The sequence below is a fragment of the Haemaphysalis longicornis genome, unplaced genomic scaffold (genome assembly GCF_048455015.1).
Source record: "Haemaphysalis longicornis isolate Haplotype H1 unplaced genomic scaffold, Haemaphysalis longicornis Haplotype H1 scaffold_5, whole genome shotgun sequence".
Taxonomy (NCBI): domain Eukaryota; kingdom Metazoa; phylum Arthropoda; class Arachnida; order Ixodida; family Ixodidae; genus Haemaphysalis; species Haemaphysalis longicornis.
In genome coordinates, this window is record NW_027526385.1 from 110,032,103 (window position 1) to 110,104,191 (window position 72,089).

General features: G+C 46.0%; 1 protein-coding gene across 1 annotated transcript; it reads right to left on the minus strand.

The window, feature by feature from the left end:
• Positions 1–7,930: 7,930 nt before the first annotated feature.
• On the minus strand, positions 7,931–44,869 carry LOC144138683 (protein 5NUC-like). Its single transcript, XM_077671084.1, has 9 exons — positions 44,600–44,869; positions 42,458–42,595; positions 37,225–37,450; positions 32,016–32,201; positions 27,926–28,132; positions 23,774–24,034; positions 16,123–16,281; positions 12,417–12,614; positions 7,931–10,979 (listed from the first exon to the last, which is right to left on the minus strand). Exons 1-9 carry the CDS (start codon positions 44,825–44,827, stop codon positions 9,895–9,897), a joined length of 2,688 nt encoding a protein of 895 aa, XP_077527210.1. The 5' UTR covers positions 44,828–44,869; the 3' UTR covers positions 7,931–9,894.
• Positions 44,870–72,089: the final 27,220 nt, after the last annotated feature.

Sequence of the window (72,089 nt, forward strand, 5' to 3'; positions counted from 1 at the left end):
ATCGAGGAGGGAAATCACGTGGGACAAACAAAAAAGTGCCTCGTTGGTTGCTGAGGCACTTGTATTAGTTTTTATTAGCATTTGCTAGGTGGGATGACCACTCGCAGCTCGGAAAAGCACTACGCTACCATTCTAAGCAATTACCGCCACCGTACCCAGCTGTTGACTTCCAGCACTAACGCGAGCGCGCGTGCACGTGTGTGTGTGTGTGTGTGTGTGTGTGTGTGTGTGTGTGTGTGTGTGTGTGTGTGTGTGTGTGTGTGTGTGTGTGTGTGTGTGCATCAGTCATCTGTTCTGTCATTGTGTTTCGCTTGTAGTCGTTGGAGAACGGCAGAGCCCGAGTTAATTCTTTTCCTTTACATTATTATTATGTGCTCGTTTTTATATCTTGCGCTGATTTCTTATTGTAAAAATTCCCCGCATTTCCCCGAGGGGAAGAATGTGAAAGTGCGAATGCACGAGTTGAATTTGCGCGGTTCGGTAATGTTCGCGAAAGAGAGATCACACACACACACACACACACACACACACACACACACACACACACACACACACACACACACACACACACACACACAACTACAAAGAAAGAAAGATGCATTTATTCACAGACACCTATTTCTGTTGTCGTTGTACTTGATTGCTAGAGCGGATCTCAGCTTTGAAATTTCGTGTCAGTACTCCTTTAAGCAGGTGCATTAGCCCTTCTCACGCCCGATTCTTGGCCAATCCCCCACGTGGGTATGTGCCATGTCAGCGGCCAGGCAGCGCGCGCGCATCTCCCCCCGTTGCCAAGGGAGACGAGGAGATTCCTGACCAATCCCCCACGTGGGTATGTGCCATGTCAGCGGCCAGGCTGCGCGCGCCCATCTCCACGTGCGCGGACATCGCCGGTGGACGCAGGTTCAGGGTCGCTTAAGAAGTGCATTGCACTTAAAAAATCAGTTCGAGCGCACACACAAACTGCGCTTGCTTATTTTTGTGAAGTGTTTTCCTTCTGTCGCAAGGTCTGTTTATTTCTTGGTGGCTCTGTTGCCTCTCTATCTTCTACACTCTAGCAAGGAGTTAATGTCTCAGATGTAATTGGCCAATTCTGGATTCGAGTGCACGTTGGTACACTGTGGGAAGGAAAAAATTACGCCCACCTCCCATCGCGGAAACCCTGGTGTGATGCGACGCTGAGGGGGGTTCAAGCGCAAGCGGAGAGCAACCGTCGACCGAAAGGCCGCAGGAGAGCGGCACACCGGTTATATGCGCAGCGCGACCGAAGGAGTGGAGACCGCGGAGAGAGAGAGTACTGGACATGCGCAGCATCGCGCGCAGCGCCGCCTATTGGCGGAGTGAGAGCGCGCTGGGCCCCACACCCGCAGATGTTGAGAGAGATTGTTCGCTCTCACCTGGGCACGCGCCGGCGCCAGTGCGTCTGCCGCGGCTGTGACGCAGCACAATCGAACACAATCCACTTTAATCCAATCCAATCCAAATTCAATCCAATCCAATCCAAGCCAAGCCAAGCCAATCCAATCGAATCCAATCCAATGCCCCTCGCGAGAGAGTGTTCGCTATCGGAGAGGAGATAGGGTGAGCAGAGGAGAGTGCGGACGCCGACGACGACGGACACACGCAGGCAGGACAGGCCCGCCGACAAGAGGTGCTCTCAGCGTCGCATCTAATTACGGACACGAAACGCGGCCGCCAGGCTTATTCATAAACAGATGTGAAATTCGCCTTTCTGATAAGCTCTGGTGCTGCCTGTTACCTATCGTCGTCCACAATTTACACGACACCATATGTGTCGAAGGATTTGCTTGTTTGTTGGGACACGGGGAAAAGAAGGAAGTAACGTTTGAATGGCAGTTATTAGCAGAGAGTTTTTGAGTCTGGTGATTTAGGTTTGAGAGCTTGGCATGGCTTTTGTTTTTACCCCATGCCATCCTGCCTCGATGATTCAACAATTAGACGCAAGTATTTTTATTACAAGGTTTTTTTATTACTAGAAAGCAATGGACATCTCTGGACAAACCTTCGCATGTGCATAGCAAAACTGCCTTACGGTTTGGCATGGAATTTTGGTTAAACCCGACACAGCACTTAAAGAAAGATACCTTTTGCTATATCGTCATAACTATAACCAGAAAGCATTTTTATATTTATCCCACGTGATCCCCCTCGATGAGACCTTTAATTTGATACCCCACACGCCCTAGCAGGATCAAATGGAATTCATACCAGTAAAACCATTCATGACTCTCATGACGGTAACCAGAACGCATTATTTAAATGTCCGACATGATTCCCCTAACTGAAACCTTCAATGTGACACCCCACATGCTTTAGCGGCCTCACCTTGTATTTAACCCAATCTATGACTCATAATGACTGTCTCATGATTAGAACCATGAAGCCTTTTTTTTGTAACACGTGCTTCCCCTCGTCAAGAGCGTAAATTTGATACCCTACACGCCCTAGCGGGGTCACTTCGAGTTTTAACCCAATATAAGTCTCGGCATGACTATCTCATGGTTATAACCAGGAAGTATTTTTGTATTTCTTCTACGTGATTCCGCTCATCAAGACCATTAATTTGATACCCATCACATCCAAGCGGAATCAATTTGAATGCAAAATCAATCAATGACTAACCATGACTATCTCATAATATAGCCATACTGCAATTTTGTCCCACGTGATTTCCCTCATCAGAACCTTCAATTTAATTCCCCCCCCACTCAGTTGCGTCATTGTGAATTTTAACCAAATTTATGACCCACCTTGACTATGTCATGATAATAATCAGGAAGCACGTGATTACCCTCATTGAGACCTTTAATTTGATACGCCACACGCCCTTGTGTCATGAACTTGAATTTTAACTGAATCTATGACTAACCATGACTATCTCATGATATAACCATAACGCATTTTTGTTCCGAATGATTCCCCACATCGAGACCTTGAATTTGAGTTCCCACATGCCCTTGCAGCGTCATTTTGAATTTTAACCCAATGTATGACTCATTATGACTGCCTGGTGACTACAATCAGGAAGCATTTTTTTGTTTACCCCACGTGATTCCGTAAATCGGGACCTTTCATTTGATACCTTACATGCGTTAGCGTCATCAGTTTGACTTTTCACCCAATCTAATGCGGTTATTATTCTCCCTAAAGGGGCGTTGCCAAGTAAATATAGCTAATTCATTTGAAACAGCAGAAGGGACAGCCCCGCCCCCTTTTCACCCCGGCTCTCACCTCTTCCTTTGTGACCCCTAGTATGTCAAGCCGTTAACCGTAGCAGGCGAACAACCAGCAAGCAAGCGCCGCCGTGTGCTTTCCCACCACCTTTCCCCACCCTCTTAGTGGATCCATCAGGAGGAAAAGTTAAGAAAACCCTTTTTTATGACCTCACCGGTCAATTATCACTCACGCACAAAGCCGCGAAAACTTGGTATACAGCAAGTGCTTAGGGACATGAAAATTCAACAAGAAACTACAAAAAATCAGACACCCCCCTCCCAACCGATCATGCAGATCGCGATTGGTGCCGTACTCGCAGGTAACCTGAATTCCGAACCCACAGCGACGCATCAAGCTTAACAGCAAACCATAGCTGCCTGCTAGGCTACTCATATGTACTGAAACTCAAAATGGACTCAAAACTCATTACTCAGAACTCAAAATGTACTCGAAACTCAATATGAACTCAAACTCAAAATGTAGTAAAATTCAAAATGTACTCAAAATCCAAATGTACTCAGAACTCATAATTGACTCAAACTCAAAATGAACTCAGAACTCAAAATGGACTCGAACTCAAAATGTACTCAAAACTCAAAATGAAATCAAAACTCAAAATGAACTCAAACTCAAAATGGACTGAAAACTCAAAATGTACTCAAACTCAAAATGTACTCAGAACTCAAAATGGACTCCTAATTCACTGGGTCTCAGGCGTACTCAAACTCAGATGGCTCACTCGGCTCAAACTCACTCAAACTCTAACTCATCATGCCACACTAGCCTCACGCTAACTCGAACTCAAACTCACGCGTGAGTTTCAGTCCAAATGAGTCTGAGTGAGTGGGCTCATGAGTGAGTTCGCCAACCTCTCCACTGGGCACCCTTGCCGAACAAAATTTTATTATAGACAGGGCCAGAAAGCTGTCTCTTCATGAATAGCCATCGTGTACATTTGTTATACCAGAACTTAATTATCTCGAGTAAAATTTCTTCAATGCCAGTGGGTTGATGTACAATGTTTTTTTTTCGAACTCTATCGAACTCTATCAAACTCTATCAAAAAAAGGGACAGTTACCCTGTAACCGCTGCGCTGTGAAAAATTCAATAGTATTTTTATTTCAGTAGCAAGCACTAGTAAAAATTGTGTTCTGTGAATATACGCAGTGTGTAATTGGGCGCATTTATACTCCTACCTCAGAGCTTGAAATATCAACCATTATTATCTTTATGAAAACAGCAACTGTTCTGAAATTGACGGCCTACAAATGTAACCACTTAAATTTGCCGTAGCTTTAATATTTCCGTTGTACATCAAGTGAAACAGACTTTTAAGGAAGTTATCCTTCCAAGGACAATACATGTAGCGATATCTAGGTACCATTTATAGGTGGCGGCATTACGAGTTTCACAAACTACCAACATATACTTTTTGAATTATTCCTTAATGCGTAGAAAAATTTATACTTGACCAGTCCGCTCTTCTAAAACGATACCAACTCGCTATTTAAAAAAAGTGACGGGATCATACTACAACTATCCGGGTTAAAGGCATCGGAACAATTCCGGGGGTACAGTGTTGACGAGCATTGGACAATTTTATGACTTAAAACTAATTCCTGAATATTTACATTTATTTACAAATTAATCATTCAATATCAATTGCCTGTTCTGTTAAACACAATTGAGTTGTCCACCATTATATAAGCTCTTATGTGCTTTGACCAGAAGGGTATTTTTGTTGTTTTCCTGCGTATTTCGATTGTGTGCATTTAGGTTGTTTTCTATTTTATTTGTATATTATTTGTTTGCTTTTGGGTGTAGAGCTCATCGTGATGAAATAACCGTAGCAAAATGTTTGAAGAGATGCCGCTAAGATGTTTCTTGCCGTGTTCTTTATAGTCTCATTGTGCAGCTTAAAGACCTTCTCATAAAAATTTACCCTTTTTATTTTATTGTTTTTGTAGGAAGTACTGTAATGATGCTCTAATTATTGCACAGTATAGAATTCGATGTGGAGTGGACCTGCTTCAAGAAGAAAAGAGCTTTCTTCTACAATCAGCCAACTCTCTCTGTGGTACCAAAAATGTTATTTTATATCTTTGGAAGACGGCAACGTCTTCACCGAAACCCGAAAAGATGCTCCAACACCTACCGGCTTGACCATTCTGCACATATCATTTACCCTCTCCTTTTTTTCTACATGTTTACTCTCCCTCCGTTTCCCCTATCAAGCTCCTGCCACTTCGAGTTTAGTGGATCTATCCCACCATCACCACCCACGGGGAGTCACGGAACCCCAAGTGACCGATAGGCGGGTCACTTTGGTTAGCGGGAGCCAGGAGTAATCCGTTGGTGAGTGGTTCAGCTATCCCCCCTTGCGGCACTTGATAAACCGGCAAACCACTAATTACCCACAGGTGGGCGGCTGATTAGTCACCACTAGCAAGTCTCCGGTAGCCGACTGATTTCTAATTAGGCCAAGACCTACTAGAGCAGACCAATTGCTAACATTTCTGGCTGGCTTGACTGACTAGCAGAGAGGGAAGCAGGGAGACAAATCAGAGTTTTCGCTTTCAAGTATTCCGAAGGATTGTTTTGTAAACGACGCGTTGTGTACAAAACGATTAAACATTCTTTGCGGGCTTGTTTTTGAACTAGGAGCTTCAGCCGCCAGCAGCATAATTACGTGGCTATAAAGTGATGAATGTTCACGATGCGAGATCGCGTTCTTTTGTGGGTGCAAGCCATGAATTTGCTGTGTGCATCCAGCGCCATATTTAGCACCCACCGCCATCGTTAGCACCCACTGTGTGCACCCAGCGCTTCACTTTGGCCACTTCTATTCTTTTATATTTTTTCGAAAGTTTTCCAAGTGGCATATTATTAGATGGATGCATTTACAGAAACACGAACAAGTTAGTTTCGTATATCAAGTTGAGGAGTTGTCGGTGAAACGGTCCATGCACCCAGCGTTGTAGGTCACGAGGGCGGCCAGGGTGCAGACCTGTTGCACGAAGGGGCCGCAGGCGAACTTGATGCAATCCCGGGTAGGTCCACAGCAGGTGCTGCGCATTCCCGTCTGGAATGCCAGTGGCGCAGAATGGGCAGGTGGATCTGTATAGACCATGGTATTGTGATGGCCAGGCGGCAGTCATGGACGGCGTAAGGGCCACTCCGCGTAGTCTCCGCAGTGCAATCTCCTTTCGGCGGATTAAGTCACCAGGGAGGTTTGAACCACACGGGGTATGAGTGCTCGTGTGGTGAGCCGGAGACTTTCCTCTTGTCGTTCCAGTACCCCCATGCGTCTTAGGGCAAAGGTGGTAGTGGTCGCATGACGGTACTCGGGCGGCTAACTGAGTCTGCCTCCGTATTGCCGAGCACAGATTAACGGGGCACCAATTCGATGCGTTTCTGCAGTATCGTTCTTTTTGCCAAGCGATGAATGGGATCTGAGGAGGATGCCCATTGTGCCACGCGACGAAAGTCATGTATTGCTTGCGTTGAGTCAGTCCAGATGAATACGACGCGTTCGCTGCGATAGGACGTGTTTTGCATCGCTCTGTTTTTCACGTCCAGTGCGTTTACCGCTGGCAGTCTGCCTGCTATGAACTGTTACAATCAGTTACCAACCGCCCCTGGCGCCGACTCAAGGTTCGCCGTCCCCTACGTCCTCCTGCCTCTTCTTCCGGCCGCTCGCCTTCCTATGCAACTGTTAAAAGGACTACCCTGTTCGGCCCTAGTAGTTTAGAAGTACAATCGTGAGTTTCGAACGAGCACCCAGGGTTAGACCCCCAGAGATACAAAGCTTTTTTCCTAAGACCCGTCATTCTTTTTACTACAAAGTGTTTTCTCTCTTCAGTTTTCCGCATTGTTTTCATATAAGAGTGATTTGCTGTATTTACGTCGGTTTAGAGGTGAGGCATGAAATGTAAACCTATTTCAGTGACATTTTGCATCACACCGGAGTGGTACGGAATATCGCATCCAGAAATATAAAGACCAGACTGCATAATACCACAAAAAAACTTTACTAAAACTTCTGGCCAAAGCTTTTAAGAAAAATTCCCCGGCTCTCAGCTCCAGGCCACAGTGATCGCTCTGCTGAACTGTAGTACCGGCCATACAACTATTCCAATGGTATTTTTCGCTGTAAATGATGCTGTTTGTTCGCCAGACACGCCCAACGGGAAAAAAGAAGGTAAGTCGTTGGAGGGGTGATACACTTCTACTCCAGTGGCCTGGTCAAGTACACAATGCCATCTACTCCCTCTAAGAGTACCGAGCAGCCATCGCCTTTATCTCCGGCCAGACGAATGAAGTTGCAGCAGAGGAGTGCAATTTTCAGGTTTTTACGAGCTGAAGAAATATTTTACAATGACAGGCGTGCTAAGAAAAAGCTAGGGCAACGGTAAATAAAGAAATAACTGTCCCGTTTTCAAAACCCGCAGGTATTCGCTATGAAATTCTGCGTATACAAAAATGAATACTGTGAGATCCTGTGACAACGCTCCTAGTACTTTGGGTTATGTTACCGGCGCTTCGCCATAATCACCCGCTATCATCAGTGCTAGCCCCGATGGGCTGGGTATCATCACCTGTAAATAACCATCACCACCTCTTGGGTGCTTCCTTGGCCTGAGTGCTGAAATAAACGGGCACGCCAACCGTCTTCTCTCAATAAATGCTATTGCCTGTATTAAGCCCCAAAAACAAATAGGAGGTAAGCACAAAAGCCATAGGTATTTTATTTATTAGGCAGTTTCAATCATTTCATTTCTTTCACGGATATATCAAAATTGCGAGCCGTGTTTTTACGCTATCAAGAAGAACATGAATATTTTAAAGCAGCGTAAATGGATTGTCCTTAAACAGGTACCAAAGGATGTCCTGGGGCTGTGTTTCATGTTTTGTTGCACCTTCTTGACAATGTTCAAAAAACCACAATTGTGTCTCTTCAGCTTTTCAACGGCATCTTGGAAGCGCTTATTCTCCCTGACTGTAATAAGGGCAAGCTCATGTACTGGATCAAGTTTTTGCAGACAAAGCTCTGTACTTCTGAGGGAAAACTTGAATTTAGTGCTTGACCTGGGGCAGGCCCTGTATTAGTAAATTAGTGTGCACACTACATCGTTGTTTAATTCATTTTATATTCTTGTGGGCATGAACTATTTGCGGTATTTCGAGCTGTAGTTAAGAAGGTAGTAGTAACACATTTTAAGTAGTGATAGCTATTATTCTCTGAAATTTCTGTACAAGTAGTCAATCTCAGAAAACAATTAGGCATTTGTAAAAATAGGTCTCCTGCAACGCTGAACAGACAGTGACGCAATTCAGAGAAGCTGCAAAGTTGAGGGGAAAACGAGCATTATTTTTGAAGACAGCTCACGTTCCCTGCACAGGACCTGTGTGATGAGAAACATGGCTGCGGAAACAATGTGAATTGTTTTTTCGAAAACAGCTGTTTGGAGCCTACATGTACAAGAATTGCTGATTGCGGGATCAGTGCTGTTCCATTTATTTCAGTTTTTCTCAGCTCCATTACTGCAACTGTAACAGTTCAACGACACCATCCTTAGCTGAATAGCTTAAGCTAGATGTGGTGTTACTACAATTATCTGAAAATACCCTTTCTCTCCATGAAGATCAGCAACAAAATGTTATTAGCCGATGGTAGTGTGTACAGAATATTGCGGTGTCACTTGTGCATGTTCTAGGTGTGTGAAGGTTATGTCCTTTTTAGCACTCATCGCGTCGTCTTGTTGTGTGTAGCACTGGATATGTTGGCATCTATACGAAAGGTGACCGACGTGCGTCCTCTCTCCGCGCGGTTATTTATTCTTCATACAAAGTTTGTGCAAGCTGGGGCGCCTTTCAGTTCGCATGCATTTACTTTTATTACACAATCAAGATCTTTCAAAGAGCTTGACCTGGCGAAAATGGCAGATGCCTGCTGTTCTCCCTATATCCCTGAGTAACGCCTCAAAAGCCACATATCTGCAATAGCTTAACTGTGGTTTTGACAACTATCACCACATACAGAAAAAGAGCTAAACGGGAGAAAATGGCAAGTGGTTCTCTACATAACAATGCTCTCAAATTTCAAACATATGTGCACAGCGACTGTGTCTACTTTTCTTTTTGTGACAATTTAAAATTCAGTCCCGACAGTTCAATTATTGGAAACGCTTATGCAATATCTGGATCACGAACACACAGTATTATTTTCTGGCACGTTTTGCTGTTATTGGTATGGTTCATACACGTAAACATTGTTCAACGCAGCAGAAGGTTTGCCGCATTTGAAACGAAATAATACTAGGTAGCTGATGGCAGCATATTTTGTAATAAAATTAACATTAAATCGGTTTTTAACAGCAGGTGCACAAGTACAATACCTACAGCAAAAACAACGAGGAAATTCGGGAACTTATTTCCTCAAAAACTGTCTGTCAGGCCCAGCCAGCGGAACTGGTTCCAAAAACTGCAGAAGTGTCTTTTCTCTCGCCTAGACACGATCGGTTTACATTTAGGGGTGAAAATGAAATTCTCTGATCGCTTAAGTTTTACGTGCGATGATTGCAAAAGCCGGGAAGCGATATAAATTGGGTTATTATCTTGAGCGAGTGGCGCTGATTCTACTCTATAACGTGTCTCTATGCGGACGTCCAGCCTGCTGGTCCGGTGGTATCGATGGGAAACGATGGGGTTTGTGTCGGGGCTTGGCCATACCCTGTATTTTGTGTTTGACCTGGAAGAAATGGTGGAATTTGTGCTTTAGCTGAGGGAAAACCTGGGTTTAGTGCTTTACCTGGGGCAGGCCCTGGAACTGATGTTTGACCTAGGCCTAACTGACCTGTGCCAAGCCCTGTATTTGGTGTTTGAACAGCGCCAAACTGTCTTGAGGCAGGCGCGGTAATTGGTTCTCTAAGTGGTCCAAGCTGGCTCTGGGGAAGTCCTGTACCTTGTGCAGGAACTGGGCCAAGTTCCCCTGGGGAAAACCCTGTACCAGGTGATGGACTTTGGCCAATCCCTGGGCTCAGTGGTTGACTTGCTCGATACCCTGCAGTTGGTGATTGACCTGATCCAAGTCCTGTACTTTGTGCGGGACTTGGGCCAAACCCTGGACTTGGTGCTTGACTTGGGACAAACGTTGCACTTGGTGGCAGACCTGAGCCAAGCCCGGCACTTTGAGATGGACCCGTGTTAAACCCTAGATTTGGTGTTTGAGTTGGGAGAAACGCTGCACTTGGTGATGGAACTTGGCCCATCCCTGCACTTTGTGCTGGTCCTGTGCCAAACCCTGGACTTGTTGTTTGACTTGGGGGAAACGCTGCACTTGGTGATGGACCTGGGACAGGCCCCGGAGTTTGTGGCTGACGTGAGACAGGCCCTGGAAATTGTGATTGACCTGGGGCAAACGGTGAAGCTGGTGGTTGACCTGGTGCATTCCCCTGAATTTGTGGTTGACGTCGGGCTAGAGGTGGAGCGCCTGGTTGACCTGGGACAGGCCCTTGAATTTGTGTTGGACGTTGGGCAAACGGTGGACCTTGTGGTTGAATTGGGACAGGCCGTTGAATATGTGGTGGACGCGGGGAAAATGGTGGAGTTGGTGATGGACGTGTAGGGGTGGGTTTTCTTCTCGGAGGAAGATTTTTCACCACGATACGCCCTTCTTCCGCTGTCTTGATGGGAGATAACTTGGTGAAGTACTTCGTGAAAACGTCAAATGCGCTTACACCTGCAATGTAAAAAGTGCACACATTAAACTTGCTACGTAAACTAAATATTGTAAATTATGCGGACACTGCGCGTCAGAAAAATGGAATTACAATTTTCAGCTTATATAGGCAAAGGCACAAGGAACGTGGTGCCAGCGACTATCCACAAATTGAGCTAGCTCTTTAGGTGTGATTGTGTGGCGCACAACGGGGCTTTCATGATCAGTTAAATCAATGTTATCTCTAGTGGAGGTCGCGAAACCATTGACCGTTCAGCAGAAAACATAAAAACGCCATACAGTAACGCTTGCAACTTTCCTACTCATACCTGAAAAATCAAAAGTATTCTCCCCAAAACAAACTGAGCACAATTGATAGAATACAAAATTAGCTAAGAGAAGATTATATATATATATTTGATTCGGCCACTTAGTAGACACACTTAGTGCAAATAAAACTCTCGGATGACCTAGCTCCAATGTTGTTAGTGGTGGTTCCGAACCCAGCAATTATTACTGAAGAAAATTGCGCACATACCAGCGACTCGCCGTATTATGTAACGTCGTGCTAGAATTCCACTCACTTTCCAAAAAAATAGAACGCGCAGTCATACGTTCAATATATTCTATACCACCAGGGTGGCAGCGTATGCGATGCCGACACAACGGGGGCTCCCGCTGTCGGCTTCCCACCTCGTGTGTGAATGCTTGGACGCGAGCGCTGCACGTAAGCATTTCAAATGTGACTGGTAAAATTTCTCCTGATTATAAGGGAAAGCTATGGATATGGACATTCCTTCTTCAGTGTCCAAGTGCGAAGCTCTCGGGAATGAACAGCGACCTTCCACTTGCCACCTCTGGTACTTTCATACTTTGTTGCGTATGGTTTTGTTTGTTTTATTGCTTTTTTTGTCCACTACGCAGAGCGCCGTGGAATGTCATTTTTCTCTTTCTTTTTCTCTGTTTTTAATTACGCAGAGCGTAGTTGAATGGCATTTCTTTTTCTTTTATTTTTTTATTTCATTTTGTTACTACGCAAAGCGTAGAAGCATGTGATGTTTTTCTTCTTTTTTTTCCACACGCAGACCGTAGCACAATGTCAAACTTTGCCCTCTATTGCGGTTTGCTGTCGCTGCCAGCTGTAAGAGTGGTGGGAGCTTCGTCAAGCGATTTCTTTTTTTTCCCCTTTAACTCCCACCTCCTCCATCCCTTGTATGATGGAAATAAACACTATTATTATTATTTTTTATTATTAAATCGGGCACCGGGATTCTCCCGCTAACTCATACACATGCACATAAACACACGTGCAAAGATGCGGGCGCTAATATGTACGTAACAATTTGTAATTTTTGAGTTTTCCTGTAGCATTTGCAGATAGTTATTGACGTTGCGTTTTAAGTAAACACCATTTTGGTGTGGCAGTATAGGTGATATAGGGTGATATCGCTGACGTACCTGCTGGGCGTTTGAGGATGCCTTTTTCGAATTGGAATCCATCCCCACCGTCGGCAATGAAGGAGGTAGTGACAATGGTATACCTCTTCCGAAAGTGAACATCCTCATACCGTGGGACGCTGCAGTTGGCGCACAAGATCTTCAGCCATGCCACTCGCCAGCCGGCCGGGCGACCAAGGTCGTAGTTCACGCGAAACCCTGGGGAAAAGTAAAGTTTTGGTAAAGGTACAGTGAAAACTGCGTAGATGCTGCCACAGTACCCTGCGGCCTAAAGAAGCAAGTGCGAGGTTTACAACAGTATTTCGGATTACCAGTGCGAAGTTGTTTCTTAATTACAATCAAAGCAACAGCAAATCATAGATCGGCCCTTCCACCCTGTGAAAAAGGACTACCCGAGAAACTAGTACGTGTTCGCCTAAAATGGCAGCGGCTTTTGTAGCCGCAAGTACCGCATCCTTAATTGCACCACAAATCACACATGGGCGCTGTTCGGCGCAAACGCTGAGCGAGCTGCGCAGAGTGCGGAGAGAAGCCGAAAGTTAACGAGCGATAGCACGGTGTTTTTGCATAGAGCGAGCAGTGTACACGCGCAGTCATTGCTGGCACATGCTCTTACCTCTTTCCCTCTTTCCACCTCTCAGCATGCACGATCGCACCTTGGAACGAACTAGAGATCAGACGGTTTTTTTTTCTTGAAGAAGGGCTTGCGTTCGGGCTAGTTGGTATTCCATAACGTTCATCTTAAGCGCAGAAAAAAACAGGGACAAAGTAGACGAGGACAAGCGCTTGTCCTCGTCTACTGTGTCCCTGTTTTTTTCTGAGCTTAAGATGAACGTGAAGGTTTTTTTTTTCGTTTTTTATGTGACGGTGTAGACGCAGAGACGCAGAAAAAGCTTTGGTGTAGCCATATAAAGCTTCGCTGCAAAAATAAGCGCTCAGGTTCAGCAAGCAGGCACTAGCCCCGCTTGCCTAATTTCAAACGGGCAGTTTTAAAGCGAAGCTTTTTTTTCACTTTCTCGGTATTCACGAGCCCTTCTTCCGCTGCTGCCCTGATTTTGGCCGAACTGGCCGCTGCTTTTCGTGAACTCCAGATGGCGCTCGCCTCCCTGCATCGCACGCGGCATCATAGAAAGGTGTTCCTGAGTTTCCTCTCGGCTTTGAGATGATGTCTAAGCAGTTGAGCCCGAAAGCAGCGTACCCATTACAATCGTACAGCGAATTCGTATTGCAAACCGCGAATGTATGGTGGCACGAAGACGTGAGGCAAGGCAACGACGCGGGGAGACTGCGAAAGACGACAAGCGTCGTGAGTACTATACGCCCCGAAGCAACCAGCGGAGCTACTTATTAGATCAAGTTTCTTGTGCACGGGGGGCATTTTGGTATTGCCGGGCAAATCGTCAAGGGGCCGGTAGGTATTACCCACATTGTTACTCTGGCGCGTAAGGTTTCCTTTCCGACTGCTTGTAAATCTATGAGCGTGCACGTACAAGTTTTGAAGCTTTTCTTTAGGTACTTTTCATTTATGCGTATGGTGCGCCGATTAGGCCCTCTACGAAAGGATAAACAGCCGTGCCTCTCAATCTGTTCATATATATCTTATAATTTATTTCTGGTTGCGGGCTCAAAATCTGAGATTCAGTTTCACGCGAAAGTCAAAGCATGAATATTTGTCATAGGGGAATGGCTTAGAGATGATAACCAAACCGGCTAACTCTCTGGCATAAAAACAAAACAAAAACGTCAAACAAAACAAAGCAAAATAAAATATTCATCCAAAGGCAGATTTAAGGCTGACAGTGAAAGTAACACGTAGTTTCAAATAAGATGGTGTTAATTTGAGTGGTATGGGTGGGAAGATAAGCTTCTGTGGTCGCGCTGAATGATCCGAAAATCGACGCGAAATGGCACGAAGTTCGCAGTTTTACATCTCACTTGCAAAGGTTAAATATGCACCGTCTGAATGTAAATTAAACGCGCATTACACTGTATGCGTCCTGGGTGGGCGATCAGTCTTCTGTGGGAGAAAACGTTAAGGCTATTCCGCCCTAGAATAACGAGGTACAAAGTCATGTCCACTCAGTATAGACGGTCACAGTGGCTCTGTTGTGGCTGGTATATACACTTATCGTCACACTAGCGTCAGCATACATATTAAGGATAATGACAAATTGGTGCGCGTACGCCACTGGATGATCGATTGGGCGGGACTTGTGTGGCACGTGTTTCAGGCATGAAGCGCATAACTCGCACCATTTTCGGCGCGGACACGTTCTCATTGAAATGTCGGAATACGACCACAGTGGTAGTGTCATCGAAACCAACCCCTCGTCCGAGCACAGACTGTAAATATTTAAGCCTTTTTTTAGGGTTCTGAATGCAAAACCATCAATGACCAGTCGAAGGCCTGAAACGATATGCTTTCGCACAGCGTTGTGAGGGGTTTCCCTCCTCTTGCCGCTTGACATGATTCGGTTCGAGATCGTCTCCCATATTGCGCTTCTGAGTGGCTGCGATCTGTCGCTCGCGCTTTTCGCGGCACTTATGTTTGCGTCATGCTTTTGAAGAGTTCACGAATGGGTGGATTTTGCTGCCGGTCTCGTCACTTGCATGACTGTGTTTATTTGTTCGCTTTATCTGCAGTTCGACGGCCACCTATCGCTACTCTTGAGGTAAAGCGTTTGCAATAGAACTCATCTCGGTTCAAAGGGTTGTGGATACCTCGGGTGATTTGATGTAAGGAGACCTAAAAACATTCGGATACCTAGTCGCATACAGCTTTGCTGCAAAATGCGTAGACGGGTGTACACAACACACTCCCATTCAAAAATTGCGCGCGAAATAACAACGAGTCATCGTTGAACCATGGCTCGCTACAAATGTCGCGCTGTGCGATGCACCCAGTCCGCGTGCCGGCATCAATTTTCCCTGCTCGAGGCGTCCTCCTAACAGAAGCAACTGGGATTCTGGGGGGCTGGCCATCTATAATCAACGTGAAGCTAGACAGGTATTGGGAAAGCTTGGCGGTCTTTTCTGGCCGCCAAGCTTTAGTTGCCCTGATACGGTGGGGGTGGACAATGAAGTTTCCTAGCGAAGCCATGGCTGTAGCGCCATATCGTAAGCGTAAATCAAGTAGCCGCTTGCCTCGGAGACGGCTCATGCCCACTATGAGAAAGGCGTGTGAAGGTGCTACAACTTTGAGAAATCAAGTGGTCAATATTCGTCTTTACTCTGGAGGTGAACGTAATATTGCTGCAATAGCAGTAATAACTTGGTCTTTTGTAAAAAAATGTAGGCAAATGTTTCATAAATTTTGGCTGGTAAAAACGTTTTTATTGTTTTTTTCCCTAAACCAGTACCTCCTTGAAACCTGTCCAGGTCACTAAAAGAAGGTTGAGCGCAGTTACGACCATGATAGCGAACAGACGGGAAACGCCCGCCCCGAATTTTCGCTGGTTTTGTACTTGCGTTAAACTTTCTATGTTCACTGAATCAAGGAAACAGTAAGTGGCCTATTCCTTCGCAATTAGGCACACTTAGAGCTCTCTTGAATATTTCGGCACTCCTGAATTTTGGGTGAAGTTCTCATTTGCCCTGACTGGAACTTTTCTTGTAATTTTAATCCTTCATACAAAGGGGAACGCAATTACCCTAGCGACATCGCTTTCTTGGTTGTTCTGCGTAGATACGAAGTACGAGTACTCACCAGACACCTGCAGGAATTTTCCGTTGAGCTCAGGCCACCAGGTGAAGTTTGCAACGGCGTGCTCGAACATTTTATGCAACTGTGAACCGTTCATGTTCAAGAGGACGAGCTCGTTGTCAATTTTCGTAACACGGTAGAGGTCATCCAGCGTGACGTTGGCTGGTGAGAAAGAGAACGCATTTGGTTAACTCCACGCAATGTACAGAAAGAAAAAAGACATTACACCCGACGTCCCTTCTGGAGTTCCGCGTGCACCGGGTCTAAGCGACCACTCTTCCCTCATCTTGCCAATTATTAACCTTTAGGACATGACCGCGGGAAATAAAAAACGCCTGAATAAAATGAGCTAGTTTTAGAGCCACTAAGTTATAATTATCTTCTTAAGTTAACTTTTACTTGTTATGTTTCTGTTAAAGTTTTTGCAGAACAACTGCGGTCGGTTTTCATCAGAAGTTCATCAGATAAAGGACAAATATATATCGCCACATATCATTACCGTTAGTCCGTTAGAGCTGTGGTATAACTCTAAATAAAAGCGACCATCTACAATAAAAAGCGTCATTTCTTTGAAAGGCTATCTCCTAGTGCCTCTCGCAGGGCTTCCTGTAGGACCACATGCAACGTCTACTGGACAGGTATTAAGCCTGTTAAAGACTTTTTTGTGCAATACTCTCCCGTCAGTGTTCTACGTTATTCTTGGGAAGTCCTAGAAATTTTTTAACCACTCCGTTCCGACGCTGTGGTGTTAGATAATTTATCTGTCTTAGCACTCCACCATTAGGCACCTTTGTTAAAGCAGTCAGTTGGTGCAAACTTTCGTACGAGTTCTCAAAAGGGCGTTTTGCAGTGTACATTTCTTTCACTAAACCACATTGCCTTCTGTACTGGTCGAAGCAACTGGTGTTGTTACTATGAAAATAGATAAATTCAAATACCATCATTCAAAAGTATTTCAGCCCCCTTTATAATACATCTTATTTCCTCCTCAAAGCAGAATGGGCAAGTTGTTACCACTCAAGAAATCAGAAAAAAAAATCACAATTGAAGCACCCGCCAATAAATCTTAGAAATAAATGCTGAGGTGGAAAATACTATTTTCACCAACTTTGCCACTTTACTTGAGTGTAAATTATTTTATAGGACAGTCCGACACAGTTCCTAAAAGTCTTTTCGTACGGGAGAGAGAGAGAGATGAAACTTTATTAGGCAGCTCAAGTCCGAGCCGCGGAGTTATCAGTCCACGGAGGAAGGGGGTGTTCCACGGTCCTCCGACGGTGGTGGGCTTGGCGGAGGTGCACAAAGAGTTTCAATGTGGGCAGCCAAGAGGGACCACAGGGCTGCCCGTAGGTTTTCAGGGGGAGCGGCCCAGCTAGACCACGAGTAGGGAATATCAGGGGGGAAGGGGTTGGTCGAAAGAAATGTGGAAGACGAGGTCGCCCGTACACAGCGCCAATATGTATGTTCATTGTCCGGATAGCCACCGCATACCTGACAGTGCGGACGGCCTGGTGACTTTTGTATGTAGTGGAGGAACAGATCACAGGGGAGGGACAATGTCTGCGCCTGTCTAATATATGTAGCGTGTCTCCGTGACATAAATTTAGATGGGGAGGGAAGTACCATTCTTGCTTTGCGGAGGTTGCCGAGATGTTCGCGGCGCCTTTTATGGTGCATTGCTCTATCCTCTTTTGGATTGTATTCCTGGAGGCGACTTTTCTTGTGCTGAGGCTACCCCTCCTCCCAACCTGAACCCGGTGTCTCACAATAAAGGGTCTCTGTCTCTCTCTCTCTCTCTCTTTCTCTCTCTCTCTGTTTCTCTCTCTCTCTCTCTCGTTTGCTCAATAATAAATCCTACTTTTGACCGTTCTTCTCAAGCCAGCTTATGTACGTTTTAAATATTCCCGAACGTTTTTAGGAGGTGCGTCAGCGTCTGTACCAACCTAAACTTGAACATATACAAGTCTAACAACATAAAGAACTTTCGTCTTAAAAGTTTTCAACTCGCTCCCCCAACATCTAATTTTTATCTGATCTTTCATCAGAAAACCGGCCTCCGCAGCTGAGAATCTAACCCGCGTCCTCGTGCTCAGCAGCGAACACAGCCACTGAGCTACGGCCGCGGCGGCCGCTTTTCTGATGGAGGCGAAAAGCGAAAACGACCATGTGTTCGACATTTCGGCACATGTTGAAGTACTCCAAGTGGCCAAAATTAATCCGGAGCCTTCCTATACGGCGCGCCTCGTCGCCTGTGAAGCGTCGGCACATTAAACCCCACAATCAATTTTACCCTGAGCAGTGTTTTTAAGTCTTTCTCAAGGAAATAGTTTTAGTCCACTACTGTTTCTAGTATCCAATAACGAGCTGTCGTACGTTGTATGTTCTAAGCTCCGTTTTTTCTGCTTATTGGGTTATTTTTTGTTCAGTATTACTGGCAGCAACACAAACCTTCTTCCGATCAATCTTCGCAATTTTAAAAGTAATTTTATGAATGGCTAATGATGCTATACCTTTTAAAATGTGCAATCATACACAAATCACGAAGTAGTAGCATCCAGTCTGTATACAATTTCAATACGATTTCAGTTACAACACGTCAATCTTTACAAATGCGTAGGATACCCTGTTACATCTAAAATAAGCTGAATGCTCCATTATGAGTAATTAAGTACCAAACCTAGGCGTATGCTAGATTTCGGGCGCCCTCACATGTGGAACTCTTCAGTGCCATTAAAATTGTATTTATAAAACAAATGAAATTAACACTCCAGTATGCAACGTCGGTATGAGACCCCTCACTCTCCCCTCCCCCCCCCCCCCCCCCGAAAAATATCTTCTCTTTTTGAAATGCCTCAAAATCTCTCTACTGGCTTTAGTCATTTCCATTAAAACAGTACTCTTCGCATCATGTCTCGCGAATCCACCGAATAAGTGTAGCAAGCAGGGTTAGGTGGAATGATGTCATTCAGTGGAACCGGTCAAGTGAAATAGAGACACAGTCAGTAACACCACGCGAGCTGCTGCTGGTAGAACAAAGGAGGCATATTAGCAGAAGAAGAATGTAGATTTAGGTTCAAAAAGTAAAAAAAAAAACAAATGACGCTCAGGCAAAATAAGACATGATTCAGGGGTGAATGAAATTGAATAACGACAAGAGGACAACAAATCTTGATACAGAGCCATGCAATCATCAACATCACATATGTACAATGGGATTTGGGTGGACAGAACACTTGCTCCATTATCTCCCGTGTATTTCCTGTCTGTAATATTCATGATCTGCTGTACGTGATCGAAGAGAATGCTAGTAGGAGGGAAATTCGCTGAGGAACGACATTTTAGGCTGTGTGATGACAGATGGGAAGAGGCGGGACGTTCAAGAATAAATGATGCGCAGTGGTAGAGATAATTGATACTCTTGGCAACAAAGGAAGCTTCGTCATGCGTGCTTGCGCAACCATCATTTATCATTGGCAGTTCTGGTTTCTTCCAATCTGTTATCCCACTGTTCTAAGTGTGGCTGCTTGCCGTATTCCCACGCCGTTAACATTTTGTTCACAGACAGTAGATCACACGTGATTTGGTTGAAGCATTCTACATTGCATACGAGAAAAACATGTGCGTTAGCCAGTTAAGTGTGTCTGTCTACCCAAATTATAGTCTCCTGTGTGGGGTTAATAATTTCGTGGGGTTTTTATGAAGTCTCTTCCTATCTTTGCTCTGAATTTTATTTCAAGGCTGAGCAGTGAATTTTAGTGCCTTTTCGTATTGTTACAAGGCATAGAAGAAGGTGACTGTTACTTCCTTTATCATGGAAGCCTGAAGGAAAGCGACGACGTCCGGAATGTGGCATAGCCACGGCATTCTGTCTTTCCATCATGGCCGGTCATTAAATCACCCACTCATCTACCATAGTTAATGTCTTTCATCCTGCCGCCACGTAACAACATTTTTGTGCTTTTCTGTTTATACATATATATGCACTCTCTTTGTGCCTGACATGTTTTTATTCACTATGTGCCCCAGTTTTTGCGTGGTGGTTCCCCTGAAGAAGGTAATCCATCACCGGATTTCTGTGTTTACCTTCTCGGCGCTTACGTCTTTGTCCTATCTTAGACCACTAAATGTACCGCCTTTTTACACTGCACAGTGAACTTACTTGCCCACCGCAATACATATCGCGCCAAATTGATCATGCTGACACATATGTACAGAACGAAGTAACACGCGACCTATTTGCGCGACCTTCATCCTCACAACATCACGTGATATGGACACTTTCACTCAACGGGTGCAGTGGATGTACATCATTATAATTTTTTTAGTATGCGACAGCTGATATTGTATAACCAGAACAAGGTGTCTATATTTGTTTATTATACCCACTGTATTTTTGTATTTTTTTGCTCGATCTGCCTGACCACTACGTAGATGCCTGCGGCCTTGATTGTGCGGAAAAGTGAATAAAAATAATAAATATACCCCGCTTTATTGGCGGATTCGTTCTATCGCCCTGCTGAAATGCCATGAGTTCAATTGTAAATAGGCCTGGGTCGTAAATGCTTTTTTCAATGTCCTTTTTAAAGGGACCGTGGATTGGGTTTGAGTGTGGCCTCCTACATATATTTCCCATGTGCAAGCGGTGAGTGGGAGTGGTGGGTACATAAAAGCGTGCAAGCGCGCGGTTATGTTCGCTTTTATCTGTTGCGTGGCACGGCTCACGCTATAGACCACAGCTCTTGATGAATATAGTAGGAGGCGGTGAGTGATGGTAGCGTGCCCTATAATATGACAGTTGCGCTATATGCAGATAGGCCCATTTACTCTTTAAACACTGGCCGCACTATTTTAATCACGCTTCCACCTAAATGTAATAGCTTTCGAATAACCTGCTAGAGACTTATTCGAAAAAAATGTGTAGGCGTTCGGTGAGGGGTCGCCCGCCCTTTTCTAACACGTGGTGACGGCAGCCGATGGCCGGACAGTACGACGAAGCATAAACGCAGACACCGGGCTGAATTTGCAGTTCTGGAGAGATATTTTGCCTAATTTGTAATGCATCACAGCAGTCTAAACGTGGGACTAGAAACTACGCATATCGTGATGAAGGAACGAAGAACCTAGCAGTGGAACGTGACGCTTTTGCTGCAACCTCTGACGACAAAGAAGCTGTGACGACAAACTTAGTCCATTTTGGGGATTTCCCCTGAATGTGGTCGTTAACACGTCGCCCTTTCCTCAAGTTGTTAATCAATTCGCTTTCGTGTTACGAACGGCTAGCATCATGGTTAGCAGCTCAGTTTGGAGAGCGAACGCCCTAGATAGAAGGTAACCCCAGGTTCGAGTTCAGGACCGGCACGAATTTTTCTTCGGCTGCTGAGTTTCTGGGGAAGCTGCGCGGCTTTCCTTAGTAGCGCATGGTTGCATTTCAGGTGTATTTCAAATTGTTTTCGAAGAAACCTAGTCAACCTTGGGGATTTCCCCTAAACCTAGTTGTTAAGCTGTGTGTGCGGGCAGCCTTGACGTGCTCTGCATTACAGAAATGTACCTACTGTAGATACTTCGATCGACTTTCTTTGGAAATTCACCGTCCCTTCTCTAAGATTCATGTACTTCATTTCAAGCTTTATATGTCTGTTTTGCTGTGTCAAGACTTAATTGTGCCATGGTAGCAGCGCATCGTCTTCACATATACACTCGCAGTTTTCAATACTTCATGAAGAGCCAGTTTGATTTCCGCCTGTCTGGCTTCAAATTACGAAAAGTCCATAGTTATTGCGTTGAATTCAATATTTTCTCTTTATCTCACGACTTCCCTTCTTTTTTAGTTCACTTTGGTACAGCACCAGGTGCCAGACCTTAAGCTGGGTAGCAGGTTCACGCATGTAAGCGGAGAAATCATTGCGTCAATTAGGACCGCTCCTACCACTCAGTGCTTTGGCTTTCACTGTGCTCTGTTTAGATACAGCCACAGTTCGACTTCTAATACTTTAAAGTCTAAGGAGTTTAATTAACCACCTCCGTGAATCCAGCTAAAGAGGATGCAACATGCAGGTACGGGACGGAATGGCATGTGTCCGGTGATTTTGTCGGTGCACTCAAAGCATATGTATACGGTGCATAGAAGATACTTAAATGAAATTGGGTCAGTTCGGCACATGACACCGAAGAAAGGTTGTCAGAAGAGAAGGTGAGAGGGATTCGCACTTCGCATATTTTGTAAAATACGGAAAACATGACAATTACTCCAACTACTGGAGATCTTAAAAATACAATGCAGCTTAATAGGTGTCGGGTAAAGCTATACAATTACAAGATTAAAAGGTGCATCCTTAAAAAAATGTTGATGTTGATGCGCCACGAAGTCCTTCTATTCCGCTAGAATGCGGAACTATTTTTGCTTGGACACGACTACTGGTCATGTGCTTGGTAAGCAGCCACCTGGATATGTTTTTCAGAAACATTTAGAGGGGCCATGGAGACAAAACACACGTGTGGTTCATTTTCTCTCAAATAAGCTATATACACTTCGCTAAAATAAGCTATATAATTAGGGAAAAAGGAAACGGCCTTGCGACCCCCTAGCTTATTTCCCGCAACATAACCTGTGAGGTCATATACACAGATCAGTGACTGGATGAGACCGCCAAACCCAAATGCAAATCAGGCAGGGCTTATAAGCTCACCAAATGAGCCTTTTGCGCTTAAATGTAACGCAGGCTGATTTTCATAGCAGTAACAATAGTGGGGAAAACAATTGATCCACTCGTTTCACCGTCACCACGTGAACCAGTTCAGCCAATGCAGCACTTCGCCGTTCGTTTCAGTAATGTAGCTAGCGGCACCTGCTCTTGCGTCGTTTGTTTCACCGATGGCGCCGACGGTTGCAGGACGAGTTCATAGCTTTGCCTGCACTTCCCGTGGAGGAGGTGCAGTAGCAGACGAAAAAAGTGCAGGTCGCATTCCGCCGATTGGCGGGACCGGCTTTCCAGCGCTGTGAAATGGTTGAGTAGGTGCAGGCTGAATCGAATGGACCCAATGAAGGTTACGAAAATACACGTGAACATAGACGTACCGATGCGCATTGCTCTTGGTACTGGGCGCACTATGTCTGTTTTACCTGCACAGCAGTCCGCCCCTTTGGAGTTGTCTTACACGACACTGGCCGATTGGCTTAAGCGACGTTGTCTTCCCGTGTCCTATTTGTCGAGCATACCTTATGCTTCACGAAACGGTTACTTTCTACTCTAGCATAAACAAGCCGGGTGTAAAAACGGTCAAAAACAAAGCAACCGCAGGAAAACGGTGCGCGGTCAGTATGGCACTGCCATCTGGGAGGACTGACGGCAAGCGAGGCTGCAGAGCCTAATGACGCCCCGGAAGATCTGTTGAATACCCGCCCTTGTGACTTCATGACAGATGTCACAAGCCCACAGGATTTGGCAGGAGAATCGTAACTTAATTGAATAATTTTTCAGTGAATACGGCATCGCTTGCTGCCGGACAAGCACTGGGGGCACTCTAAAACACATAGTCTATCGAATAAAAGAAACATGTAATTTGTCTGCATGGCCCCGTTAAGGAAACGTGAGGGAGGCCGGCTATCTAAATTTGCGTGCTTAAGTCAACCACCTACGGACAAAAATCTCCTTACAGTTCTGTCTAATGGATTCTCTGACCGCCCCTCCGTTGATGACAGCGCCGCTGACATCCGACCAGGCATGGGGCACCTTGCTTCTCCTGTTGGCGAAGAAGTCAAGGAAGGAATCGGCCATGAGATTGACCAAATTGCACTCTCTGAAGCGACAGACATTGTCGTTGGCTTCCAACAAGACCTTGGTAGAGCCCGCAACTTTTTTAAGGGCGTCCTTGACGACCGTTTTGTACGGCAACAATCCACGGAGAATTTGTTGATCTGGAAATGCAAGAAAGAGAAGAAAAAGAATTTACTTTTCGAAGAACTTGCGGGTAAACTGGTATTATCACACGTGGTGATAGCATTCTGCATTTAATTGAATTATTCAATATATCTTTATTTAAGAGAGGCACGAAAGAAGGTGACCATCCTAATTTCAGAATTTCATTGGCCTCCAACACCACCGTGGCTGTCTCAACCTGCCATCGCTGTGCGGTAAGCATCCACCTTCTGTTGGCAAAACGGGCGGAAACCAGAACAAAGCGTTGGGTACCAGGAGGCTACTTACTCTTCTGAGAGTGTCTTCTACTTTAGTGATGGCTTTGTTCGTTTTGGATAAAATGTTTTGTTGAGACTTAAGGTGCCTAAATATTTGCCGCAACCCCACGGATTCTCGCACACGCAGTTCCAATAAAGCCACTCCTAAATGTTAGAGAATGCAAAGAAGCTAAGCGGACAGCAAACAAAATCTAGACACCTTTTTTTGTTAGTGCGAAGGCGCAATTATACCGCCTGTGCTGATTTTGCAAAGGAATTCTTCAGCTCGCGTTTTAAAGCCTGTTTTTTGAAGCCCATTTCGTGATGCTTCCCGTATTCTCTAGTTTATTGTTCGCTTGCGCGGAGATTGGTGCGTAGCAGAGGGAATGTGCGACGCCAGCTTGATACGTCCCGACGTTAGTACTACAATCTCGTTCTGATGTGAAGTGCGCAATCAGCGGTTACGTGCAGCTTGAACTACGGTGAGTATTACATTTCTGTGAATGTAGTAAGCTTGAGCTTGGATATTACCCAAAAGTAAGCCTCAACATTGGACGTTAGGCTTCACATCACCTATTGAAGTCCAATAGCTACTCAGCAGAGATTCTTGTTTTTGTACAAGCTTCAGACACCGACTGACGTCGTAGATGTCGGGACAAAACGCTACGGCAAGGCGGTCCATAGCTGACATATTATGCGGTTGTCTCCCAAAGAGTTACAAGTACACATAAGAGCAGGTACCCGCAATAGAAGATGGATCAACGCATTAAAAGTTTGGTGCATGTTGAAGCTTGCTACGACGCTATCATTAGACAAGTCAAACATTTAGTATGAACACAAGCACTACAATGGTCCACTACGGGAAATACGCGCCCACACTCTGCGTGTTGTATGTGTAATTTGAAGCCCACAAAGTGTTACTGCACATAGAGTGGCCCATATCTGCAGTGGGGTGTTGGTCTAGGCTTGCTCAGACGCAAAGCTTTCGCACAATACTCGGTGGTCTGCAAAACAGTAGAGTCTTCCAGTTTTCCACGGAAAATTCATTCAATTGCCTGTTTACGCTTCCTTTATGCACAGCGATGACATGTCGCCGCGTGTATTGAGGATAGGTTGGCTCCTCACAAACTTTCAGAGCACAGGGCTCCGAAAGAGACACTCCCTTTCCACCTATAGGTGCAAACGCCGTACTTCTGGGGCGATGCGGAGTGCCAATTAATCGGTGTGGTAGGCTGTGTACCGCTTCTAAACTGATCTAAAACGTACGAAACACCGTTAATTTACGTATACAATATGGAGAACTCACTGAGATAACATTTTTATTTTAAAACATCATTAAGGTTAACGTTAAAGGGCAGAGAGAGATCACTGAACGGCTGCTGCTTGCACCACTATAGGGTCCGAACTCTAGTTCCTACTACGAGGCCACGATATTTAAGAGCGAATCGGTTTGCTCAAAACTGCAGAGGGAGTGTTCAGAGCGAAGCAGCCTTTGGCGCTACGTGTAGCGAGAAGCACCAGTATTGTACCCAAACAGTAGCGGAATGTCGCATTTTGCCCCTGTTTTTCAGTTTAATCGCCATTGTGATTCCACTCATATTTTGGACGGCACAGCGATGAGAAGCGGGTGACGATTATTTGTATGATCACGATGAAAATGATGTGTATCTATATATATATATATATATATATATATATATATATATATATATATATATATATATATATATATATATATATATTACCTGAGAAAATTTTGCTTGGTGGGGGTGCACATCATACCTTATGATTTGAAGTGGGGAGAACGTCGTTTTCCCGTTTGGAAACTTTGAGAATTAAAGCCGCGATAAATTTGCAGTGGTGTATAGAATTTTCGTAATTGCTTTAGATGTGTTTTTCTGCAGCTTTCTTTCAAGCTTGCTTTCATGTAGAACAGACAATACTCCATGTGAGAAAGTTACAAGTTGGCTTTTGGCATGGTTAGTGCGAAATTTGAATAAATTTAAACTACCTGAAGCGTTCAGAATAACGTATATTTCTAATATGGCTGGTTCTACGTTTTTGCATTTCGCGTTCACACGACCTATTTAAACCTAGCCAAAAATCTATTCCACGATTTTTGTTCTCACATAGCCAGTAGGCCTGTGGGCACGTTAAGGCGCCAAGTAGGGATGTCTGATGTGGAGCATTAGGAGACACGATCACGAGCGTAACTGACAAGGATGAAATAAAGAGACATTGGTCAGACGCTAGGATATAGAGTCTCCCCGTGTCTCTAGTAGTCATGTCTGATTAACTATGCTGTCATTTTTTGTTTACTATGTAACCGGAAAGAAGAAGAAAATTGCTACAGCGCGAATAGAAACAAGGACACAGAAAGACGACGGGATGAGCGCTCGTCCCGTCGTCTTTCTGTGTCCTTGTTTTTATTCGCGCTGTAGCTATTTCTTACACTGAACTACCACGCCGCCCAACAGTACACTTCGGAAAGAAGAGTCCACAGTCTAGGTTATATCCGTTTTTTTGGCGATAAACCAGTTTTTAGACCTAGTTGCTGCCTAAGCTGAATGTTTTTTTTTTGTAACAATAGTAGAAAAGGCGCTTCCTTCGCAAAGGCACGCCAGTGAACTTGAAAACTGAGGTTTAGTTTGGCTCGCGTCACTTCGAATATAAAGGTATGATAGTACAAACACGTGTTAAGGACATATTAGTAGAGATTAAGAAAAAGAAATGGACGTGGGTAGGGCATGTAATGCGAAGGCAAGATAACCTCTGGTCATTAAGGGTAACAGAGTAGATCCCTAGAGAAGGCAAGCGCTGCAGGGGGAGGCAGAAAGTTAGATGGGCAGATGAGATCAAGAAGTTTGCGGGGATAAATTGGTCACAGTTGGCACAGGACAGAGGTAATTGAAGAATAATGGGAGAGACCTTTGCCCTGCAGTGGGCGTAGATAGGCTGATGATGATGATGATGATAATGATGAGTATACCGGCCTATGAAAAAAGGAGAAATTTGTCTACCTTTTCTTACATGAGATTGTAATATTGCCCATCAGAACTGAACGTGGCGGAATATTCCTTTAATGATGGTTCAACGATCCACTACTTATGACCGTTACCTCTACTTCACGCGCTGTTCCGGAACCCATTAGGATATAAAGGCCGATGACTGACAACTGCATGTAGTTCAAAGCAAGAAAAGGTATGGGGTTAGCTGGCAACGTAGCGCGACGAATAGATAACCGGTGGACCATCATGGCTACGAGAACGGCTGCCGAGAGAAGGGAGTAAAAGGGGGCGAAGCCGGTTTACTTCAAGGCGGGAAGAATTCAAATCTGGGGCAATGAATGGGACTCGAGCAGTGCAGGGGCGTAGTATTTAAAGATCTGTTTAATATGTCTTCGTTCTGCAGCTGGCTTAAATAGAATGATGGGGAAGAAGTTGACGAGGACTCTTGTCAAGGTAAGGACTCTTGCTCACGTAAGCAAGAGGCGAGTCATCATCATGTCAGTTACGATGGAACAGAATACAATGCAGGGACGTAAGTGCATGCGTACACGCCTACAAATGAGCATATGTGTACGTAGCCATGGGTACAGAATCGTATGGTATAAAAATATTGGTGAAAGCTTACCTTGCCCAACTCTCTGATCAAGCAAAATGGGTGCTCCTCGCCAGTGCGTTGGGTCTCCTTTGTGGTTGAACATAAGCTCAACATGGCCAAGGTATTTGCCATAGCGATAGCCTTGAACAACTACGCAACTTGGACGGGACCTTCTCGAAACAACAAACGGGTAGCCACCTTCCACTCTTTTCCTATCCTCCTGCCTCGGTGGAGTTCCTAGAAAACATGGTAAAAATAGCATAAATTGATATTCAAAAGGATATGCGCGCACGCACCTTGCTATTTATTAGACATGAACCAGAGGTACTTCGATCGTGCGCTTTTCGTTATTGGTGTCATATTCATTGTCAACCTTTGCCGGGAATTCTTCTAAGAATTAAAAACAAACTCTACGACACGTAATCACTCGTTGTGATACAATCAATGAAAAATATTGAAGTGGAATTGCGGAACTGATACACCTGTGTCGGGTTTGCCACCATGCTTCACACTTGTATTTGACCGAGACGGTTCAGAATACATCTCCCTATACATCATATCTATCAAAATTTGTACAATAGGTGCCATTAAAAGGCAGGGCGTTATTTCTTTGGATGGAAATGATGCAGGGACTACATTGGCGCCGTTTAAGTGGTACGTATGTTTCCTCTCAATGTGGACATCTTCCCTTTCCCGTCGCAGCGTTTCCTTCTTCTTTAGTTACTTCGACTGAGAGGCTTGCCAAATCGATCAACTTATACATTCATATACGGTATTAGACAGAACGTGTTTGGCTACTCAAGAAGTTTACATTTGTAAGTATACCATGTTGAAATTCTTTCGAATACAGTTAGGGAAGGTCTGTACATCGCAGTTGATCGAAACCGCCATTTATGATACTTATACAGTGATTGAAAACTGAAATTAATCATACAGATTTACCGGAGCTGACCAAACAACTCGTGTGTCTTTTAAAAAGCGCCACATTAGGTCCCCTTTTAAACCAGCTTCCGAGAACCGTGCTCGGCTGCATAAACGTCTCGGGACAGCGTGCCTTCAGATAAATTAGAGAAACCATAAAGTAATGGTTATTCATGGGAGGTTCTGGCCATTGCTACACCAGGGTGGCCAACCCTGCCCTGGTGAAGGAGTGCGTTACCGGCAGTGGTCACCGGGATCAGGCCGCAGCCCAAACCTCATTCCATCAACACACGGATTTTTTAATCCGGTGGGAATTGTGCGGCACCGGGATTCGAACTAAGGTTCTTCTGCACGCGAGGCGGATACTCTACCTCTACACCACCGCTGCACCGCTTATCCTCATGACGCCCTGACAACCCCCAAATATAGACTTCATAGATTATGAGAAAGAATTTGACTCGGTCGAAACATCAGCAGTCGTTGAGGCATCGCAGAATCATGGTGTAGACGAGCATTACGTTAGAATACTAGAGGATATCTACAATTGGTCAACAGCTACGATCGCCCTCCATAAGGAGAGCAGTAAAATACCTATAAGGAAGGGCGTTAGACAAGGAGACACAATGTCTGCAGTGGTATTCGCAGCATGTTTACGAGAAGTATTCACAACATTACATTGGGAACAGGTGGGAGTAAGGATTAAAGGAGAATACCAAAGTAACCTCAGATTTGCTGATGACGTTGCCTTGTTAAGTAACTCGGGGACGAATTCCCAAGCTTGCTTACCGCACTGGAAAACCATAGCAGAACCGTGGGCCTGAAAGTTAATATTCCGAAAACTAAAGTAATGATCCATAACCTCGGTAGAGCACAGCGGTTTCAGACAGGTGGCGGGGCAGTCGAAGTGGTAAGAGAATATATCTATTTAGGCCAAGTTGTGACCCCGGATCCCAACCATGAGACAGAGATAATTAGAAAGATAAGAATGGGGTGAAGTGCATTCGGCAGGCATTCTCAGATAATGAATGGCAGCCCACCATTGTCCCTGAAGAAGAAAGGGTATGACAGCTGCATCTTACCGATACTCACCTACGGGGCAGAAACTCGGAGGCTCATGAAGAGGGTTCAATTTGAATCGAGGAGGACTGAGCGAGAAATGGAACGGAAGATGATAGGTGTGACATTAAGGGACAAGAAGAGAGCGGAGTGGGTCAGGGCACGAACCCTTGTTAAGGACATAATAGTAGAAATTCAGAAGTGGAAATGGACGTGGGCAGGGCATGTAATGCGAAGGCAAGATAACCGTTGGTCATTGAGGGCAACAGAGTGGATCCCTGAACATGGCAAGCGTGGAAGGGGGCGGCGGAAAGTTAGAAAGTTAGATGAGCAGGTGAGATCAAGAAGTTTGCGCGGATAAATGCGTCGCAGTTAGCACAGGACCGGGATAATTGGAGATTAACGGGATAGGCTTTTACCCTGCAGTGGGCGTAGATAGGCTGGTGATGATGAAAGTAATGCGTATAAAAACTAATCACCTGAAATTCTGGCATTTTATTTGGTCAATCTCTGCAGGTCAAGCTCTGAAGGAGGGACGCCTCGCCTGTGGTTTTTGCCTTGGGACCACCCAGTGTTTTTTTATACCTGCCGCAGTGGCACAGTGGCTCATGAGCACGAGGAGACGGGTTCGATTGCCGGCTGCAGCGGCCGCCTGTCTAATGCAGGCGAAAAGCAGAAACACCCGTGAGTACGAGATTTTGGTGCAGGTTAAAAATCCCCAGGTGGTCAAAATTAATCCGGAGCCCTGCACCACGGCGCGCCTCATCGCCTGAGTTGCGTCGGCGCGTTAAACCCTACAATCGATCAAATCTACCCAGTTCTTTTTCTTCTCGTTGCATGCGAACGCTTAGGAAATAAAATTTAATTCAAACACAAATCCAACTCAAACCATGGCACGATTAAAGTTCATATCATAACTCCTCCGCGGTCATTTTTCCAATGGCCTGAAAAAATATTCGTGTGGTGCTGATTAGCGGCTTGGTTTTCAGATATTAAGGGGAAGTGAATGACAAAAAATTGTCGACATAACCACAGCACACTAAGGCATACAATATGAAGGGTACTGTAGGGTACAGATGCACATAATATAGGTTATGGGGCAAAAAACAGTAAAAGTTGGTTTAAACCAAAACTTCGTAAATGAGGTTCCAACCCAGGGCCAGCAGAACTTGAGACAAGCTTGCAAGAGCCACGCCACGAGAGATAGACGGCTGTAGCTGTAAACAAGACAACCGAGTGAATGGACGGCGGTCTTCCAGTTGAACAGTGTGTTTCTATCAATAATAAAGTTAGGCATTTATTGATTGCTTGATGATTGGTTGATTGATTGATTGTTACCGGTATTTCCTTTGTAGGGGGTTGGTGGCGTGTATAGTTCCATCAAGAAATCCACGTATCTTTCATTTCAACGCTGCTGTTAGGGGCATGCCCAAATTAAATTTTGCCCATTACAGGCGGTAGCCATCGTGGTCTATATTCTCCTCTCTGCTTTTCTCCACCAGTATTCGAAGCCTCTTTTCGTCCCCCTACAGCGTAGAAACTTGGCGTTGCCGTCTCACCTCTAAACCATATGCCTTCGACTTGGAAAATACTTCCCCAATTTAGAATTTAATAGATACAATCACATTCTAGTACAATGTTCAGAATCGCTTCTGTTTTATTTCCGCGAACCACGCTTACGCCATCTTCCATATGCTTCCAAATAAAGTTTTTGGATGGCAAGCAATCTCCACTAACCTCAAAAACCGTCAGAAAACGAAGCACTGCCCTTAAATTGCTGTAGACTTTCGTTTCTGAAGTCATACTTCTCTTCCCTGTACAGTTCTACCGACGTTAATTATAGAAAGTATGCCAAGTACCGAAATAACCTGTAGATGAGCGGCAAAGAACGATTTCAGAAATCTTTTGCTAGGTTGGTGGCGTGAGTACTAGTAAATGCCTTCCTAACTCTTTGGTCGTCTCTTTGCGCAGAATAATAAAGTGAGGCACGTTTTTGTTCATAAGTGAAAGCATTTGTCTGAAACAGCTGTCAATTTTCTTTCGCGGACTAGAAAAAGGATAAACCGAGTTTCTGATAGAACTACACAGTCACAGCGATGATTTCAGCACTTTTTTCGGGGAATGTTGGTTAGACGAAGCTTACCTGTGTACAAGAATGTTTGGGAATGTCCACCAACAATAACGTCAAGGTCAGGACAAGTCACCGCCAAGCGCTTATCAGCGTCGAAGCCAAGGTGGCTGATAAGAATAAATATCTTTACTCCCTGTTGCTTCAACCGCCATGTCTCCTTGTTGATGCTGTCAGCCACTGGTAGTATTTTCACGCGACCTGAAAAAAAAAGGTTTGTGTATATTTCGTTGATTCCTCGACATACCCGAGCAAATTAAAAGAAGTATTCTGGGACACTCGCATAGACTTTGTAGCAGAACCCACACGTTTTCCCTGCTATTTCCCACTTATGCCCGCCCGGAAATATAGCGTCTTGTTATCCTCAGGTGGCCTGATGTATTATCAGAAGATCCCTGGGGTTCCTTTTTCATCTAGGTGAACGTTAAAAAATACAGCTTATTAGAGTCTGGGTTTGGGCTAGTTGGTAGCGGTAATCCATGACTTCGTGTAACCCGTCACCTCCTTGTGTCCTCTGTTGTTTTTTTGGCGCTACACGAAATCATAACAAATACAGCACGCTGGTGCACTTTTTATGAAAACAAAACAATTTTGTGCCAAACATACGTTTCCACAAATACTAACAGGAAAATGAACGTCGATCCCCGGAAAACACGTAAGAACAAGCGCTGTAACGTTTTCAAGCGACGCTCGAAAAAAACCAACTTGAACGTGCGAAGTGTGTACGCTGAACGCAATACAGTAAAGCCCACCTTAATGAGCTCTGACGATGATGACCTGAATTCACGTGCGCAGGTCGTTGTAGTACACGGCTGATTCGTTCGACTGGAGAGGGCAATGGCAAACGTCATACGCTAAAAAACTACTTCAGGTGCTCTGATGATGATGGCTTGAATTCACGTTTGCAGGTCTGTGGGTAGGACACGAGTGATTCGTTCGGCCGAAGAAATGTACGCTAAACTCTATAACCACCTTGAGGAGCTCTGGTCACGACGAAGATGGAGATCTAAATTCACGTTCGCAGGACCATAAATTGGCTGAGGGTGATTCTCTCGGGGAAAAGGTTGTAAGCTGAACACCATTCACAAAAGCCCTCCTCAGGGAGATGTCATGATGGGGATAATGGCATGAGTTCACTTTTGCTGATCTATAGTAGACCAGGAGTTATTCGTTCGGCCAATGAGTGGTATGCTAAACGGCACACAGTAAAGCCCACCTTAAGGAGCTGTGATGATAACCTGAATTCACTTCCGCAGGCCTCTGGGTAGGCCACGGGTGTTTCGTTCAGCCGAAGAGCTCGACGGTAAATTTCATACGGTAGAGACCACTGAGGAGAAATGATGAATATGAGGATGTTGATGGCCTAAATTCTAATTCGCAAATCTATGGGTAGGCTACCGGTGATTCTTTCGGGCGAAGTGTTGCGTGCTAAATTGCCACAAAGAAAAACTCTCCTTAAGAAAATTTCATGACGATGATGGCATGAATTCACGTTCGCGGTTCTATGGGAAGGCCACGGGTTCTTCGTACGGTTGAAGATCTCCATGCTAAGCGCCATACCGTGAAGCTGACGTTAAGGAGGGGTGGGGATGATGTTGATGACCTGATTACATTCGCAGTATAGTGGTAAGCCAGCGGTGATTCGTTCGGCCGAAGAGCAGGAGGTTATCCGGGCACGCGCTTGTGAGCAGAATCGTAAGTGCCGTGCAGACACCAAAGTTTGTCACGCAGAAGGGGGTCTAACGGGCGGTAAAGGCCTGAGTTGCCGTTGTGGATTGCGGGTTTACCATCAACTTCATGGGGTTGCCTTTCCGTTTAGGGAAGGGGCGAGTATTCTTTCTCTTACTTTGGGTAATGCTGTTTACATAGTCCCGAACGCGGACATTTCATTAATACAAAATAATCTATGAAAACTTCAGGAAAGAAAACAAACGCAGGTAAAAAGTTCGTTGTGGCTCTTTCGTTTGAAGCATTGTTTTTTTCCGTCTCTTGTCAGTTCTAAGCTTCTGTATTGATATAGGACCACAGTGGAGCAGGCTGCTGGGCTCTTTTCAGCTATGCCAAAATTATTTTTATAATTTTGCAGCAACTGTAGTTTTGTGATAACGTGTGATCGGAAAAAGCAGAAGTTGAAATATACATTGGAATTGGTAAGAATAACAGCAGTTCGCTAACTTTTTTATGGATATTATCATACATTTATTTTAATTAAGGCATAGTTCAAAAGATTAGCCTATTTAGAGTATGCTATTAGACACTGCGAAGGACGCACTATGCCCAGTGTGGGTGTGCTATGGTATGTGGCCATTGGCAATAATGGGTATGCAGTGAATGGGGACTGTGAACACGGTGGGGATACAGCACCGGTCTCGTGGAGAACGCGCAACGGCTGCCCCTTGACCATAGCTCCGGCTATTCATTTCGGCGTCTACCTGAATACCATCACCTGGAACGCTACCATTTCGTGCCAATAAACACATTTTTAAATGAAATAAAACATATGTAAAGTGTAAGTTGTCGTCGTTTGCTGTTTGTGAAGGAACCAAAAGTGCCTCAAGGAAGAAACCCCAAAAAGTGGAAGGCGGTCGGACGGCGGACAAAGAAATGATGGTCTCGCCATTCCTCACCTTTTCTACTATCGACTTGAAATGCAACAAAATAATGATTGTGAGTGGGAAACCTCAAAAGATCAGGGCGTAGCGATAACCTAATTATGTCAGGGTAACGTCATCACCGGCGACTTGACTGAGTGAGTGGCACAGATCGGGCCGTACCGACAACCGCACACTGCAGCATAAATAATTACATCATAAACTGTATTTTTTGTGAGCGACCCGCGAAATTTACGTGCCTTGATTCGTGCTGCCTTCCCTTCGCTAACGCCAGCGTGGCCTAGAATGTACGCATTAAAATGTTACTGCTAACTTCGCCACAGAGATTAAAGTATCCGACATTTTCTTGTATGCACCGAGAGCATTAAAGCTGGAGCAAAGTTCACGTAAGGCACCTACTATGCTGCAGCTTAAAGTTTCTTCTAAAACCGTTTCAAGCGGTCTAAACGCATGCCGTTTTATCTTAGCTGGGGCAAGCAATTTAATACTCGTATATAGACTACTTTCCGTTCCTCACAGTATCATCATTTCAAATGGTTTTCGGCAATTTTCCCCTTCGACGTAGCTCCCAACTGGAGCAAAAGCAAACGCACGAACTTCTAATAAACTCTCTTATTACAGCCAGCGTGAAGTAGCACGCAGCGCTAGTTTCCCTTAGCGCAAGTTTAATTGTCAACGCTTCAGGAAGACCATTCATGTTTGGTGTAAAACATTCCGAAGGATTTACAGACTCGTGCCACCAATGTCTGCGAAATACTAGGTTAAAACTCTTCCTGCGCGTGCGTGTTCGTGTGTAGTGTACGTGTACACGCATATGGTAGGAAAATAACTGGTAGTTTTATTTTGGCTGTCGCCGGAAATTTACGTGTTATATGGAGGTGCACTTTCTGCATCGGATGCGAAGTTGGCATTCTGAGGAGTAATGCGCACTTACTAAGACAAAGCGGATGAAGTAACAGTCTTGCTAAAATTAATTTTGATTGTAATTTAATAAAAGCTGTGGATACTGTTGCTATGAGTGTGGATTGGTAGAAGTGAACCAAAAAAAGTCACTGAGATGAACCACAGCCGCTGCGAAGTTGCAGTAATTTCGCACAAAGCTGGGGAATTGTGAAATTAAGATCACGCAAAAGAGGTGCATTCGCAGCAGAGCCTTTTAGGCTACTAGTTCCGCGGTGGAGCGTTACCAGAAAATTATTATCGTCGGCGAAGTGGACAGGGTGAAAATACTAGGCCAAGAAGTGTGAGGGATAGTGGCGAGGAGGCAAGGAGTTTACGAGCAAGTATTCGGAGGGCCGCCTCAAGAAGAAAAAATGTGATTAGAAGGTGCCGAGAACCGCACCCGGAACCTTTAAGCTGCCAAACTGGCAACCTAACCACCGTATCGCCCTAAGGCCCTAGTGGTACGGGTTTAGTAGCCGCGAGGAACCAAACACGTGCATGGTAATTTCGTGAGGGATAACCAGGCATACCCGGTCCACAGGTGTGTTTCGACGAAAATTTTATTTATAGCTCCTTGTGCACACGGAAAACATATCTGAAGTCTTTTTTAATGTTCGCTTCCTCAAAAAAAAAACCGAAAGCCGGCTCGGGCCACTGGCGCGTTGAGTGGCTTGGGGAAAATCTGAAACTTCTACCAGTGCAAAACAAAAAGCACTACAACTGTCGCACTAGTTATTTTTACGTATATGGCTTGATCTTTCAAATTATTTAAGGTATTCGCGTTTAGCTCGCAGAGCGAATTTCTTTTAATAAAAATTCCCAAATTGAAATACCATTTTGAAAATTGCCCAGATATGGGGCCTTTTTCGTTTGCATCTAAACCAGTTACGTAGCTCAATTTTTTTAGTGTTATTCTTTTACCCTTGTATAATATCTAGGCAAACTTTCCCTTATGTGGTCAACACGGTTCAACGTGAAAAAAATAACACTGCACTGCATCCAGGTAACGCGTTTTGGTATATTTTGAACGTCAATTAAAAGAACGCCAGCTGGGGGTTATTTTCAAACTTTCACAAGTTAAAGCGAAGGTGTGTGTCTCTTTTTTCTACATCAAAGATATGCTGCGCTTTGTTGTCCTGCAGCTACAAAGCGCCGCAGTATTGCGCTGACATACTCAAGTGGTTTCTAAGTAGCTTATGACCGCAATGTAGGGCGAGAAATAGCCATTACAAAGAACAAAATTATTAAGGAAACACTCTTGATCACCAATCACCGCATGGAGTGTTCTGGTGCGCTAATAACCTAAACATGATTACGTTTCCGTAAACAGCCCAATAATGATTCATGGTTAAACTGGCCACTGCAGCCTTAAAAAGGAACTAAGATTCAGTGCCTATTAATTTTCGTTACAATACATTAATTTAAATGGCAGAAGTTAGGTCTTTGAAAAAAAAATACCTGTTTATACTATGTGCTGGATAAAGCGTGGGTTTTTGTGTGCAAGATAACATCAGATTCGTATCCCTGTACCCGCAAGAAGGGATCTATTAGAAAGCAAAAGATTATGCTCTGACTACTCAGTAAACTCCTAGTTCCTCAGAAAAAACGCTGTCCGTAGAGGTGACTTAAAATCAAAAAGTTTATGCAGTAGTCTTGAGAAATAAACTTACCCGGCTGCGCAATAGTCTCGGTATCCCTAGTTACAACTGCCAACAGAGCTACTTTGAATCCCGACATCATGAGCACTTCAGATTTTGGCAATACCATGCCCATGAAAATTGGGTCGCGAGACGTTTCCACGTTGGTGGCCAGCACAGGGACACCGGATTTTTTCATTTCACGCACAAAAGGCGCGAGCTCCTGGGGTCCATCATCAAATTCGTTATTGCCCAGGCCCTGCAAGTAAGGATGAATTTGTGTTGAAGAAACCAAACATTAAACAATTATTTTGGACACGATGCAATTCCACGATGCAATAACAATTTTCTTTATTTCCTTCAATTTTCTTTTCAATTTTCTTCATCAACAATCTTCGACACGATGCAATAACAATTTCACCATTTTTATCTTAAGTTGATGCCAAATTCAGTCCAAAAGTTCTGCTAACCTTGCCAAATTCAGTTCAAAAACTCTGCAGCCACAGCCAAAGCTGCGGCTGCAGATATTGGCAAGATATTGGCAAGATATTGGCAAGCTCGAACAAATTCAACGACAAGCTGTTCTGTTTATTTATAACCGTTATCAAAGACACAATTCCCCTACCACTCTAATGCAGAACAACGGAATTGTAACGCTACAATCCCGAAGAAGAATCAACCGATTAAAATTTCTTGCCGACCTTCGGGACCGCAAATTTCGCATTGACCCATCAATATATCTGACCTGTCTTTCTTCCCGGCCAACCAGGCAATACCACCCCTTTAAATTTACCCCACTGTTCGCCCGCACAAACACTCATAAATATTCATTTTTCCCGCGAACAATATCCGATTGGGACAGTCTTCCTGAATCTGTATTCACTATGCCTATTCTGCATGCATCAATTGATCAGCTTTTTCACATGTAGAATTTTTCTGTTGTTTGCCATTCTTTGTTGGTGTTTTCTAAGATAGAGATTGTATAATTACATTTGCCTGATATGCTATGTTTTTATCTTTCCACTCCTGATTGTGCCTAATTATGGCCTGCAGTATTGTCTAAATAAATAAAAAATTCTCATCTGAAGCAAAGTGTAGAAACTAATAAACATGTTCATTAAAACTGCTACATATAGGCTGTGGCCGGAGCAATGTGCAAGCGGCATGCCAAGTCTCTGAGTAAACAGTCTTACTGTTGTGGTACCGTGCTCTTTACAGGACAGCCCCCAGACTTGGTTCCTCATTTTAATGCTTGCGCGTGCAGGCGGCATTTGGAAGTAGCCAACCTGCTCTCATTTCTCTTCTTCACGTTTCTTCCACGTAATAGTATCCAACTAAGATATTTTTGTTTACGTGTTTTTATGCGCTCTTTTATACAAGAATGAAAAAATTAGCATTGAGTGGTTGTGGATCTTCGCCTGCGAGCAGGTAAGTTATGCTTATTTCCCAAAATTTGTCAACCAATAAAAACATCTTGGTGAGATCTGCACCAGAGCTTGCCATGCGCACGTACAGTCGCCAGAAAAACTTTGCGGGATGTGCAGCGCGTGGCCGAGCGGCGCAAAACTGCATTGCTGCGCCATCTGCAGGCAGCGGGCGGCAGGTCAAGGCTCAAGGAACTGGCGTGCTAGGTGCGCTTTCCGCATGCCTGTCCTTTATTAGTTACGGGGCATCCCTGATCCCTGGCATGCCCGCGACATGCTTTCGATATTCGCGGCAGCCGCTGTGGCACCGCGTGACCATCTCCGTCGTTCCGCTATCACCGGTGCAATAAAACACGTCGCCCGCGGCCGCCGTTTGCGGGGCGCGCAACGTTGAATAAATCTTATCTTCCAAGTGACGCATTGGTCGACGACTAAATTTATTTCACAGGGGTTATTTAGGCTGCCTGTAGGGAACTGCGTCTGTAACAAAATTTAATATCGCGGCAAAGTAAACCTTTGAGGAATATTGCGGCAAAGCAAACTTTCCTCTCTAATGTAGGTGTCATGCAAAAACATCATACCGAAATTGGTCATGAGGATGGCGTTACCATTACGCCGAATCACAGTTACTTGCCACAGTGAGTTTATATGGAAGCTGTAAACGATAGGGAATTCGCGTCTGCTGTAAATACATGACATTCAAAGGAGGAGGCATGGTTACAGAAAATGGCTGTAATCCTCCTGTTGTTGGAAGTACTCCAGGACAAATTGTATGATAATTAGCCGCGCAGACGACTACAGCGTTTTGGGAGCCAGTTTCAACCCCGTATAGAATTTGTTCTACAGAATAAAACATTAGTCCGTATTGCTTCCATTCACCTGAATAACTAGGAAGTAAGCGGAACTCTTACCCACAACCTGCTTCTTTCGTGGCCTTCTTCGATTCCGCCCAGTTCGGCTTACCGTCCTTCATCACAGACTGGAAGGGCTCTAAATTTTTTCCCATTTCTCTTCACTTAAACTTACGTGTGTCTTCCGCCTGTTACAACTGGTGCACCCCCTAGTCCTCATAGGAAAACCTTTTCGTACGAACTGGAGAATTTGCTCTGCAGTCAACAGTTCTGAGTTTGTTTTCTGTTATAGCGGAAGCCTTTAAAAGTGCTTCGCACTCATCTGAGTTTGTAATTTATTGCCACTTGCTCTCACCACTTGCCATTTGCCACTTGCACTCGCGTCACTGCGTACTTAGAGCTGCACGTAAGGCGGGCGATATGCCTTCTTTGGTCCTCCGGAGCGCGGGGCGCCATGGTCCGAGAGCACGCACCAACATCAATTGCGGTAGCTACAGGCATGAGAGGCGAATGGCAATTCTGGGTCAGCTGACAGTTTATCGGTGCTCAGGTTAAAAATTGGAATATAATGCGTGCTCAACCAGCAGTGCCTCGGGGAAGATAAGATTTGTTCAATGACGGCGGCCGCGGGCGACGTGTTTTGTTGCACCAGTGATAGCAGAACGACGGCGATGGTCACGCGGTGCCACAGTGGCTGGCGCGAATATCGAAAGCATATCGCGGGAATGCGAGGGATCAGAGAGGCCCTTTCCTATAACGCCAGTTCCTCGAGCCTCGACCGGGCGCCCGCTGGCTGCAAATGGCGGAGAAATGCAGTTTTGCGCCACTCGGCCACGCGCTGCACATCCCGCAAACTTTTGCTGGCGACTGTACACGAACACAAACATTTTACGAAAGATGAATGCTAAATGAAAGATCAATGCTTAAATGTATGCCAAGGGACATTCACCTAAGGTTCCTTTGAGAAGAGAAAGCAGAGAGGCTCCTTGGGATAAAATAGAGCATCGTTATAAGCAAAGTAGTGAATGGAGGGCCTATAAAACCCGAATATTTTACCTTGAACACCCCGTGTTACCAAAACTGCCATGGAAGGCACCATGAAAATACCATTCCAATATTTTCTCTCGCATGCCAAACGTGCGTGTCTTGAGGAACCAGTTCGAAGTTGAGTTTACGATGTTGTCAGCAACTCGTCCTTACCTTCTTTATCAATTCCATTGAGCAGCCTTTTTGTTTCGAATACTCCTTCTTAAGAGCCGAACATTTCATACAGCCGACTCTGACAGCGGTCGCACCGAGGAAAAGACACGCTATTGGCCGTCAAGCAGGCAAAGCAATCGCCTTTATAGGTCGGCACCTTGAACATTCAAGAAAGCCCGGATCCCGCCTTAAACTATGAGGGAGAATTAGAGAATTATGCTTGAGACTCAGCGATTTAGGTTAGGTGAAGAAACTTCTGCGACAAAATGTTTTATTTCGTTGCTTCTTTGTTTTGTTGTGCACGCCAAAGTTTTAGTGGTGTGCCTTATCATGCTAATCGTCATAACCAAAGCGTTTTGTGGTCACTTCAGTGTGAAGGCCCTTCACAATAATTTACAGACACTCCAATGGCAAATTATTTTCTTTGAATTTTCTTAGTTCATTTCTCAGTGGAGTTTGATGTCTTCCCTTCCTTCTTTGACGATCCCTAGTAATCCAGTTTATTTATAGATAGTCCGCCTGCTAATACTCATTCACAGAACATGTCTGGCCAAAATCGTATTTCATTTCGTCTTTTTATTTTATTACAAAGAGATCTTAATGAACCAACGCCAGGTCAAAACATTACAAACAACACTTCTCGCGGATTGATGCTCTCTCGAATGAATATTGCGATGCTTTGTGATTGCGATGCTGAGGCGTGATCGCGACTGAACCATAACGGCACGGAGCAAGAATTAAATGCCAACCTCACAGAATGATCGCTAAAAAGGATAGTGTACCATGAATGCCAGGGATACTGTAGAACACGTACTTCAAAATAAGCAACACAATGCCTTCAAAACAGTGAAACATCTGTAACACCGTTTCTTGTATTACAACACCACAGTTATTTTCTATCATTTCCCGGAATGCACATTTCGCCACGCGTTCCTCACTCGTTTCGAGTTATTTCCATAGCGAATTTTCTTGTGAGGCATGCTTAATCATCGCGTTCATTTTAGAGTTACCCCCCATGGAAAAATTAGGACAACTGACACTTAAAATTCCACTTTGTTTTTAAAGCGTGCGACAACGTTGATCCTCGATTCCTGTTGCAGATACAGCAATTGCTAGGTGCGCATCCTCGAATATGAGGCTAAGTTTTCGCTTGTCAACATTTGTTCTCTTCGAAAATGAAGGGTGTCACATGACGTCATGTTTTCTGTCAGTAATATGTGACCACAGAAAAGCGACGACTCTTCGGCACTAAATACCGAATGGCCCAGCTGAGACCGTTATGGCTAGCAGTACACTGACATAAATCAATGTGCAAATAAATACCGGTCAACCAACTAAAGCTTTACCATTCTGGGATGTAATAACAGGAGTATCCTTGTAAAATATACGAGGAAGTTTTGCAGCAGGATTACGTGGTATATTTTGGCACTTTCAAATGGCACACTTTTTACGCGTATTCAAAGGTAAAACATTTACCCTTGTGGTTTTAGGCATGTGAAGTTTCAGCCTTTGTTTCAAGTGAAATTGCCTCTACAGAGCCTCTGCCAGAACTGTTCATTGCTAAACCTGCCATTCCAACTTTTACTGAGGCAGCCAGGTACCTCCCAGACAACAGTCCCCAGTTCTATTTATTCAGGGCGTGTCTACAAAAAAGAAATGCTGCAGGCGTTTCAGGGTACCTATTTCCCAACGGCAGTTCTTAGAACTGAAGGTAACACACGTATTTTTGTGTAGAATCAAATTAAAACAACAAGCATGCACCAGAAAGAATGATCAAAAAGAAGTACTTACTATGGCGTCGTAACCCATCCTACTCATTGCATATGATACAATTTTGTGCCTTAATACTGAGTACCATAATGTCCCTTGGAAGAAACCTCCTGCGTTTAAAAACAAGGTGTTCTTGTGCCTTCGCTTCAATTCCCTAACCTGAAATTGCGAGAAAAACAACACAATCTTGTTAATTCTCTGTCTTGCTTTCTGAAATAGAACATGTACTATGGGCGTCGATGTTAGTTAACTACTTCTCTTGCAGCTTTGTTTTAGGCTTACGGATTATGTCAGGAGCATATTCTACCGGTGCCTACAGCTATAAGACGGAAAAGGCACTGTTCTCGTTTTTGTAGTTTCTCGCTAAATTTGAACACAACCTGGTTTCGTCCCAAATTCCGCAGGGAAGTTTTCTGGCATGCTTTTGGTTGTGGTATACAGAAATAAAATATCTGGTAACAGTAAATCGTAACATAGGCCGTTTAGCAATAAGTGTATGACAAGCAGTTTGAGAGATAATACAGACTGCTGTGAACAGTTAAAGGACTTGCAAATAGCATACTGCTTTGCCTAGTTTTATACTGTGTTGTTTTTCGCTCATATAATAAACTCTTAATGCACAGGAACCACAATATCTTTGATGGCCGGTAGTGCAAATAGTTATGAATATGCAAACGTTTTCAGATGGATTAAGCTCGGTCTGAATAGGGTTTGCAGGAAGCTGCATCTGGTACGCCAGGTACACCCCTATGTGGGAGATCTCTGGGCCGTTTATGGCGTGATTATATATTGGCCATCCGTAATTCTGGGTAAAAAGGGGGAAGTATTATCAAAGAACTTCAAGGGCGGTTGGGCGTTCAGTGAGCTTATTCGTAAGCTTAAATTAAAGAATGAAGGCGTCCAAAGTACTGTTGCAAAGCGTAGGCGTGAGCACGCTCTTCAAGCCAGGTGAGAAAATACTAAGAGGTGGATTGATGTAGCAACTTTTTCACAGCTGGTTGGTTTTGATCACAACGGTTAGAAATAATTACCGTAAATTAGTATGGATTTCTGTGTATTCGGGAAGCACAGCCAAATAATAAACCGTGTAATATCTTTGTCACTAAATGGCACGGTGAACCAGACATCAACATTTGTTTGCTTTTTTAATTTGTCACCGGGATGAGGTCGCGCCCGCCTTTCATAAACTACTTCAAGATGAGTCCACGTTTTCGCCTTCTCTCGTATGGAGAACACGCCAATATTGTTTGGTAGGAAAGGGGTTTAACCCTGTCCTGATGAGCCGAGATGGTTTCTGTTTGGCTGACACATTCCTTTATCTAATTCGACGTATTAAGGAAAAGAGAGCACGTCGAAATAAATTCTTGAGAGGCCATGAATATACAATAAAAGGAATACGCTGCCAGTTTTAACAGGTCTCCTAAAGTGACTTGGTAGTTCTGGGAGGTTTGAAATTTTTTTCACATATTACAGCAGCTTTTTAAAATGTGGAGGCATAAGCTACATGTAGATATTCGCTTGCTTCTAGTTAGTTGGTTTCTCTATAATCATTTGTGTTGGCGAAAAAGCGCACAAGCTGGCGCGAATGTTGCTGTATGCCTGCAATTGTCATCGGTCGATATCTTCCCGCATGCATGCTTGCGCTGCTTGATCTCTTCGTGATACCGGTTTAATATACACCCCGTATTGAGCAAGTAAACACCAGCGAAAGAAGAGCAAGGCAAAAGCGACTTTCACAAGCTGCATGGATGCGATAGTTGCCTTCAAGTATAAAAAAACTACGCAACTGCAAAGAAACTGTGCTTAGAAAAGGCTGAGCGTTAACATTTACCATATCGAGAACAAACATTGAGAAACACTCCTCTACTACAGACGAAACACTCAGTGTAACTATTGAGAGCCGTACGTGCGATGTGAGTTCGAGTATTCAGGAAACACCGCTATGTGGTCGATCACATGGTTAAAGCACAAAAAAGACGAACACATGACAGGCGACAGGAGAAGCCCTAACTTTATGTGTCCTTTCATGTCTAGTTTCGCAGGCCTTTCACGTGTCCGTCGTTTTTGGGGCTTAAACCACCTCATCGAGTACTCACCAACCGTAAAATAGACATATCTCAAATACTAAGTTTTAGTTTAACCTGAAATCATATTCCCACTCACCTTTAGGGCTATCCTAGCGACACCCCCAAAACAACCCCGTCGGTCACGCAGCGTGTCCCTGCATTCCATGCCCCACTCGTCGCTTTCACGCATGTGCGAGTGAATGTCGTTGGTGTGTAGAATTTTCAAATGAAGGGAGGAAGATCGAAAGAAGGCTTTCCCGTAGGCACTGACATTGTCCACATGCACTACGAAGCACAAGGCAACGAGAACCACCGGGCCCCACATAATTTCTGCCCACTGAATGTAGGTGCGGGGAAACCTCTGGGCTTTTCTACCCCTCCGGCCCGAAATATTGTAATTTTTTGCTTAAAGGTCTACAAACAGGCAGTGCTTTCAAACAATAGCCCTCAGAAAAAACACAGCATGCGCGTCCACGTTCAAGCTAAGTGCTTCAAACGACTATTCGTCGTGTCACTGCTTGACAGGAATTGTCCTTTAGAAGTCGCTTTCCTTCTCTGTTTGTCTACGTGTTCTTGAGCAATATGCTCACCAGGGTCACTGCGGCTAAAATTAACAAATTCAGCCTGTTTTTCGTCCAGCTTCTAAGCAAACAGAAAACTACGGGGGCGTCTCAGCTTTACCTCATGATGTAAAACGCGATCGCATCATGTCGCGCTGGTTTATACCGCTGGGTTAAATGACGGGGAGTTTAGGGCTTCTGAGTATAGTGTTGTTGAGTGAAGATGTCGAGAAACATCCAAATGTTGGGTCGTTTTAAGGCATAATCTTTGTTACGACTGTAACTCAGAAATAACGTGACCTATCCAGAATGTTCAGCTCAACCACGTGCCAAGCAGCGTCAAATTTAGTTGGTGCTGAGCTCCATATAGCGGTTGGCGACGTGAGACTTTTAACCACGGTGGGAGGCGTGTTGAAGAAAGTATTCTGAAACAAAATGCAAGAATGGTGGACTGCCTATCACAATGAATTGAAACACAATGCTGTGAAGCTACGTGGCGCCCCCTGATTCTCCGCGTTCTCCTCTTTTTCTGTAGCCATCAGAGGCAACGCCCTGAAACGTCCTCGTAATCGTCGACATTATTTTGGTTGCTCCGGAGCAAGAAATAAATGACGGCCCAAAGTAAGGGCACCGTATACCCGCGTCACTCTCCACTTTCTGATTTTTCAGCAGTGCGGCTGGTTATATTAAGAGCGGAGCTGTTGCACAAGCCGTAGGTTCGATGTTGCACAAAAAATACCAAGAAAATTTGGAGCGCACTTTATCGCGTGCCTCGCGGTAACCGCCTAGTCCCTGGCTCGCGCAGTGGTTTTAGCAAAAACAAAGTACAACTTTCGTCAAGCGCCGCCGCGCATGCAATGCTTGACATGTCTAACACAACGATATTGATTAATATGACGATGACTTTTACTAGCGCGGTGAAACATAACTACGGAACTTGTAAATAAACAATTTCAAACTTGTACAAATGCGTGGTGATGGGTCCTTCAGTACGTCACGTATAAAGAGATCCCGCAGCTTCGCTGTGGTTCAAGACATGTGCGACTTAGTGCAAGCTGCTGGTGGAAGTCTGCAATGTTGCTGATGACTTTACATCCACCAGTCACCTCGGAGAAGACGACAACCTCTTCGATGCATACGACGACGGTTACTAACACCGCCACGACGCAAATAAACAATGATACCGAAACTTTACTCGGTGTTCTGCAAATCTCACCTACAGAAGCTCTGCCATTCAAATCCTGAGCCTCAGTGGAAGCTTCCCTGAATTTTGAAGTATTTTTCATCATCCTATTTTTGTTCGCAAAAAAAAAAAGGTGTTGCAGTTAGTAGGAAGGTCAGGCTAGGGAATCCCCACGTTCGCTGCCGAAACATAGTCCTGTTCGTAGCAGGTGCATGACGCATCACAGCCGGTGACATTGCTCCGGAGCGTATCCCGGCTTCCGCCCAATAAACATTTCGATAGCAGGTTGCTGACTTAAATTTGGGTTACACAGGTATGAGTGCTGGATATTTTTCGCCAAACGACCACAAGTTACGCATGAAGAATGCGGAATTATTAGTACTCATTACAAAATTAGAAATATACCTACAGTAACTAACCGTAGACACGAACCTGCGTACTACGCCATTTTCAAGTCACCATCAGAGGGCGCCGTGCAAAGCAATTTCATCTTTTGTTGGATGTGTGTATACATTCAGTAGAGACCACTTTAAGGAGCTGTAATGTTGATGATAACCTTAATAAACTTCCGCAAGTCTGTGGGTAGTCAAAGGGTCACTCGTTCGGCCGAAGGGCAGGTGGTCATGCGGGCACGCGCTCAAAGGCGTCATCGTGAGCGTCTTGCGGACCCAGCAGAATTTCGACAGGTTGAAGTGGAGCCTAACAGGCAATGAAAGCTTGAGTTTTGGTTGTGAATTATGAATTAACGATCGTGCTTTGCGATATAAAAAAACAAAAAATTTTTATTGATGAGTAGACTCCACTGTCAAACATTCACTATAGGAAAACCGGATTACAAAGGCCGAGCTTTCATAGATTTCTCTAAAATCGGCTTCAGTTTAGATCATAAATGCGTTTCTGAGGAAAACATTTTCCCGGGGAAAAAAAATCGCGCCAATCCACCCCGTGAATGTGGTTGGAAAGCAAAGCTGTAAACGGCACCCATAACGATTACTCATGCGACGTCACTTAAAATCACTCACATCGCTCTACAAATAGTAAAACTTGAGAGAAGTGAAATGCACTTAACCACACCATTTAATACTCCAAAGAGATATTCTTGGTAAGGTTAAATCAATGCATGATGCATGAACGGTGTTTGGTTGAGTTGTATTGGTGTAGCACAAGAGTGGAAACTTTTTTACAAAATCAAAGTAAGCTCCAACCCGGTGTTAGACGATCTGACTTCTCCGTCTCTGCGCCGCGGACGGAGGCGACGAGATTTGCGGCAGAGAAGTAGGAGCAGGAAGAAATACTTCTGTTCAGATTTCTGAACGGCCCAGAGTGCAGCCCTGGGGAGTGATTCCTTCTTCTGTGGGGCCCATATTCAGTCCGCGTGGCCTGTGTTCTGTCCACCCGCTGAAGCTGGGTAGGTAGAGAGGGCCTGGACAGCAGCATCTCCAATTGCTCTTGTTGGGTAGTTGACGGAAAGAGAGGAGGGTGCTCAGGGCTAAAGTCGCACACCCCGATTACGGGGCGGAGTGTTCCCACTTCTGTGAAAAATTTACATTCAGCGTCGTAGCGATTCGTATGCATTACGTGAAGACGCGTAGGCTGTGGGAAGGAGTCCGGGTTGTATGAGCCGTACGGTAGTTTGTTGTTCTCTGGAAAGGTCAGGGTAAGGCGAAGGTACGGTCTGTCTCAGAAGGCGATAATGCTGGATTATCTCCCTCGACGTGACAAGCGGGTGGCTGTCCTCATGCAGCTCCATAGCACGGGAGGTAAAAGCGCAGGCTTGTTGGGTGGGCGTATTTGCTGCCCTCCATTGAAGCGTGAGGCGGTGTCCAGATGAGCTGAATGGAATCGTTTGGGGAGTGGTTTTTTAGCACGCACAGTGCAGGTCAGGACACCCAACCCGACTGGTAATTCCAGTAGGCTTGCTGGTAATCTGTGACTACCCTCCGAACCCCTGGTTGAGTGAGAGCCAAGGTGATGGCTGCCTCTTCTGCTGCCGTCATTTGTTGGGTCCTAAGCCAGGTACACGCAAGGAGGTTGGTTCTGGAGGTAGCCGCAATGATGGCGTGTTGCTGCCCTCGATGTTTGGAGACGTCTGTGTAGATAACTGCATGAGCCCCACCGAGGGTGGTGTTTAGCGCTTGAGCCCGTGCTTTTCGTTGACCCTCGTCATGTGAGGAGTTCATATTTCTAAGCAAAGGGAGCATCTTTAGTTTTAGTCGCCAAGAGTCTGGGAGTACGTCAAGCGGAGTGACATTCTGTGCTGCCCAGCCAATCTGGTGAAGCATGCGGTTACCCACCGCAGTTCTGAGTCGGACCTTCTGGTTAGAAAGATGGCCTTCTATCAGCCCTTCCACTGTGTTGTGGAGCCCGTGCTAAGCAGCCTCAGTGAGGACGCACTCATGAGAAGACCAATGGCCTGCTCAACCGCCTTTCTAATCATTATATAAAGCCTCTCTATGTCTTCCTCGTCGAGAAGAAGACAGGGGGTTGACGTAAGTGACTCTCGAGAGGACAAAAGCTTCAATTAATCGAAAGCTACCAGATTCCTTTAGGCCTCGCTTCTTGGTGGCAACTCGCCTGATCATGTGTATGATTTGATTAATGCTGTTTTTAGGTGCTGCAAGGAGACGTCACTCTTGGTGTTATCCTCGAGATGTAGGTCCAGGATCTTGATGCTGGGGCTTGGAGTGATGGCCTGGTCATCAAGGAGTATTTGAATGTATTCCTTGATTTGGCGTGAGGGCGGACGACAAGGAGCTGGGATATTTTACGTGAACACTGGAGGCCACAGGCTTTAGCACATTGGCGTACTAAAAGTGAGATTCCATGGATTGGTGTGAGCTTCCTTTAATTTTTGTAACTCTTAGCACATGAGCAAGGTGCGCACAGGGCCGCTAGACGGGCGTGAGTGGTCGTGTGACGCTTTCACGTGGCATTCAGCAAGAAGGCAGGGGGTAAACCCGTAGATGTGCTTGGTGAGTACACCATTTGTCTTCCCGTGTTCGCGTGGGCTCGTAGCTAAATCGGTAAGACAACGGGCTCTCGCTTTGTTAATCTGTTAGTTCCAGGTTCGATTCCCGGCGGTGCTAATAAATTCTTTTATTTGTTCGCTGGAGTTTTCTGGTGACACCAACGGTCGCGAAAGAACCCTTGGGGGGTAGAGGTAGAAAGCTTTGCTTTAAAATTACACCATCTTTTTGTAGGGAAACCCTGAGTAGCATGCGAAGCAGGCATGGGGTCGATTGCAGTGCCCATTAGTTTTCAATTTGTGTTTTCCGTGAGGTTGAGGCACGTAGCCACCGTTATATTCAGCGTTTGGTTTCCATGGTAACTACCACACTTTTCCCTTATGGGAACTACGGAATGGGAAATTGCGTTGACCGCATGGCTGTTTCGCTTACTACTCAGGGTGTCCCCTACGGGAAGATGGTGTAATATTTTTGGACGGGGGGGGGGGGGGGTGTTAGGTTGGAGAGGCATGAAAGAGAGAGAGAGAGAGAGAGAGAGAGAGAGAGCTGTTGTACGTGGTATGAGTTTGTCTTTATTTAAGCATTATTATCATCATGTTCAACGTAGGAGACGTCGAGCTGTGGTTGGCTTCCGCTTTAATTATGACCGCCTTATGGTCTGTGAAATGTAAAGTCAAGGGCTGTTGTAGTGGATGAACCCTAAAGTTGCTGAAGATGAGGTCGATGCACATTCCCCGGATGGTTGTGGGCTGCTTGTAATGATGTCCCACCGAGACTCGCCGACGCACGCCGCTGCCGACGACGATGAAACGTCGAAGGCGCGTGAAGCGTGCTCGTCTCGTGCCGGCCCAGGAACACACCGGCTACACTGTCGCTCCAGAAGCCATAAAAGAGACCGGACGTTCAGCAAGCCGAGCATGCGCAGTGGGGGTGTGGACAGCGCAACAACAACGACAACGATAAGGGAGGGACATAGCCCCGACTATGAGATGCTTCGCATCTAAACAAGTATGTAACGCCGGGGCGAACAGGCGTCGGAAGGGAGAGGGTGTGTATGCAGGGCGAGAGAAGAACAAGCGCGGTCAGCCACTGTACTTCCACAGAGCATCTGTCAGGCAGCTTAATTCTGAGCGGCTTTTTGCCCTACAGACATACAAAAACGCGGAAGTTAGTATATAACAAATGCGGAGTGAAACGTGAATATTTTTTTTAATTCAGTAGTAAGCAGCACTTTAAACGAAATGTATTCTGAGTATATAATTCCACCAGTTACAAATAACGCATTTGTAGCTCCTACTTCAGCGTCTGAAATATCAACCAATATTATCTCTATGAAAATACCAACTGTTCTGACATTCACTGCCTACAAATTCAGTACGTTAATTTTGTCATGAATTTGATATTTACTTCCCGGTCTTGAACATAAAGTGAACGACACTTTTTGAGAAGTCTTTCTTTTGAGCTCTATACAACCAGTTGAATTTTCCATAATACTTACGGACGGCGGCATTAACAGTTTGACAGACTACCAACCTATATCAAGTTCATTATTCTCAAATGTGTAGAAAAAATTATACTTATTCGCGTTACATATTAATCAAAATTTCGTCTTCACGCAGTCTAGGTCGGTTTTCGAAAGGGACGTTCTCCAGATGTACCGCTTTCTTGAATTAAACAAGATGTATTGTGGATCATTTAAAATGATTCCTGCACACTGCGTTCACTTTTTATTACTGTAAAGCGTTCAATTGCGTTAACCACCCGATTTCACCAGAAAAATTGGGACTTTACAGTTTTGACGGAAAGTTCAGACTTACGCAATTTTTTTTCGCTAGTCGGCTTCAAATAACTGTGAGTAACGGTATAGCAACTATTACCGAGGAATACACATGGGCCACAGGGCAGAATATTAGAGCCATTGCTTTTATTTTTACACTACAGGCGAATTCTTCATGTCTGTTACCGACGTCACCAACTTTCTAAACGCGAACGACATGGCCAATAGAAAAACTTTGGCCACGGCTGCCGAATATTTTGCCAAATAGCTTGCCAAAAGGTTGCCAAATAACTTGCATGCTTGGAGCAAAGCAAATTCCTTGACAGTATTAAAAAAATGACACTATCTTCCCGTTGGGGAACCCTGAGTAGTATGTGAAGAAGGCATGGTGTCGATTCAAGGGCCCATTAGTTTTCGATTCGTCGTTTCCGTGAGTTTGAGGTACGTAGCTACCATTATATTTACCGTTTGGTTTCCATGGTAACTGCCACACTTTTCACTTACCGGAACTACAAAATGCGAAATTGCATTGACCCCATGGCTTTTTCGCATACTACCCAGGGTTCTCCTACGGCAAGACGGTGTAATTTTATTGGAGGGGTGGGGGGGGGGGGGGTTTAGAGTGGAGACGCATTAGAGAGAGAGAGAGAGAGAGACAGAGAAAGAGACGTTGTACGTGGTATGAGTTTGTCTTTATTTAAGCAATATAACCATCATTTTCAACGTAGGTGACGTCGAGCTGTGGTTGGCGTACCGCTTTGGTTATGACCGCCTTATGGTCTGTTAAATGTAAAGTCAAAGGCTGTTGTAGTGGATAAACGCTAAAGTTGCTGAAGGTGAGGTCGATGCACGTTGCCCGGATGGTTGTGGGCTGCTTGTAATTACGGCCCGCCGAGGCTCGCCGACGCACGCCGCTGCCGACGATGATGAAACCTCGAAGGCGCGTGAAGCGTGCTCGTCTCGTGCCGGCGCAGGAAGACACCGGCAACACTGTCGCTCCAGGAGCCATAGAAGGGAGCGGGCGTTCAGCAAGCTGAGAATGCGCAGTGGAAGTGTGGACGGCGCAACAACAACGACAACGACAAGGGAGGGACATAGCCCCGACTATAAGATGCTTCGCATCTAAAATTCACCTCCAATCCACGCTGTGGAGGTGCTTGGAAAGCAAAGCTGTAAAGAACACCCACAACAATTTCCCATGTGAGGTCACTTGAATTCATACACGTGGCTCTAAAAAAAGTGAAACCAGAGATTCTGCCTGCCGTTACTTAGAATAGGTGACCGGTAAAAAGCGCAAAGGCTCATGGGTGCAATGTTTTCTCCACCGGAGTGCCGCCACTTCCGGTTCGGTAGCTCTCCTGGCCTCCCATACGCCGTACGCTTTCACGCGCGTGTGCGCTTGTTGTTTATAGGATTTTGCCTGGAAAAAAAAACGCTCATGCATCGGGAATTCCATAACTAACAGCGATTCACCCTACTAGGGGTTTATCTGGCAGGTAAGTACCCTATGACGAATAAACAACACACACGCCGGCGTACGGCAGGGCAGGAGAAATCTCGAACCGGAAGTCGCGGGAGCAGACGACGTACCCGTGAACCTCTGCGCTTTTTACCGGTCACCTATTAGCAGGGACGGCGTCCCGAACATAAAAGCGTCAGCCACGGCCGGGCTAGAGCAGCGTACGCCGCCGCTCTAGCACCTACGTGCGCCACCAGAAGAAGAAAAAAAAAACGGCGAGGAGCGTCATTCGAAGGCTGAGACAGCGGAACCTAGCCATCCTGGTATGCTAGCTCGGGGCTACATCCCTGCGTGACACAAGCGCGTACAGCGAAACAATTCGGCATGGGAGCTTAGTGATTCCCATTTATACCGATTTAAACTAGTTAGTTTCGTAACTTTGAGAATAGCGAAAAAGCTGAGAGAACTCTCGTTATCGCTGTTTGTCAAAACTAGTTCCTTTTTTCGTCTTTTTTATTACCTGTTAAAACACAATTAAATTGGTATTCACCAATTAGAAAACGGAGTCCCATTCGGGCCAAGCAGTGTGCAAAAGGTAGTGTTTGTTTAGCGGCCAGATGTCTATATGTGGTCTGTACATTTTGTTTTCGTGCCCTGCAAAGCAATCGTTAACGTATCTTTGCCATCCGACCACTTAATTCCGGTAAGTCCGGGTTACCCAGCCTATGCTGTCGAACAATTTAATCAAGCCGTGAGAATAAGCGCGCAATGGACGCGAAGCTGCGACTAAACAAGCCCAAAACGACCGCCGCTAAACCAGACGACAAAGCCGGGTGGTGCCGATGCGCCCGCCGGCGTGAGTGCGGGGGGGGCGGGGGGGGGGGAACACTGGGTAAATTTGCCGTGCCATCTACATTGTGCTTCGTGAGTGAAAACCGCGTTTCTCTCCGCAGCCGTGTTGGGAGTTTCTGGTTCCGCACGCCACGAAACAATCGTGGGCTGGTAAAGGTAGGAAGCTTTGCTTTAAAACTAAGGCTGCTTAGTTTTCTGGTGTGCGAAAAATCTGTAGTAATATATATCCAGGTGAGGCTTTTGCAAAAAAAAATGCATTTGTTGAGGTATTAGAAAGTCCTGGGGTAAATACTAAAGAGCACATGTCTTTTCGTGATCACTAATTAGCCGTTATGAAGGTACTAACGCAGTAGGTGTCGTATGTGAATTGAAGATTTTCCTCGTTTGAAATCGAAACTGTTTATTATATTTTGTCCCCGTTTTTACCCTGCCTAACGCCATTGGCCTTGGTCTGTGTTCAAATAACAAAAATCAATGTAAATGTATTGTGAAGAACGAAATGTAAACCCGTGTGTTAAAAGTAATGCGGATATGAGCCCATATGGAACCTAAGACAAATATTAAAACGTAATAACCTTGACAGAACGGGACAACTGCTCTCTTCTAAGACGACATTAACTTGCTAATAGAAACGGTGACGCGTTCATAATGCAACTACCCGGCTTAAAGGCGCAGGAACAAGTCCGGAAACGGTGTGTTGAAAACAATGTGGAATCTCAAGACCCAAATTATTTTTAGTTAATTACATTTGATGACAAGTAAATTCTTCAAAATCGATTCCCTGACCCATTTTAGTCGTCCAACAATGTATAACATCTTATGTGTACTTATTCGAATGGTGTTATTATGTTTTCACGCGTATTTAACTTGTGCGCGCTCTGCTTGCTTGCTATTTTGATTATTTATTAGTTTGTTTTTAACTGAGGATCTGAGCTCGATTAAAATCCCTGTGCAAATATTCAACCAGTTACTATTAATCTGATGGTCACCATTTTAATAATACTCTCGGTGTGGACGTAACGACAGTTGCAGGAAACTTCTCCTTTTTTTATTGTTTTTCTTAGCAATCACTTTGCCGCTCTGTTTTTTCCCACAGAACCGCCTTGGATATGCGCGCAGAGCTTCGCCACGACAGTAAGTCAGTTTTTGTTTCTGCACTTGCCCTTATCTGTGATACTGAGTAGGTGGTATTAACTTTATTTTCACAAAAACGGATGGCAATGGGGGTATTACCCATCCAGAAGCGCCCGATGCTGTCGCATCTGGGCGGGCCTTTTCAACCAGCCGCAGCCAATCGTTCAAAGAAATGAGCATGTCCGCCGAACGCCGAAAAGATGTCCAACACCTACCTACCTGACCATTCCGCACATATCCTTCACGCTCTTCTTTTCTCCTATTGCTTTACTTTTCTTTCCTTCCCCTTTCAAGCTTCTTCCTCCCCAATTTGGCATCATAGATTCCACTAACACAACCCACCGCGGAGTCACTGAATCCCGGATATGAAATGTACCAAAGTGGCTATTTGGGCTTGTTGGTTTTGGCTTGTTGGTTGAATTGGTTGCTTCCCTGTTCCTTTTTATTCTTCATACGTTTCACTTTGTTGGCGCATTTCGTGTGGGAAAATGCGTTCTTACGCCCCTACAGTAATGCCCAGTGGGCGAAATGTAGGTATGTGAATAAATAAATAAATAAATAAATAAGTGCAGTAGGTACTATTCTACTTGTTTATCAGTGGCGCATGTGTAGGAAGTTTAATTCCTTCTTAGTTAGTGCAACAGACGGTGAGCTGACGCATGCTAGTGCCAACCTGTGGATCAGTTCAGCCTCTATAATCTCTCGTGCGATACGGTCAGAGTATTTTTAACAACTGTTCTGTCGAAGAAAGGCACACATCCGCATGTGGAGTAGTGCTGGGCTAGAAACCTATCGCGCAGGTTCCTTCCGAGTGCGTTTTTAACTTTGTTGGCTTGATCCCTAAACCTATCATTTAAGCATCTTCCGGTCTTCCTAACGTAAACATTTTTTGCAGCGAAGTAGGATTTTATAAACAACGCCTTCTACGCATTCAACATAGGCCATCCTATGCTTCGCCTAATGGCATCTGGGTCGCTCAATCTGCACAGCTTGAAAAGCTTGTTCGGAGCAGAAAACACGACTCTCATGTCTGACCTTTGGACAACTTTTTTCAAGATGTGGGATAGTTGGTGCATGTAGGTGATTACCGCAACCTTTTGCCTGCTTCCCATTACCTCTGCGTAAGGGTCAGCCTTCGCACGCAGTCTTCCAAGTACCCCTCCGCAACACAGGCGAGCACGGAGCAGGGTAGCCAGCGCTTTGCAGGCACTCCACTTGGCCGTAAAAGCCTGTTGTGGTAAGGTGCGGGCATGATTTCTCGAGGGCATTCTTGAAGCACGTAGTGATTATTACTCTTTTTACAATTTTCGAACGGGAGGAGTTGTAAGGCAGAAGGGGTTTCTTGGGGCGCGGTTCATAACATGAGCAGACACCATCAGGGTTGAACTTAAACCGAATATAAAAAAAATTTGATTTCCCCGCCACCGGAAGTTCGTACGTTAGGTCAAGGGTGACGTAAGATGGGTTACTGTTTGATGAGCGATAGATAGTTCACTGTTTGGATAACGGTACTCAGAAGTAATTTGTGGGTTACTGGTTCGGCAATCCCCACTTGCGTCCCTTGACGGACCAGCGACCCACAGGTGGGGGACCTGATTAGTCACCGCTAGCAGGTACTGTTACGAATGAGCCCACCGCTGGGCTTTGTTTCAATACTCCTCGGCTGTGCGGCGAAGCCTCCGCTACGTGTGCCTTTCACGCAGGCCCCCTTTGTCGGTGACTCACGCTTGCAGCAAGCTCCGACAAGTCTGGATCTCTGGCGACTATCTATCGGCGTGATCAACCTTCAATGGCGTGCCGACGCAAAACGTAGATACTTGCCCTAAGGACACAGAAGCCCCGCGTCCCCTGCAGAGACCTCCTTTCTCCCCTCTCTCGGACTCAGCATGCACCGCTACTACCGACTGCTCATGAACTGTGGAAAGAGTGTTGTGTATGTCTGTGCCGTTCGTGTCGGGTACACAATCTAGAGGGAACGCTTATTTCGACCATTAGCGCTTTCGGTATAAATACGACCCCCGAAGCGCTATAAGTCATTCCTGTTTGAGTAGTGAATCAATGCTGTCACTCTGCTCGAGTCCTGTACTGTAACCTCGCCCGTCGGGGCATGGTTCTTTGGCTTCGGCTCATCTCTCGCTATGAAGTAAACAAGTTACGTTTTGCCTACGGCTTCTGGACTTCTTCACGGCTGCAACATTGGCTGGCCGCTCGCTTCAAACCACGCTACCACACGTATGTTGGAGGCGACGGAGTTCGGCTCGGGTCGGCCTTCCCGTACGCAGCAACGGGTTGTCAGTGGTGGGATGAGAACATCGCAACAACTGGTTGGCAGCGGTCGGATGGCAACGTCGTAACACCTGGAGCCAGCGGTGCGAGATCCAACACCACGGACGTCGAGGCGGCTTCTGACTTGGAAGAATTCACGGCGGTCAAGGGTGAGTGCGAGAATTTTTTTTCACTTAGTTTTGCCAGGCTTCTGGGAATAGCTGGTGGGGCGTGTGTTTTTGTCGCGTGGGTTATTCGCGAAAAACAATTTCGGAGCACTGGGAAAGCAGTACTCTAGACGGGCCATGAATTTGAAGGCGTTTTAAAAACCGCAGTTGTTTGAGCTTGCAAAAGAGTTGCGCTTGGGTGTTTTGGACGCGCTGAGAAAGCCAGACCTGATACAGGGCATACTCGCTGTTGGGGCTGACGATGAGGAGCTGTCGGTATGCATTGAGCGGATCAATGACAGGGAGACCCCGAAACGTCACACTGCAGAGGCAGAGGCTGAGCGCCAGCGTGGGGAACGCGAGGAAAGAAAGCGAGAACCGGAGCTCGAGAGGCAGAAACAGGAACGCGAGGAAACAGAACAACAGGAGGAAAAGAGACGAGCACATGGGAGGCTCCTACTCAAGCAGGAGGAAAGAAAGCGACAGCACAAGCTGGAGATGAAGCCTCTAGAGATCGAGACATCTCGATCTAAGCGTGAGAGTGACAGCAGCGCGCCAAGCGTGCAGTCTACGGCGACTGAGTGACCTACGTTACGAATGAGTGACCTAATGCGACCCTACAAATTAGGAGAAGACATCGGTCTTTTTTTGGTCAACTTCGAGCGTACGTGCGAGAGGGCCCAGTTTAGCCAAAACTCAAGGCCGCAAAAGCTGCTTACGTTTTTGCCAGGTGAGGCATCCGACGTGACGGCCCGCTTGCCAAAGGAGGAGGCGGAGGACTACGACAAAGTCAAGTTGAGCCTCCTGCGTATTACAGGCTGTCGGCAGGGGCATTTCGCCAGAAATTCCGTGAAGCCTAGAAAGCTAAGGGTGAGTCGTATTCGGAGTTCGCCAATAATCTTAGGCCTAACATGGAAGAGTGGCTCAAAGAGGCAAAGGCTTTCGGAGAGCACGACAAGGTCGTTGAGTGCTTCGGTCTCGAGCAGTTTTACCGCCGTCTACCACAAAACCTGAGACTCTGGGTGCAAGATAGGCCACGGGTAAATACTGTGGATCGTGCAGCTCAGCTAGCCGAGGGGTTCGTCGTACGACGAGGTGCGCAGGGGGCGAAATACGGCCAAAAAGTGTTTATGCCGAGGTCTTATAAGTCAGGGCCGAAAGGCAGAGCTCCTCAGTAAGACGGTGGAGCTTACAAAGTCGTTTTCGTGGATAGTGAAACTCGCCGCGAAAAGAAAAAGAGCGTAGACGCTTAGGAGCAGCGCCGAAGACAAGCTTTTAAAGTGCGCAGACAGGTTGCCTGTTACAACTGCGGTGAGACGAGGCATTTCGCTGCCAGTTGCAAGAAGGGTAAACTCGTATTTCACGTGCTAGACCAGAGTGAGGACAGCAGTCGGTTTCTGGAGCCGCTAGTACATGAGCTGGTGGTCAACAGTAAACCGTGCCGAGTTCTTCGCGACTCCGTGGCGACGGTAGATATGATCCACCCTTTGTACGTTGAACCGGATCAGCTGACGGGACACTGTTTGGGTGAAGAAGGCCGTAGCAGCACAAAATGTGCGTCTGCCGAATGCTAAGGTCAGCATCGGGTCCGTTTGGTGAACCTGTCACGCAGGCGGCAGTATCCAAAGAACTTCTTCCGGAATACAGGTACATATTCTCGAACAGGTCGGATCAGCTGTTACGCGAAAAGGGGTACAATTTCTAGAAATTGCAGTGGAAAGAATCAGTTGGCTTCGCTGCAAACGGCTCAAGTAACGATAGTGTCGCTACTTCTGAGAGGAATGGCGAGAATGAGACAGATAGCGAGGATGGGGCATTTCCGGAGGCTCACGGCAGAGGGAAGAATAAATACACTGTGTAAGGCCCATTCTGTGAGCAGAGATGTGTCAGCGTCGTCGTGTTCGGAGTGCTCAGAGGTTCACTGGAGGCCTTGAAAACGGCTACCGACCCGAACACGCGCAGTTCGCAGGCTTACGGGGCCGAGCTCTGTAGGCAGAACTGGCTTCAGATGTGCAATGCTCTTCAAGGAAGACTAAGTACATCCAAGACGTGGAACATCCTCCGCTACCTAATCGACCGTACTAAAAGGCGGAATGAAACAAGTAAGACGATGCAAGCCATCATTCACCAATTTCCTGGCAAGCAACGAGACCTCTTACGGGAGCTACAGGCAAGATATTTTCCGCCTACACCCAGGGTGCAGTTGCCAGAGTACAAGGGACGCCCCAATTCAGATCTCGATAGCCCAATAACATCAGCTGAAGTGAGGGCGGCTTTGCTGAAGATCCACCGGAACACGTCCCCTGGCATGGACCGCGTGTCAAAGAAGGCCCTAACAAACCTGGATGACGGCTCCGTGGAGGCTTTGACTACCTACATGAACGAGTGTTGGGAGAAGGGGGTGGTGCCACCGGCCTGGAAAGAAGCAGAGATTCGTCTCCTTCCAAAACCAGGCAAAACACCTTTCACGGATAATCTTCGCCCCATCTCCCTCACTTTGTGCATCGGAAAGCTTATGGAACACGTCGTTCTTAAACGTGTACAAAGGTTTCTTCAAACGACGGACCAAATGCCTCACTCGATGTTCGGGTTCCGCCCGCACCTCTCAGCTCAGGACGTACTACTGCAGCTGAAGAAGGACATATTGGAGGCAGCCAGTCGCACCACACCCAAAGCGATCCTGGCTTTAGACTTGAAGGGTGCGTTCGACAATGTAACGCACGAAGCAATCCTTACAAATCTTGGCAACCTGGGTTGCGGAAAAAGACGTACTCATTCATCAAGAATTTTCTGTCTGATAGGACTGCGATTATTAAGATTGGCGACATCCAGTCGTATCCCATAAAGTGTGGCAGTCGTGGTACACCACAAGGGGCAGTGCTATCGCCTCTACTTTTCAACATAGCCATGATAGGCCTTCCCCGACAATTAGAAAAATCCCCAACAATAAGCATGCCCTGTATGCGGACGATACAACGATCTGGATTGCCAAAGGCTCTCCCGGCGTTATGCAAGACAGCCTACAAATGGCAGCGGACGTCGTCCGCACCTACGCCAGCCGATGTGGTTTAACTTCTGCCCCGCAGAAGTCGGAACTTATAATAGTACAAAAATGCCACACGGACGTTTCAGACATCAAAATTTGGCTCGACGGCGTATTCATCAAACCGAAGCCCTCAATCAAGATATTAGGAATGACGTACCAGGAAAACTGCAAAAACACCTTGCTTCTCAACAGGCTCCAAGAAACCACGGCTCAAATTGTTCGGATGCTGCGTAGGGTGGCGAACAGGAGCCATGGACTAAAAGAAAACGACATGGTCCGTCTTGTGCAGGCCTTCGTCGTCTCCGGAATCGTTTACGTGGCTCCTTATGCGGTTTTGGGGACATCGGAGTGCGAAAAGCTAGACGTCCTTCTTAGAAAGGCATATAAATGAGCCCTGGCACTTCCTCCAAGCACCTCTACGGTACGACTCACGGCTTTGGGATTACACAACACCATCGAAGAGCTCATGGAGGCCCACCTAACGGCGCAGAAAGTAAGACTCGGAGCAAGCCCAACGGGTAGGGAAACGCTAGCTACGCTTGGTTACACGGCGCCGCACATCACGGAAAATGCAGTGGACATCCTGCCTGAACTAAGGACCAGAATTCTCTTCCGTCCAATACCCCGGAACATGGCCCCTCAACATCATGAGGAAAGACGCCTAGCAAGAGCAACTGCGCTAGAAAAACAGTACGGAGGACAAGACTACGTCGTATATACAGACGCGGCGGAATACGCGAGGTACGGGGTAAAATCGGCGGCCGTTACCTCCACAACCGACCTCCTTTCCAGTCTGACGCTTCGGTCGTCGAACACCCAGCAGGCTGAAGAGACGGCTATCGCCCTTGCCCTCTCCCAGACAAAGGCCAGCGTAATTATTACGGACAGCCAAGCCGCCTGCCGAGTATACCAAGCAGGTAGGGTTTCAAGACAAGCGCTTCGGGTTCTGCTTCAACGGCCACCGCAGAAGCAGGTCACAATCATTTGGACCCCGGCCCACTCTGCTCTTCGCGGCAACCAGACGGCACACGGCCTGGCCCGAGAACACGCCCACCGGGCACCGCAAGAAGAGTCAGAGCGAACCTGGCAACCGCTCTTCACATACGCCGACATCACCCAACATTATCGACTAGCGAGACAACTCTATCCCCCAGTCACCGATCAGGCCACGAAAGAACAGGAAGTCATCCTGAGACAACTACAGAATAATACCTACCCCCACCCAACACGACTACACGCCATCCACCCTATTCTTTACGACCTCCTATGTACTCACGGCCAAGCACCAGGCACGCTGTATTATATTGTCTGGGAATGTCAACTGAACCCAGATCATCCCCCATCCCCAATCCCTCACGCGAGCAGTGGGAGAGTGCGCTGGCCAGCTCTTCTCCTGAAACGGTACGGTACGGTACGACAACTTTTGCTAGCAGCTTTTGCTAGCGGAAAGGGCGAAGACAGCCGGTACGACAAATTTTGCTAGCAGCTTTTGCTAGCGGAAAGGGCGAAGACAGCCGGTCGTACCAACGGAGTCTTGGACTGAAGACCCCGACCACAAATATGGTCACATCAACTGTGATTAAACTTTCTCTCTATCTCTCTCTCTCTCTCTCTCTCTCTCTCCCTCTCTCTCTCTCTCTCTTTCTCCCTCTCTCTCTCTCTCTTTCTCTCTCTCTCTCTCTCGCAGGCTAACGACGTTCCGCGGGAAAGCCCAAACCGTGACGTTAGCGAAAGGAGGCAACACGAGTCCGTTGAAAGGAAAGGTGCTTCTCCGGACGCGAGTTCAGAACCAAGCTACGCTGAGGCAGGGCCGGCAGTCGAGACACTGAACGATTTTTACAGTGCAGCTAAGCTTGACGACGACGCCACAACTTAGCGAGTCGCTAGCGCAACTCATACTCGATGTCGAGCCACGGCAAGCCGAACACGTAGCGATTCCTGTGTCACCTGGGGTTGAGCCGTCTTGTAAGACCGGGCCGCCCGTACCTAGATTGGCCTTGACACGCGGAAACGAGAGCGAAAACACCCTTCGGTGTTCACTTAACGTCGGTGTCGCAAAAAAAGTGTGGCAAGAACTCCTACGCGGGCCTGCCCAGTGGCAGCGCCGCACGCAAGCTATGCGCCGGGTCTCAGCGGGCCTCGGAGCGGCCGAGAACGGAAGTACACGCCTTGCTCTAGCGGTGGAAAGTAGAGCAGTTTTCTCCGCGCGCTCGAGACACGTCTCGGAAGAAGGCCGATGTCCTCTAGACCAGTCGCAGTCGCTTTTAGAGAGTGGGCGCACGTAAGGTGCGTTTCAAAATAGGGAAAGCTCAGGACAACGACGAGAGCTCAAATCGCAGTTCTCAGCCTGCGAAGTGGCCTGTAGACGCCTCACTTTCTCAAATTCATTGTTTTCCTGAAGCACGTTTCGCCCTTAAAGATTACATTTCGTTTTGTGTGGGACATTTCCAATCACGCAAAATGTCACCTTTTAAATTTGTATGCTGGCAGAAGTACTGCTGGGCTAAAATATATTTAGTGTAGTTAGTATAGCTTATTTTATCTCAACTAAAAGCCTGGTAGAGCGTCAGTGTGGATTTGTCTTCGCACTTGCCGGCGATGCGGTTGTGTCTTCCTGTGTTGTTCGGTTGCTTGTCTGACCAAGCGAGAGACGTTCTTGGGGGGTCACTATTCGTCCAGTGACCGACCCCAGTGAAGCTCCAGCACGGTGTCGTACAGCCCAGGCCCGGAATCGAGCGTCTGGCAAGCACTTCTCCAAAAGCATCCCTCCGGACAACGGATGAAGACCCTTAACTATCGGGATCTCGGACCCCCGGCGGAGAAGCTGTTACGAATGAGCCCGCCGCTGGGCTTTGTTTCAATACTCCTCGGCTGTGCCACGAAGCCTCCACTACGTGCGCCTTTGAAGCAGGCCCCCTTTGTCGGTGACTCACGCTTGCAGCAAGCTCCAAGAAGCCTCGATCTCTGTCACCTATATATTGGTGCGATCAACCTTCGATGGCGTGCCGACGCAATAGAGATTTGCCCCAAGGACACAGAAGCCCCGCATCCACTGCAGAGACCTCTTCTCTCCCCACTCTCGGACTCAGCGTGCGCCGCCACTACCTACTGCTCACGAACTCTGGAAAGTTGTTGTGTATGTCTGTGCCGTTCGTGTGCGGTGCACAATCTAAAGGGAACGCGTGTTTCGACCGTTCGCTTTTGGGGTATAAATACGACCGCCCCCAAGCGCTATAATTCGTTCCTGTTTGAGCAGTGAACCCACCGCTGACATTTCTAGGCGGCTCGGGTGATTAGCAGAGAGAAAAGCTGACAGACATCAAATTTTTTCTCCTTCACATGTCGCTGCAAACAATAGTCTACTTTCAAGGTCCCGCTTAGTACCAGACTTCAAAACTTATTTTACTAGATTGTTTTTGAGCGACGAGCCGCGACCGACCTGCGTGCAGCAGAACAAATGTGGCAATAAGAATTGTGAAGGTACACTCAAAGCGATATTTGGTTCCCTTGTGGGTACCTGTGCGCCCCCTTTGCGATGTAGTGGTTCGCTTGAAATGCTCCTAAATTTTCATGCAACTCCTCCTAGGGTTACGCTGTTCTGAGGAAGACTATGCTCCGGGTCCTGTTCCTGCTGTTTTGGCGGTACCATCCACTGTTTGGAGGATGCGTGCGCCGTCTGTCTGGTACAGCCCTGCTGAGCTTAGAGGCTCCTCTAACTGTCGGCCCCGCATGATCACCTGGACCAGCTCTGGCTACCTTCTTGGCTGCTGAAAGTACAGCTACTGGTCGCCGTCCTGCTGCTCGGCCAGGATTTCCTGAATGAAAATTTGTGCAGGCAAGGTAGCCAGGCTAGAAGGCTGGAGGCGTTTGTGGTGGGCGCTTTTCCTTGTAACTTGGGAACGTTACATGTACGTGGCTCACGTAACAAGAGACGGCAAGGCGAGCTTTTTTATTTACTTCGGGATCGATATCCCGTTTTCTTGTTCAAAATTCCTATTTTTCAGAAACAGAAATTTCATTTCAGATATGTAGCATAGATGAAGAAGTTGGCTTGGTCAAGAAAACTACAAAAATAGTGATACAAGGTTTCGAGGATTCTGAAGATTTTTTAAAATTGCTGTCAAAATGCACTTCCTATGAATCCCTATGGAATAATTTCCATGGCTTTGGAGTTCCCGCAACGTGCTAAGTTTGAAAGTCGACATAATGCAAGCTTTTATTCCAAATTTTAGGTGTACAAAGGTATATTGCATTCCGCTGAACAACTACAGAGTAATCACTACTAAAAGGACTGCCACGAGCCAGAAAGCTGCGCCTGAATACTTCAGGAATTGGCCATTCCAGAAACCAAAATTGTGTGGCATGAAGGGGGACATGAAAGGTTGTCTCCTAGGTGCACTCTCTTTCTGGAAAAGCAATGAAAACTTGTATCCACTGATTCAGAGGGGCGCCTACCATATGTGACCTAATGTGGCATGTTATCGCAATGCAATCTGATCTAGGTTTGTGGTAATTTACGCACATTTTCAACCTCGGAAAAGGTGAGGATTTTCTATCATGATCGACACGCTTCAGCACTGGGCGCCGCTGAATGTTCCCAGGGGACTTCAACTGTGTGTGTAAGCCGCGTGACAGTTTGGGAGAAGCAACAATGAGGCTTTAGAGAACTAACATTGGGTAACAATATTTATGACTTCCACTTTTCTGACATTGAAAAAAACTCCCGACCGCAAAATCACTTCAACATTCTCATGGGACCCGTCACGCTAGGCAAGATCGTATTAATGTTTCTATAGGCACACTACGGTGTGTTCATAGGTATTCTGTGCATCCGGTATCTTTCAGTAACCATTGCCCTGTATCTGCCTCGTATGGTAGCTAATAGTGTAGGAGTCATCGCCTGCACTTGGAATCGTGAAAGTAGAGCAGGAGAAACTTTACTTATCCAATGCGAGGGGATTGCGGCTACTCCGGAACAGTGAGGGGTGTCCTCAGTCCAGGACTCCCTAGCTGTAGACGGCCTTCAGCGCCCTGTTCACCAGCTAAAGCTGGGAGCAGGGGTAGGAGCTGGTCAGCGTCGCCGCCCACTCTCAAGGGGGGTAACTGTGGAAATTTCATAATTCCTTACTATCCCGTAAGCCGTTTTAAATCGTGCGTCAGAAATTAAAAACATGCAACGAGCTGCTATTATATGCCTTTAGGGCTCCTGGGCTGCCCAGGCGGCGTTTCACGGCGGGAGGCCAAACCGGCTTTCAGGTATTACAAAGCTGGGGGGGTTCCATAGGGGGTTCCCGTGTTTATAGAAGCCAAGTGAGCTCGGTACTCTCGATTGTTTTGGGGCATGGTTTTCAGCCTATCTCTGGCGCGTACGATATCTTCCGGCGATCAACCTGGCACGAAAAAAAAAACGCTTTGCAGCGCTAATTACGTCTACAGCTTCGAGGGAAGTGATGGGACGGTGACGGCGCTCTGCGGCTCGCAGGTTTCCCTATGGTTGTATGAAATGGAAGTTGAAGTGAGAGATGCGCGTTTAAACTAATATATTTCGAGAAAAAGGCTGTCCAATGATCGCCGGTTAAAAAATAATAGAGTAACACATTCGTTGACGATCGGGCGTAAACGTCTGCGTGTCCAGCGGACCGCGCAGGCTCCAAAGCAACAGAAAGTGCCAAACCCAAGCATGATAAGCCATCCGTGGCCGGTGTGTCCATAGTGTTTCATAATAATGAAACTAGACGGGACACTGGCGCTGCAATGGTGCAACTACCATGGAGCTGATTGTGTAACGTAGGCTCGGGATTTTCGAACTTGGCTTAATTTGAGGATTGACCGTGTTTATGAAAGTACTAGTCTTCGTACGTTTTCGCGCCTTTATTTCCGGTTTCGGTGACAAAAGCATCGTAGGCTCGTTCCGGGGCAAAATTGCTGTTGGCGTCCGATTCCGGCGGCTGCAATGAGCAAATACTACACCTTCTAGAATATATAAATACGGGAAGCAATGGCATCGCCTTGTATCTTCCACTGGAACCCTTCATGTGATATGCCATTTTAAACGAATACGAACTCCAGTTTACGCACCGGGCAGCACGAGCACTCTGCTCCATACTAGTCCCGTTCATTACGACGCTTGCGATGACAATACGATGGCGGTAGCGTCGAAGCCAAATAAAAAAGGGCCCATCTCCCCGCGAGGGGGACTCGAGTAAATGCGTCGCATAGGGGGTGGGTGTATTGCGTTACCGTTTAGTGTTTGGGGAGTTGATGGTAGTAAATGCGTTGTATCAGCAGCTTCTTGACGTAGTTTGAATGAGTAAAGGATATAAGGCGCGTTCGTAGCCTTTCATTCTGTGTCGGTTTTGTGGCGCAGTGGGAAGAGCACCATGTACCTCGCGTTCCGCCCACAGGTAGTGAATGCGTTGTATCAGCAGCTTCTTGACGTAGCTTGAATGAGTCAAGGATATAAGGCGCGTTCGTAGCTTTCCATTCTGTGTCGGCTTTGTGGCGCAGTGGGTAGAGCACCGTGTACCTTGCGTTCCGCCCGCAGGGTCGTGGGATCGAAACCAGGCGCCGGTAAGTATTATTTTTTTATATAGTGTAGGGGGAGGGGTGCGGACCTGTTGTTGAGAGCGAGGAGGGTAGCGTGATGCGGAGAGGAGGAGCGGGGGAGAGGGCTCACCTGCGAGCGATGCGGACAACTACGGACGCCTAAAACGGGTGACATCGTGAGTTAAAGAAATGCTCTGCATTTAAAATCTTTTATCAGCATTAAGTATGTGTGTACAGCCGGTGATTTTTTTTATATTGCGCGAGCGTCTACGAGCGGATGAGTAAGGACTTTATCGTAGGAAGTGGCGAAACAAGTAATGGTAGCTCGCATGCACAGGACGATCCCGCCAGTGCAACCGTCGTCTGCTAGCCTGTTCCCGCAAGCACAATTTAGCCCTGTTTTGTTGCTAATCAGCTGCGTGTATTCAGCGGCGTGAAAAATGCGCACGCAGAATCGCTGTGACTGCACGTAAACATGCAAATTTGTGGAATACTTTCAGTGCATACGCACGGTGTTTGAAGCTAAAGGTTTAAGCAATGTAGTGAAATGAATATTCGGTAATATACCGCAGTAGGATCTCGTTAAGCCGTACCAGACAGGTTGGGACAAATGTACATATGCAATGATAGAATACCTTTCCCTGTTGAAACAGAATGTAATAGTGATTGCTTGGGGACCTAGTAGTTTGGGGCAATAAACTGTTGCTTACATAGCTATGTACTGATGACGCTATATGCCTGTATGAGGCGATCACCGACATGCATGCTTGCTATTCAAGGAAGTCGTTGTCAGTGTACATTGGTCACAGTGTTGTCCCATCCACTGGCAGGTGTTGCGGCAGGAACTGTTTGCATTAGCGGAACCCTGGCTCAGCGCATGGAGACAGGCATATGGAGCAGACACAGAAGGAGTTGGCAAGGGCAAAGTGTGAATTTATTGTGCCAACAGCAAAGTCCAGATCTACGTGTCACTAATCTATAAAAAAGCACTCGCAACAGTCATACGCTGTAACACAAATACCATAAGCACAGCATTGCTTAATAGAACAAAAGCCAAGGTGCCGACTTATTTTGAGGAAGTTGTTTCGAACGTTTGAACGCTTGTGAGTAGCAAATATCCACGCTACGCAATGATAATGAGTGAAGGCATAAGCAGCCGCATCAATGTATTTATCGTTTCCTGCAAGCGCGACTGTCAATATATTGTTACCAGGATTTAGTTTGCAGCTACCTACCTGCATAGCCATTTACGCAACCAGCATACCAATGTACGCAGGTTGCTTTATGCATGAACCAAAAAAATGGTTACTGTAAGTGAACACATGCATATGTTAGGTTACGGTAAAAAGATTACGTGAGAAGAACCGTGGAAAAGCTTAAAGCTGTCGAGAAAAAATGTTTTAAACCCCATCTGCCAGCAGCATAGAAACAGAGCAACAATATATATTCACGAAAAAAACAAGGTTCTCAAAACAGCGTACACTCGGAACGGCAACGTACAGCCGCTCCGAACACCAGTGAGTGGATACAATCTGCAACTTGATAACAGCCAGAAATAGGTGAGGCAGCCTTCTACCCCTTTGATCAGAATCTTTTGAGCCGGGCAGCTTCAGGGCAGGGACAGCTTCAGGGCACGGACAGGGCAGCTTCACATTTGTCAATCCAATATCTGTACAAATATAGCAGTTGCATAAAAAACACTGCAGCCACAACGAATAATGCCAGTTTTAAGTGCCATTCACATGGTGAAAGCCAGTCCCCTACGTCCCACCTTCGTGCATATGTTGTTGGAAGAGGCGGCGGCTTCACAAAAACTGTTTGTGAAAGGTGAACGATTGCACCCGGCTCCAATGTCCCCGATTGGCGGATGAATTTACGTTTCAATCCGTTTTTGCCGAAGACAACATCGGGCTGCAACAGCCTCCCCGCCTCCATTGCCAGTAACCATGATCTTGTTCCATTTAAGACGGCCATAACTTACACTGTATAACGTTCCCACTTCCCTTTGTAACGCCTTTCGCGGCACTGAGAGTATTAAAATGAATAAATTAAATGAATAAAGAAATAAGCAAAAATAAAATGTGTATATAAATTGGCAGCCAGGACGTGCATCTCTCTCTCGCACCCGTTGGCATCATGCACATTCCTCCTGAGCCGGGTCCCTCGTGTGAATACCACTTATGGAACAGAGTGGTCTAACACACCACGTAGAATAGTTCCTCTTCCTTCTTTCAGTTCAATAAACACGTCCCCAAGTCTTCCAATGGCTGTTCACGCTACTAGTAGTTAAATGAGGTTGGCATCATGTGGTGCCTAGGCTATTGCAAAGTCAAGCCACTGCTACAAGTCATATTCATACATACAATGAATGGTCTTGAACAACTAATGTTCTAGCACCTAAGGAAATTATTTTGAATCTTGAGTGTCTAGCGCTCAAGATTCAAAGAACATCTTCCATGGCTCTGCAAGGCACTCTGCTCACCAGTTGTTTTTCTCCTCATTGTGCGGCTGAATGTACAGGAATATTTTTACCGTGCACACATAGCAGGTTGCAGTCAACCTCTCTCCAAACCCTTCTGCTTTTTTGAGAGTGGTCATTGCTATAATTGTAGTGTTTTTTAGAGGCTGGCGGAATGCCTGCCTCGTCTTGCACTGCTGATCATCCATCCAATGATCCTGACTTGGAAACTGGTTGCATGCCTGGTGCAGCTTCTTGTGTTGCCTGCTGGTTGGCTCCTTGTACTGTTGACACAGCTGGCACCTGCAGCGAAATGGCTGCCACTCTTTAAGGCTTTGCACGGCATTTGTGCAGATGTTTAGAGCACAATTATTATCTTAAAATCCCGCAACACTAACGTCTACATGGAACGCAACACTACACGCAACACTAACATGGGCTCCGCCAACTTAAGATATGCAATGGCTCTGCATTTGTTGCGAAAACCATACAGTTACGATCACCCCCTTGCTGCCGTGTTGACGTTGAAATTTTTATTTAAACCAAAGAGAGGACACATACACAGAACCCAGAAGGCCTCAACAATATTTTAAAAGGGGCGTGCTTGAACCAGACAGGGTTTTAGCAGTTGGATTATTCAAGACTGAACAAGCACCTCACAAAAAGGGGAAATGTTTTGAACTTATTGCGGAACAGCTTCGGAACAACGAATGCGTGAACACAGCTTGTGTATCATAGTAACGATACGGCAGAAGCACTATTTAGTTGATATTTAGGCAAGCACCTTCTGACTAGCAACATTTACACTGTTTGACACCATCAAACGTAATTTCAAAGTGTTCCCTCACTTCGGTACGCTTGCATGGGTGGAACTGTAAAAAAAGTGAGCCTTCAATTTCACACGCGCACCGGGCTACATCAGGACGCGAGATATCGTTGGCACTCTGTCTTTAAGCAGGTGATGATCAGTTATCGCAGGAGAGCAGTGTTGTGGGCGTGTAATGTACACCCACGGCGCTGAGATACATCAGTGCGCGTTATTGCTTATCCAATGGAAACATTCGAGGCGGTATTTTTCGAAAGGAGCCAGGTCAACCTAACGCAAATCTGAGCAACAAGCGGAAGTTCGTTACCGGACCTAACTGCAACGCCGTCGAAGCTATGTTATGATATATATTACATGTCAGCTACGGAAAGTTTATGGCCACAAGTAATTAAACATTACGCCGTGAATTTGAGCAATATTGGGGTGCTAAGTTTGCACTTGGCTCAAACTGAATCGAAACGCTCAGGTTGAGGCGGAATTATCTGATGACTTTAGTTAAATTGACCTTGAAAGATAGTGAGATTGAGTTTTGGTAGTAAAGGCAATAAAAATGTGCGACAGGACTTCAAGAACATTACAACCATGCATGAGAGCAGGTGAGTTCTCTTGGCACCATTAGCACATATTTTCAAATTTTCCCTGGGATAATTTACTTGGGCACGCCTGAAATCACTTACGAAATAAGCAACCTCTTCATTGCTTTGCTATGAACTTCCAAAACACTTCACAAGAAGGCTGCCTATATCTTCTCTACCTTAATGAAGTGGTTCATAGTGTCAGAGGGGGGGGCAGAAGAGGCGAGCTTTGCCAGGGCTTGTGAGCGGCGACTAGTTAGTAAGGTGCTATAATGGTAAATATGCTATAAAAAACAGATACAACCGGAATTATTTTGTAGGGAAATGGGAGACGAACTGAAATCATTGCTTCAGATCTCTCAGTTACATTTCGTTCACTTCTTCTTTCGTTCAATTTGTCGTTGACATCTGGGGACAGATTTATCACCTATCTCATAATTGCCGTCTGTATTCATAACAAGCCAGCTCCAAAAGGCAAAAAAACCTGTGAAAGCACCCATTTGCCGAGTTTTCACATACGCTGCAAAGGAGGCAAAGGAAAGGCTAATTATTTTAGGAGACTTTAATGCAGCCCACCCTACATGGGGTTATCAGACACAAAACCCAAAGGGCCGGCGGCTAGCTCTAACGATTGCACAGCAAGGCTTGACCATCCTTACCCAACAAAGACGACAAGGGTGGGCAACAGTGTCAGTCGGACACGTGCCCGGACCTGACACTCGTCAAAGATCAAAGGTACCAGGGATGGCGCAACCTAGGCGAAGTCCTAGGTAGTGACAATATTATTATAGAAACTGAACCTACTGCAGCACGAACGAAAATCAAAGAGCGGAAAGTAAAAATAACCGACTGGGACAAGTTCCGGGAACTGCGCGTGCTCCAACGTGAAAACGAGCCAGGCGAGGATGAAACGAATGGAGTAACTCTTCAGGAACGGGTCTGTCAGCTCCAAGCAGAGTTAAAGGAACCAACCAACCTCATAGACACGTCTCCAGAGCACTGGCATGTAGACCGGCACTTGATGCACCTCTGGGATGCCCGCAAATGCCCGCAGAAATGATGGCGAAGGCAAAAACATAACAGAAAGCCCCAGCAGCGAATAGCCGCAATAACAGCACAAGCAGAAATTTACGCAATGGAACTGACCCGAAATAATTTGGAAAACTTCTGCGATCGCATGCAGGGATCCCTCGGAACGGCTAAAACGTGGGCGCTGCTTAGCACCCTTATTGATCTCAATCAAACAGAAGCAACGATCAGCAAAACCCTTCAAAAGATTCTCAGACAGACACCCGGGGACGAAGCAGCCAATATAGAGGAGCTAAGGGTACCCTACTTAGGCGCTGGCGCCACACCGTCCTACAAAGACTATCTACACGCGGCGACCACGGAATTAGACAGGGATATAACAGAGCAAGAAGTCAAAGCGTCATTCCACCGGATAACAAAAAACAATGCGCCGGGGGCAGACGGCATACAATATCGTCTTCTAAAAAATCTCGACGACAGGTCTATAAAGGAACTAACCACCTATTATCAATATCACTGGCAGGAGGGAACGCTACCACAAGAGGGGTGCCACGTCGATATAACCATGATACCGAAACCGGGCAAGCCACCGTTCCTAAAACAACTGCGGCCCATCTCTCTCACGTCGTGCGTGGGAAGGTTACTTGAGACTACCCTCTTAGCCAGAATGCAATCATACCTAGACGAACACGTGCCACTGCCGCACACAATGTTTGGGTTTCGACCAGGGTTATCCACACAGGA

Bases quoted from the DNA above. Each gene is read 5' to 3' on its own strand.
- LOC144138683 (XM_077671084.1), bottom strand. From the start codon at position 44,827: ATGTGGGGCCCGGTGGTTCTCGTTGCCTTGTGCTTCGTAGTGCATGTG. The intron at 42,596-44,599 runs GTGAGTGGGAAT...TCGCAATTTCAG, and splicing joins TCGCTAGGATAGCCCTAAAG to GTTAGGGAATTGAAGCGAAG. The intron at 37,451-42,457 runs GTAAGTACTTCT...CCTTACTTGCAG, and splicing joins GGATGGGTTACGACGCCATA to GGCCTGGGCAATAACGAATT.